Source organism: Phoenix dactylifera, chromosome 1 (genome assembly GCF_051530095.1).
Source record: "Phoenix dactylifera cultivar Ajwa chromosome 1, Ajwa_hap1_PhDact_Kaust_v1.1, whole genome shotgun sequence".
NCBI classification, from domain to species: Eukaryota; Viridiplantae; Streptophyta; class Magnoliopsida; order Arecales; family Arecaceae; genus Phoenix; species Phoenix dactylifera.
The window spans coordinates 9892355-9964443 of record NC_143190.1 but is presented as its reverse complement, the minus strand read 5'-3'; the positions used below and the strand labels follow the sequence as shown (position 1 = coordinate 9964443).

Sequence of the window (72089 nt, the reverse complement as noted above, 5' to 3'; positions counted from 1 at the left end):
CCTAGAATTCACATTAAAGGACACCCTTCTCATCTTCGGGAGGCATCTTCCGTGGAGAGAAGACCCCAATAAACCCAGCCCGTTGGGGGCTCTCCCTCTAGAGAGAGTGATGTTCTCCGCTCCATTAAGCAACGAGGAAGCCATGGAGTGATAAAGGGAGGAAAACCCGCAGAGAAAAATCCGATCTTGGACGGTTCACAGCTCTAATTCTACTGAAGAAAAAGAGCTACTTTTCCATGAACAGCTGAAGAAAAACAAAGAAATTGCTTGAAAAAAAAACGAGTCTTTTATCAGAGATTGGAGGACAGATGGACGGAGACAGACAAAATTTAGAAGCTAAAAGGCTGTGGTTTCTCAACTCTGATGAGAATACGATGCCACTTGTGGGGGAAAAATGTAGTCTTTTTTCACCTTTTCTTCCCTTCGAATGTCATGATTCGAAGGGAAAACAAAGGGGGCTTTTGAAAGGGAAGAAGAAAGCTAGGGATCGAGGAAGGAAGGACTTCTTACCAGATTCCCAGGCGTTTGAGATGGGAGGAAGAGAGACAGTAAAGAGAGAGGATAGAGCAGCTTGCTTGAGTCCAAGACTCGGTGCACACCAAAACAAAAAGACTACCACAAATTTTGTGGTGTTTGAGATAGCCAAACAATTTTTTTTATGGTAAATAACTTTTTTTTTTTCAGGAAGAAGTGTTTTTTCCACGCCACACCATATGTGCACGAAGCTCTGCCACATGTTCAGAAATTCCAAAAATATTTTCTCAATGAAAATCTCTATATCTATTAAATAAAGAGGGGAGAGAAAGCATGATTTTTTTTTAAATTTAAAAAAAAATAAAAAAATTTGTATAAAACACAACTCTTCATGAGTAAAAATTTACGGGTAAATCGGCTTTTTTTCATGCATTAGAATAAAGATAGCCATTTTTTTTATAATTTATTAGATGTCTCTTCGATGAAAAAAGTACCAATTCAAATGAAATGAATTCGAAATTATATTACCGCATGAATCAGAATTATAAATTATTCTATTTTTATCTATTAAATAGTATTTAAGTATTTAGAAAAAAATCTGTTTAAAATTATAAGTAGTAAATATTTTTTTTAAAAAAAATATGATTATGAGTTATTAAATAGTAAGATAAAAAAAAATTTGCTATTCTATTCGGGACAATAGTCCCTAACGGACCCAATATCTAATCATTTCAAAAATTTATACAAAATATGTCGTGTTTACAAGATGGAACATCTATTGATGTGATCTTCAATCCATTAAAAGTACCTACAATAATGATTATGGGACAGGTATTTGAATGTTCCCTTGGATTGCCAGAGGATCTACTAAAGAAATATTATAGAATAGCATGAGAGATATGAGCAAGAGGTTTCAAACAAAACTAGTAATTTTTTTTTTCTTTTCATGTATAATAAAATCCTTTCTTTCCTCACCTTCTCCATGAACAAATAAAATAAGACCCAACAGTTTCTTTCCTGTGTTTTTTCACTGGACTCTTCATTCTTTTCTTTTTTTTTTTTTATTGTTGGATTCTTCAACTCCACGTACAAATAAAATAAGACCTCATTTGGGAGGACTTTTGGACGGTCAAAAAGTACTTTCTGGTCATCTAAAAATACTTTTAGATAAAATAAAAGTGTTTGGTAAAATTTTTGAAAAGTTGTTTCAGTTTTCCCATAAAGCTAAAACAACTTTCTGAATCCTCCGAAAAAGCACTTTTAGAAGTTGTCGGAAAGCTGTTTTAAGTTATAATATTTTTTTAGACCAAAATATCCATAATAAAATCAAATAATTACACAAAATGTCCTTTATAAGTTTAGTCATCGAAAAAGTAAAAAATTAATTTACGCTAACAATTGTAATAATTTTTACCTTTATTATTGTATTATACTATAAATATAATATTATATTATACTTATAATAATATATTAATTTGTTATATTAAATAATTTAATATTATGTTATATTATCCCACAATCATCGAGAGGATGGCAAATTATTTACGCTAATAATTATTATATTTATACCTTTATTATTGTATTATACTATAAATATAATATTATATTTTATTATATCCCATATATAATATTATATTAAATATAATATTATATTAAATAATTTAATATTATGTTAAATTATCCCATAATCATTGAGAGAATGAAAAATTAATTTACGCTAATAATTATAATATTTTATACTTTTATTATTGTATTATACTATAAATATAATATAATATTTTATTATATCATAATACATTAATATGTTATGTTAAATAATTTAATATTATGTTACATTATCCCATAGTCATCGAGAGGATGAAAAATTAATTTACGCTAATAATTATAATATTGTGTACCTTTATTATATTATATTATAAATAGAATATTATATTACATTATATCATAATATATTGATATGTTATGTTAAATAATTTAATATTGTATTAAATTATTATGCTCTATTGTATAATACTATGTAATGTCCTTTATGGTTATTTTGTCATGCCAAAAGTACTTTTTCAGTTTGTTTACCAAACACATGTTAAAGTTCTACGGTACTTTAGAATTATAGTTACCAAACAGCAAACAGCCTTTTATAAAAACTTTAATTCTAAAAGCTTTACTTTCTAAAGTTCTACTTCCAAAAGCCCTACTGCTTACAGCTTCCCCAAACGGGGTCTAATAAGTCACAATCGTTTCTTTTTTTTGGTTGGTCAAAATCTTTTCTTTTTTTCCGTTAGGCTCTTCAAAAAAATACCATAAGTAAATTAGCACACAAAAAAATTAAGCCAAAAAAAGACAACCATTTCTTTTTTCCTTTCTTTTTTGTTGGTCTCTTCAAAATCTTCCCTTTTTTCGTTGGACTCCTTTTTTTGTTGGATTTTTCAAAATTTTTCATTTTTATAAATTTCCACAAGAAATAAGAAACTATTTTTTTTGGCTTGATTTGTTTGTGCACTTAAAAAAATCATGCATAAAGGAAGCAAAAAAAATTCAATTTCTTATTTCTTTTAGAAACATAACAAAGGAAAAATTTTGCTGTTTATTTATTTTTCTTCACACATAAATAATTTTGACCTCAGATTTAGTGTTACAATGATCGAAGATAGTAGAAGACCCAAAAATATTGCTTCTATTTCTTCCTGCAATTGAATTGCTAGTCTGTGCATAGGCAATTGATGTAATTAGGAGAGTTACTATTGTATTTTTCTATTATTCCTTCAATTATTTATTTTTCTTATAATTGGAATGTTTTATTATTTCTTGATTATTCATTTTTCTATAATAAAAATATTGGAAATGCTATAGATATAAATTGGAAGTGACTGGAGACTAAAATTTGATCGCTAAAGTTAGTAGTGGGTTTTGCCATGGGTACTTATGAATACCCATAAAGTTATTTGCATGTTGATATTTTATAATTTAGATATCCTGTTACTTTAGCCCAACCTTAAATTTTTTAGTTCACAAATATAAATATTATTTTTATATTTATAGCTGTAATGTATAGACGTAGAAGTTAAATAATACATATTCATTAGACATAAATTTTAGTTTTATATTTAAATATGTATAAATTTTATATTTATAGTTTTATATTTTGGTTTTATATTTATAATTAAGTAGTATTTTCTGATAATAAATATATTAATATAGTGTTTTGTGTTTATTTATAGGAGGCCGGACTAATAAAGCTGGTAAAATTTGTTAAGAAAATATTGTAGGAATGTTACATCTATGTTTTAACATTCATAACAATCGACACCTCATCACCTGTAAGTTTTAATTGGGCTATATATGGCATAGTTTAAATAGATCTAGTTGAAGAAAGCCACTCTATTTTATAACTTATTGATTAGTATGATCAATCTAATAAAAGATTAAAACTTTATTATTTCTCTAGTTATTCATGCGGAACATATAAATATTACTAATTTTTTCTTCTCTATTTTTTTATAGATTGAAACAATCACGAGATGAATGCTACAACAAGAACGAAAAAACTGCTTAAGTTCAAATATTCAACTGTCGCGCTAAATAATTTATCTTTTCTATTATTGGTGATCTTTTTATTAGTTAGATGTTAAAAGTAAGATGGTCAATAATTATTACACATATTTTGCTTATAATATATTTTTTTAATTTTATTTTTCAAGTTCTTATTATTCTTCTACTAGCTGAAATTATGTTTCGACTTCCAATATCTTTCCATCCATTGCATGCCGGGGTGTCAATCTTGTATATGTTAATTAATTTAGCTTTTTTTTATTAGAAAAGAAGCAATGGGCTCCTACCAGCTTAAGGTGGGAGTGTATTTGTTGCATATCAATGTGAGAACCAGTACGGATACTTGTTTCATCACGTATTAGTTGTACATCGAAGAACTCTTGTATACTTAAGTAGGATCCAAAGATTCCAAATAATAAACTTCAACTAATTGTTATTTTTTTTAAATGAGGTATTAATATCATCGCAAACGGTATTAGAGCATACCTGCTTCACAAGCCATAACAGAACATGCCCTTTTCCTAAATTTAGACTAAAGAAATATGTGTGAACTCACAAGATCTAATTATTATTATTATTATCATTTTAACTTATTAGAGATTTCCAAAGTACAATCACGAGATTGTTGTGCAAAGAGAAGAAATGATTGGTCAATCTTTCCTTTCTTGATTGGGAATTTATTTGATAAGGCTTTTTTATCTTTATCTTTTGCTCTATTGTATACCAAACCAAGCTTTTTATTCCGGCTGAGATCTTGATTTGTGTAGGTATTAGACACCTCCCATAAAAGATATGGTCAAATATCAATCCCTATTATCCTAGCTATTATAAACTCATAAATCTCGAGATATTGATCAATATGATTTATTATTTCAGTCGATATTTTGTTGACCACAACTAATTTGGGACTAAGGTTGAGTTGGGTTGAGTTGAGTCAATATTTTCTTATTATATATTTACCTTTTTAATTTCATCTGATTAACAAATTTCAAAAGTAATATATAAATTGATTGCTAATCTAGTGTTTATCCAATATTCGGATACCTAGGTCCTAAAATATTGGCCAAGATCTCAGAAAATATCATTTTTTCATATTTACCAAATTACTATGTTGGCGGAGATAAACTATGATCTCAATTCATTACGGTCTCGATCACTATCCAAAGAGATGGACAACAACCTGGATGTTAAAAATCCAGTATTAAATGATTTCTAAAACATCATAGGATACTTTATTCTAGGATTAGAAGGAGGGAAGTAAATAAGTTATATATCTGTGTCATCCTATTAATGTGATCAATCATTTGGCAAAAGTAGATTGACTGAGTTGTATGTATATCATTTCTCTTATTTTTTGCTTGCGATTGCAAGTATAGCTGGTAAAAGAGCTTGTGCTTGGTACCTAGAAAATATATGTAACAGAAACATGAGTTAAAAAAAATGTTTTTTCATATAATTAAAAATTATTTTGTGAATGTAATATTACTTTTTTCCCAATGTGCTTTTAATTCTTTTGTGGTTCATTAAGAAAAAAAATATTTTGAGCAATATAGCTATAATATGCCGTCGCTAAGGTTAGGACCCTAGCCTCCTTCTAGCCTTTAAAAGAAAGATGCTAAATTGATTAACTAATAGCTATTAGAGAGAAGATTATGTATAATACATCTCATGCTTGGAGAAATAAACTTTAGGAATCATTTTCCGTAAGCCTCCACCTTGCCCCATTGTGGTCGAATCCCTTGCGATGCTACCCTTATCCTCCTCCTTTCTCTTTCTTTCTCTTTTCCTCATCCACTTCTCTCCTGGCTTTGTGCCTTTCTTCCCCTCCTCTCCCCACTCCTTTTGTCTTTCCTCCCTCCCTCCTCCACCCCCTCTCTCTCTCCCCCTCATGAGAGGCTTGAGCCCCTATTCCTTCCCTCTCAACTCTCTCTCATGATTTAAGGTGCAATTATGCCCCACTTGTAAGCCTCGATTGTACTTTTTGTAGGAATTTCTATGGAGGTATGTTTAGTTTTACATCGACTATATATTGGATAGATTTTGAATACTTATACAAGACCAAAGAATTCAAATAACACATTCTGGTTAGTTTTTTTGAATGAGATTCTAAATTATTATAAATGATATAAAAAATACACAGCCCACGGTCCATATGAATTAGAAAATATTATAGCATATGTCTATTGAAGCTGACCACGGCCCACTTATAGTATTTGTGATTGATTTAGTGATACTTATGAATAGATTTACATAGATTTGGACTCTAGCTTGATAAGGATACCAAAACTTAGATAAAAAGAGTATATGATGACCCATACAATATATGTTTAGTCCCACATCAGCTATGCACCAGATAGATTTTGAATTTTTATATAGGGCCAAGAAATCTAAATAGTACCTTTTGGTTAATTTTTTTTTTTTTTGATGATATCCTAAATTGTTGCACCTTTCCTCTTTCCTTTTTATCTCTTTTTCTTTCTCTTTATTGTTGTCCCTGCCTCTCTTATGACTTTTCCACCCCTATGAAAATAGAAACTTGAGAAATGGATAATTAATTCCTCTGCTAAAAACGGACTATGGCATCCATGATTACAATGGTTTCCCAGTCAGGTAAAACCCTGCCTCTTTATCTCTCTCCTTGCCATGTGGCTTGTGGTTATAACACACATGATTTCAATGGAGCTTTCTCTACATTGTAACACTTTGGCTTGTTGATGGGAGATTTTTTCTAGTTGTCAATTGATTTTTAATTGTAATTGAGTCTTCGGACAACCATGAATTCGGCAAATTCTCAGAGTTTTGTGTTTTAGCAAACTTTTTGGCATGAGAATTTTTTAAATTTTGAAATTAATTTTTCCTGATCATAACGTGGTATGGCTCAAATTTGAAAATTGATTTTTATGATTGATGGAAGGACTTATATTTGTTGGCTAGTCTTTCGCTCTTTAAGCAATCATGGTATTTTGTTGGGTTTCTCTTGCAGTACCCTCATTTACTTAACAAAAGGAGTGGAGCCAGTCTCCCCCCTTCTTCCGAAAAGAAAAAATGTATGAGAGAGAGAGAGAGAGAGAGAGAGAGAGAGAGAGAGAGGAGAAGAGAGGATATTTGGGACAGATAGATTAAATGTGCATTTAATTTGCGATTGAAATCGAAATTAGAATGGTTTCCGAATGACCATATTTTCTAACATATTTAATGTTTATGATGAGTTCCCATGGACAGATTCAGCCTAATGTGCATGGCTTCCAATCGGACCTATTAATTTGGACGCTCGGAAATTAACAAACACTATTTCTTTCGACAGCAAACACGACCAAAAAGAACTCAGACGAAGAAGTTCGTCACACATACATCACAACGCTGACCAGCAACTACAGCGTACATGGACCGAACCGGGGGGCTCCCTCTGTGGCTGCCGCGGCGGCGGCAGCGGCGGCGATGGTGGTGGAACTATGTCTGGCGGAGTCGGCGGATCGACTTCCGGGGGAGGCTGGCGAGGCAGGACATCTGGCGGCGGCAGCGGGATGTCCGGCTTGGGCGGCGAAGGGATGGGCGGCCTCGGGAAGTCCGGCCCGGGCCTGGGCACCGGCGTCCCGAGCGGCGGCGGGTCAACCCCGGGCGGGGGTTCGATATCCGACGGCAGGTCGATCCACTTGACGGAGAGGAACATCGGAGCCGGAGAGCCTTGGTAGGCCTTCTTTGTTGAGCCTAGCACTGGTTTGAGATGGGGAAGAGAGGATGGAGAGGATAAGCTCCGTGAGGCCGAGGAGTAGAGGTGGCCGGAGGTTCTGAGGAGGCCGAGGGAGATCATGGTTTGCCGGAGGAGGAGATCAAGCGGGTGGCACCAGAGGACGGTAAGTGCCGCTTACTACTGCTTGGTTGGGTAGCGTAAAAGTTAGAGAGAATGAGTTGCCACGTGTGTGGAGGAGTGTGCACGTGTTTGCGCGAGAAAGGGTTGTGCGGGACACGTGGGGATTATCGCGTGCGAGCGTTAGACAGGTGGTGCTCCACCCAAGCCGGAGTCAACAGCCGTTTCTGTATGCAGGGAGATTATAGCCGTTTGTTTTCTCCTTTGGTTTCCGGAAAGCCGTTTGTCCCATGATTTTTTTCCCATGATTTTTTCCCAAGGGTTCGGATCTATCCAGAGAGACTAATCAGGCTGTAGACTGGTGGTCTCATATATGGCTAATCATTTTGGAAGTGCCATATATTGAAAAAAAAAGGTGCCTAAAATTCTCTGTGATTTACTGTTTTAGCACCCAAAAAAAAAAAAAAATTGGCCGTTGTATAGATCTTAGTGGCTTCAATTCAGATCTAAAATGAACTTATGTGTGTCGTTGTTACTAGCTGATAAAATATATTCGTTAAAATCTGAAAAAAAATATTTATTTAACGTTCAAAGATTTATTTTATTTTTCTTTGAAAAAAAAGAGAAAGCAGATGCAGCTCAAATAAGCTATAATTATTCAAGTTCAATTTTTTCCTTTTTTTTCTGGGAAATGCAACATGCAGGAATTGAATTTAAAATCTCTAATTACGAAAAAGAGGTATTACTATATCACAACACTTAGGATAGCGGATGAGGAGCACTGTTTCAAGTGTGATTTACAAAAAATGATGTGATTTAAGCGAAGGCATTGGATCTCAATTGTTTCATTCCACTTTCCTATACAAATATTTCATACGAATCTTTCTCCATACAAAACATTTATGGAAGTCATTAAAATTTAAGATCAAGACAAGTCCAGTAATAGAATACCATTCAACCCCTCGCACGCACACAAGCACAAACACACATGCAGAAAAAATTCTAGTGGCATAAATTGAAATAAATAATAACATAACAACGAACACCTCTCACTGGCAAATCTCATGTAACAAACGTCCAGCTAACAGCAATTGGAGGTGAAATATGTGCCTGGTTGACGGCCCTCCTATAGGCAGAAGTTGGTATTACTCTCTTTCGTTAGGGTTGCCTAAAAAAATTAATTTATTTCACATGAAGACTATCTCGATTGAATTTTTGTTTTTATCATCATTGGAGGTGGATTTGGTCTCTAACTCATCCTAGATTGTGAGCAAAAAGGTTGCAATCCACCTACAAATAAATCAAAACAAAGTGAGAAAAAAAGCATAGATAGACGCTCAAACCAAAAGGGCTGGGTCCAATTTGCCGTCGCAAAAGGCATCAGGCTTGCCTTATAAAACGGATGGCCAAAAGCCGCCACCATACATGCTTGAGTGCAGCCAACAAAATCGAAAAAGAAAACTCGATAGAGAGAAGAAGGAACAACCGCTTGGTTCTCTCAAAAAAGATAATTCGACATTATCTTCTTGCATATGGTTGTAGTTTGGGTTTTCCTTCTAACCTTTTCATCTCAGGTGGTTGTATTGTAGCATGTTATCATCTCCTTTGCAGAATATCTATTATCTGAAACTATACACCATTATATTGAGAAAGTTGCAAACTGAAGCTGGAGGCTTGATTAAAGCCGGCCGGCCAACCAATACTGAAGAAATATCACGAGTCCCAGCCCATACTTGGTACTGAGAAAAATTGGCTCATGGGGTCAGCGCATGAACCAATTTTTTCATTTTATACAACGATTGTTTTGTTTTCATTTGCCATTTTGTTTTGAATAAGAGTGCTAATCATAAGATATTATGCGAACAGTGACATAATACCTTATTTTATTAAAAATATTATTCTATTCTTCAAAGATTCAATCAGGTTGAACTAGACAAAATGTAGTTCCATAGTAATAATATTCTTACTACCATATAATGCAAAAGCCTTTGAATCTGACCCACTCGACATCTCTTTTTGTCTTTAGTATGAAACCGCATTTGAGAAAACCGAGGGCGCATCCTCGTGTCATTTCCATCTTTAACATATATACCCTTGTTAATTAAATTTTTTACACTAAATAATTGAAGCAGGATAAGCAACAACATTTTTTATTCTGGTTACCAGATATTTAGTTTGGAATCATTTATTTTTTTTTTTTTGTACCTTTTTTTTTTTTCTTGATAAGATAACACATCTCTGCTCCTCATCTCTGTCATAACTACTGTGGAGGTCAAGATGAGGTCGGGCTCCGGCCCGTGCGTCCAGCGCTATGGATCTTTCGCCCTCCGATCTCATCATTGATGGGTCGAGTGAAGTCAGGCTCCGGTCTGCGCATCCAGCGTTACGAGGGGATCTGCCGCCCTCCGACCTCGTTCCCACCGGTCTCAAACAGCGGAGACGACTGCTTCTCCTCAGAGGTATTGTCCGCTTTGGGGATCGGTGGCTCCGGGGCCAGTGGGCTCGCTGGAGGGCGCCACCCCTCACGGTTTTGCCCCTCAAAAGGCGCCTCTAAAGAGAAAGGGGTTGCCCCCCTCCATTTAAGAAACAGACCTCTTCGCTATCTAGTCGATATGGTACTAAGTCCGACACCTTTTATTTTTACAACAAATACGATTAATCTTCAATAAAAATCGGATGGTCCTCTGCCTCTCTTTACATTAGAAAGTATTTTAATAATTGGATTGTATCTATCAAAGCACATAAATAATTAAGTATTTTAATAATAATAACAACCTACAATAGATTATAGTTTCGAAAGGAGCCGTTAAATCGGGATGATGCTATTGAAACCATCCTCTCAGCGCCCTCATGGCGCACACCACGGCGACCCCCTCTTCTGAGGTAAGAGAGGGTGGCCTTTTCTCTTGGTTTTTTTTTTGGTTACGCAAGGAGGGGGCTTCATCATCGCAACCGGAAACCACGGTCTCGCTTTCCTGGCCTAAACCAGCAATCACAAGGCCACGCGCCTACCCACAAAAAAAAATCACAAAACCAAAGAAAGCGTGGAGGAACGGAGCAAAAAACAAAGACGAGGGCCTTTTTTTTTGAATGACTTGATCACTAAATTAGTCCCTACAGGCCGGTCTCAAATTTATTTGAGCCTCCAACTACTTAAAAATTGCAATGCTATCGCGGATCTTATAAAAATATTTTAAATAAGCCATTACTATCACTTTGACGTTATTATGAAATGAAATGAAACGAAACTGCATGAGTGGTGGCATGTATTTTATGATGTAGGCTACAGATTCAAGATATGGCTAGGGCTGCAAATGGGTCGGATCCTAAGTGACTCCCATCCAATTCAGTTTCTTGTTCGGATTCTAATTTTGGATCTAGACCCAATCGGTTAAAAATTGGGTCGGATCCATGCTTACAAATTTTGACCTGACGGGTCATTCGGGTCAAGTCGGATCTAGGTTGGGTCCGAGTCTATGTATTTGTATATTCAAAGATCCACTATATAATAGTAAAAAACTAACCCAAAAAAATGGGTCGAGTTGGGTCGGGTCCGGATCCGGGTCAATATTGGGTGGATCCGAACCAATTCGAAAAATAGAACGGGTCTAAATTTAGGACCCGGCCCGACCCCATGAGTCCTAAAATTCGGGTTGAGTCGGGTCATGGGTCGACCCGACTCATTTGCAGCCCTAGATATGGCAGAAAGACAATAAAGAGGAAAAAAATTGCCCCAGCAGTATTTTGTTGCGGAGAATTTTTAGCCAAAATACAAGAGAAAAGAGCACTGGTTGGCAAAAAAGATAAGAGGAGATTAAGAGAGGGAAAAGATTGACATGGTTTGCAAGGATGGAAAGCTCTAAATTGATCATCCCCATCTGTTTTTATGGGAAAAGTGCATCATTCAAAATTTTATAGAGACCAACAATGTTGCAGATTTAGTAGCATCCTATGTGGCTTACCATTTTAGAGATTTTATTTGTGTAAACCACGTCTCTGTTTTGTTTTTCTTGTACTCTTTTCTTCTATCTATTGTATTCACACCCGCTGTGGGTGAATTGTTGATGTACCAAAAAAAAAAAAAATTCATAAATAGAGACCAATCCAGAGAGAGTTTCTGGGTGGGTTGGCTGTCTTTATTTTTCTTCTTTCTTCTTTCTAGGGAGGAGGCCCATCTTTTTTTTAATTTCTTTGTTTGATGCATATGAAAATAGAGTGAAGAATGCTATGTGTGCTACTAGAGAAACTATTTACAAACTGTTAAAGGAGCCCAAATGATGAAGACTTAATGTAGGCTATTTTGTAATATATTAGCAAGGTTATATGCTATCTTCTTGAATGTCAATTGATTATATAAGCAAATGTACTATATGAATAATTATACATTCATTTGCTTATCGAACACTTACCCAGTCCGGTACTTTCGAATGCATCAAACTGCTCACCATATTTAGATTTGCACATGGAGAGACATAATTAAATGGCATTGGGTTCAGCTTCAATTTTAGGCCCTATTGGTATTCTGGTGTTGAGCATGACATTTTCAGCGCTTTTTTGTGCATTTTCGAAGTTCATGATTCTAGGTAAGCTCCAGTCCCAAAAGCTTGGTTAAAGATTTGATTTGATTGCAAGAGTGTTATATGATAAGCAACATCTTTTAATCTTTGCTTAGCATGCAAGATGTTGTTGATTCATAAATGGTCTGGCTATTAACTAAGCAATGGCTGGGTTATGGCGGACTAGAAATAGTTGAGGTCATTGCAAATGATTCCTTTTAAGGTTATCTAAATAACAGCAATATGGACAAGACATCTTCAGGAATAGCTTCAATAGGAGTAAAATGGCCCAGATAATAGCAAGATATCGGAAAGCTTCAAAATAGAGTTTCTCCCAAAATGCTATTTTCAGCTTTCTGCAAAAGCTAAAATAGCTTTTCAAAAATTTTACCAAATACTCTTTTTCATCTAAAAGTGCTTTTGAAAGGTCAGAAAGTACTTTTTGGCCCTCAAAATTGTTCCAAACGAGACCTAAGTCATCATCGTAGAAGTTAAAGCTAAAATGGCCCAGGTAACAGCAAGATGTTGGAACATTTCTAGGCATAGGTCCAAGTGTAAGTCATCATCTTAGAACTTGTTGATTTTTGATAACTTCTTCCTTATTCAAAATGATCCATGATACTAAGCTCAATGTTGGGTAGGATAAAAGCATCATCCTGATCAGAATTGTTGGAAAGGATCAACAGGTCCAGTTTGTAGAGCATACATAGTTGGATCTCGATCTGGATCTCTTGTTTCTCTCTTTGTACGAGTTTTATTCTTTTGATCTTTTATTTCTTTTTAGCAAACTAGAGCTTCTTCCTCTTTTATTTTAGTGGAAATTTTCCACAACAAGATTCTGGCATGGCAATTTCATCTCTTTCTGCCATGTCTTAGAACTGTAACTGAATTCTTCTTGCCATGTCATTCGCAACATCTAACCAGAAGAAATGGCTCATTTGAAATGATTTGATAAAGTTAGGGGTAACATTGTATTTTTGAAAAAATTCGGGGAGTTAAATAAATATGAGGCCGGACCTTAACGTCTAATTTAGTAATTAAGTTTTTTTTTTTTTTAATTAACACTGAAACCCCCTCTCCCTTTCGTTATTCATGTTGGCTCCTTCCCCCTTCGTAAATCCAAAAGTATTCTAGAAATCTGAATCTCTCTCTCTCTCTCTCTCTCTCTCTCTCTCTCTTTCTCGCTGAGCTCGGATCTCCGTTTCGGCCCGTGGTGCTTTAATGGAAGCTCGCCAGATTTGTACCCAAAGGACGAGGAAAGTGGACGTGGTCGGCTGCCGCTGAGGTGGTGGTGGTGGTGGTGGTGGTGAACCCCTAGAGATCTCTGCCGGTGTTCCTCCGGATTCGCGAGGGAGGAGGGGGACGATCGATCGGACAGCAAGGATGCAGGCCAATGGAGTAGAGGAATCGTCCATCGATCACAAGCCGCCGCCGCCGGCCGACACCAGGGGGAAGCACCGGATCTTAGCCGAGCTGAAGCGATTGGATCAGGAGGCGCGGTTCCTAGAGGTAGGTCAGACCTACTTTTTTACTTATTTCTCTTTTCAATCTTTTACTTTTGATAAGTGCCCTAATCGATAAGGAGACGAATAAAGAGAGATAAGTGAAAAAGAAGTTGGAATCTTTCTCCTTTTAATGTGTTTGTGATTTGAGTTTAGAGGAGTAAAGCATCTTTTTTCCTACCTTTTATCAAAATCTTCTTTCTTGAGCATGGACTTCGCATATGTATGTTCAAAATTTGTCTTTTTCAGTTGTTTTCTTGCAAGAGCAATATAAAAATTTGATCTTGGCGTCTCAGACTGGTTCTTAAACTCATGGATTTATAGGAGAACTCACTGAGAAAGGAGTGAGAGTAATTAGTTCCTTCATTATTTTGGAAAAGTGCTATTTATCAATCCCTGGATAAATTTGAAATCTTGTCAAGCACTGATCTTGGTAGAGCAAGTAGTGATTGTGAGGAAATAAATTGTTGAGAAAAAGTATACTAGTTGATGAAGGACATGCTAGTAGCTGTTGATTATTGGCTACAGAAACAAGGGAAATGGTGGTTGGATGTTTGGTTAAGTGGATTTATGAGAAAGAGGAGAGAAGCGCTCCCAAAACAACTCAACTTTTCAAACATCTTGCAGAGTAACAGCAGGCTGGTAGCTCGCCTGCAAAGTTTCTAGTCTCTTTGATGCCCCTTTGGTTGATTCTTATTGCAGCAATACTTCCACTCAGACACTGACAAAAGAGAAGGAAAATTCAAACTGAGGCATCTTGTCTGACATCAATTTGAAAATCACAATATATTAGTATGTAAAAAGATAAATATTGGTCTTTTCTGTTAGTTAGGAATTACCTCAATCAACATATTTCGATGTTGTGCTGTCATTACCATATAGCCTCCTTGAATTCTAACTTCAAATATTCAGGTTACCTGAACATGGGACTATGTTGGCTCTTTTTTTCTGAAGACACTAATTTGCATATAAAAACTGACAGCAGGCATAAAGCAGAAGGGATGCACAACATTTCCCCTCTTTTCCAATATAATGAACTACGCCATCGCTGCTATGCATTGTAATTCAATAAAGCTTAGTTTGATGGAATTCACATTAATTTGAATATTTGAGAGGTAAAATGGACACTTTTTGAGGAGGGAGAAATGCTGATCTAAGATTTGCAGAAATGCAATTTGTCAAGAAACACAAAGTCTTCTTTATCAGTATGTTTTGTTAAGTCCCACACTTGCTTTTATGTCCAAACTTTACCTAGTGTCTGCTGTCGTGCCCCCAAGCACAATTTTGATGCCTTCATAGTCAGGAGTGATGATTAATGAATCTATTGACAGGTTAGGTGAAGCTTCTGCTGTTTAGATACTGATTTGCTGACAAGATGCATATGTGTTTCTTTAAAACTTTTCGATTTGAGCTGCAGTCTAAATCTTGTCTTGTTGCTGATAAGATCCATAGATTCCACAGTTGTGCTTGTATATAGGATATTGTCATGTGCAAAGTCTTCTCTCATATATCTATGGATTCTTGGGAGACCTAGAGAGGAGGAATTTTTCACTTTTAATGGTTGTGTAGAGAGGATCCAAATTCTGATGAACCTGTGACATTGTAGAGATTGGATTTTCTTCAGTTGCTGCAGTATTACAAGACTGCAAAAGGCTGCTGACTGCCAAGCTATTCACATTTTTCGAATGAACTGGACATAGGTTTTTTCATAAAGTTAGGGGGTGGTTTTGGTGAGAGGTGCTGAACACGATTGTTTATTGCCCTGTTTAAACATTTGCTTACCTGCTTGTTATCTTATGATTGGCTGCATGCAAATGAATATTTCTGAGGTTTTGCCACACAAGTAGGCATACTCATGCCGAACTTGATTTGCACATTGCAGAACTAAGCTTGGTTGGTCAAATTCTAAGAAAGTTGTTATTGCTGTGGATCACATGTTGACACTTCCTATAATTTTTGCCATTAAGGAACATATTCATATGCAATGTTATTTATCATTTTTTTATTGTTCTATAACGTGACCGCTTATACGCTTACAAATTGGTTGCAACGAAACCAGATATGCCATATAAAATGACTTGATATGAGGTTTTCAAATACTAGTAAATGGCCATGTGAGAAGCATATCAAAAAGTACTACAAAATATTCACTAATGCTTTTCTTTAATTTCAATAAATAATAAAAACCATGTTAAAATTATAAGTCTAACCCTCCTCTCCTCGCACCTCCCTTCCCCCCCAAAAAAAAAGAAAAAAAAAGAATCAGCTTTAATTTGTTGTCTTATTACACAAGTAGTATAAATATTAAATAGACAGAGAAAAGAGAAAAATGAAAAAGTAAAAGGCAAAAGATATTGCTATTTGACTTATTTTATGGTGAGTAGTTACAAAATGTAGAGATCTACTTTAAGTCTCATGAGTTTAAACTCTAAACAAATCCTGAAGAATGAAAAGGAAGAAGCTTCAGGGTTACACTTAAAGAAAGAAGAAACAGTAAACAGAAGAATAAGATGCAGTGAAACTTAGATAAATGGAAGAGAGAGAATTAATATCTCTAAATCGCAGCAGATTCAGAAAAACATCATTAGATGGAAACATTTTAAAGTACCAAACATGGAATTGAAAAGATTAATTTATGGAATAAAATAATAAAATAGAGAAACTTGAATATCTGAAAAATTAAATTTAACATCTTGAAATATGATTCTGATCAATAGCTTCTTCTGTCTTCCTTCTTAGCATCTTGAATTAAAGTACACGCAAAACAAAATAAAATCAATGAAAAGGAAAAAGAAAAACAATTGAGGGAATGGCAGGATGACATATGGAATTTGGATAACACAACTTTTCAGGCCAATTTACAAACAAATAATAATCTAGGTTGTAAAGAAGGCGAAGATGGAGCCAGATGTGTGAGTCTGGATTACGGAAAACTGATTGAAATGGAACAAAATGATAAGTTGAGTCAAATAGGAGTGTTTGTTCAGGAAAGATAGTTAAATCATGTAGAGAAATCAGGAGACAATGTTTAGGACAAGGTTCTCAAGGAGAAAAAGTAAAAGGCTGAGGGGGATAACAAACAGGGAATGCTTCCTTTTACTTAATTATGCCATTGTAATAATTAAAACTTTATGGAATTAACTGAAAATAATTTAGTGGCTGTTTGAAAACACTTTCAACAGACAATATTCCTAAATTTGAAACTATCTATCTCTTTTTAATATACTATATCTAATGTGTCAGAATAGGTAATCAAACATATAGACGAGCTTGTATAATGTATCATTTGCTCTCAATACCTTGTCTTTTTAAAGTCATAAAATCATTCTTATCCGCCATCCTGTTGTTTGGGAATCATGTTCAGTCAATTTTAGATCCATTAGGGGACCATCTTTGTATAAATCAAGTTGCTAGGTTACTTGGCTATTTGGGGGGGGGGGGGGGGGGGGGGGGGGGAGCCTTAGCTAGGTTCCCAGGGTTTACGATTAATTATTCCCTATTCTATGGTGGATGATGTTTGTCAGAATCAGATTCCAATATGCCAATATCCTCTTAATATCATCCATATTCCTGCATCGCTTGTACCTGTCCCAAACATATGATAAGATCAAACGATTGTAGTTGTGCCTGTACACAGTCCCTACACTTGCATGTGTGCTTAGGTACTTGTTGGGGCTGGAACTTATTATTCTCTCCAAGTCAAGCATTACATGTGCTACTGTAAAAGACAAACATTTTATTGACGTTTAGTGCCTCTATGATAGTGCTACGATGTATATACTTCGATTCGAATATACAAAAACTAGAAAGTTGTGCACAAGTACCCCAGGATAAAGCAAATCCATCGCCTGTATATATGGAATTTGTTTGGTGGCACTAAACCATCTACGGCTTCAAAGGGCTGCACTTGAATTAATTATAGATGGAACAAGGCTTGTCATTTATTTTAGCAAGATGATCTGAAATAAAAGTTATTATGTACAAGCAAAACTGGAAAGCATATCGAAAATGTTAAATGCACCAAAATGTGAATGCCCCTATGTTACATGGAACTTGGATCCTGCTTTATTTTTCTCACTCCATAATCTCCATATATCTGTACCTAGATTACTACAGAAAATACTCCTGATTTTGTATGGCATTCGATTAGCTTGTATGGTGAGAAAAACTGTCATCTTCTAAGGCACTATTGTGATTCTTCTTACTAAATCGTCCAATGAAAATTGTTGTGAACAGGAAGAGTTGGAAGAGCTTGAGAAAACGGAACGAGTATCAGCTACTTTGCAAGAGTATGTAAAATAGCAGAGTTTCAAGTGACATTAATGCTTCTAAAAATTAAAATACTGTTACAGGGAACTGATTTTAAAGTTTGGTATCTAACCAGATTGCTGCTTGAAGTGGAAAGCAGGCCAGATCCTCTGCTTCCAGAGTAATCATCAAAGCCTCAGCCTTACTAGTGCCCATATAGAATAAGATATAATGTATACTTTCCTGTTCCATCTCTGATAATATTGCTCTTTTTCTGGAATCGCAGAACAATTGGACCTGCAAACCCGTCTTGGGACCGGTGGTTTGAAGGACCTCAAGATCTGCATGGCTGCAAGTGCTGGATACTGTGATTCTTATTGAAAGGGAGATCCAGTGATACTTATTTTTGACTTTTTGTTTGGTAGATATTGTTTCAGACTACTTGTTGGCATGGTTTTGAAAAGAAGATGTGTTGAAAGAGAATTTGTTTTCGATGCAACAGTGTAAATTCTTTTGAAGCGAACCAACTCCTTATTTTATACACCATAATTTGATTTGCAGAATTGGAATGAGAAAAGGGTGAAAAACACTGACTCATACGGAAATAACACTCGCCTCTTAAACTTTCAACTTAAGCCTCCTGCGACAGCTCAAGAAAAACTTAAAGTCTCCTGTGGAATGGTACATGAGAAGAACCTCCCCAACTTTAATCTAAGTTCTTGCAGGACTGTCCCTGACTCGCTGAGTTATCCATCCCAGTCATCATTTAGAGCCCTTCACCTGTGAGAGCACAGCAGGCCTGATGTCCCAGTCATGGTTCTTGATGCTATGGAGGGAGAGTGCATAGGGGATCTGAGCTTGGGACATGGCATCCCTAAGGTCCTGCTTGTTTGCAAAGACCAATACTACAGAATGCTCGAGGTCCCAATGCTGAAGTAACCTGAAGAGCTCATCTTTCATAATGGAGATCCGGGTTCGATCAGTGCCGTCTAGTACAATAATGACAGCATGAGTACCTCAATAGAATGTTGCCCACGAGGCCCTCGATCTTTCTTGCCCACCCAGATCACAGTTCTTTTTTCTGTGAAAATCATAGTTTTTGTAGCAACTATTATAACATTATAGCTAACCACTATTAACATTATGCTTTAAGTATGTATGTTAACATTTAAATAGTGACATCATTTTGAATGATAATAATCTTCACTCCCTGTCTAGCTATTGCAATCCATTACATGCTGTCATCACAATGCAATATCAAAATATTAAAAAAAATAGGCACTCAATTTTGCCAGCAAATAGTAGCTCATTAGAACATTGAAGCAGCCAGACGTAGGCCAGGCCAACAATCATACCTTTTATCAAGGTATGATCCATTGAAGTTCAGAGTGATGCCATTAGTTGGTTCAGGTGTCGACAGTCTTAGATGTTCAGTTACCACCAATAACAGGAGTTCTGCACACAGATCGCATGATCCTGTAATTAGGGCTGTTAATGAGCCGAGCTGCTCGGGCTCGGCTCGGTAAAAGCTCGGCTCGGGCTCGGCTCAGTAGTCAAACGAGCCCGAGCCCAATATGAGGCTCGTTTACACTCGAGCCCGAGCAGCTCACGAGCCCAAACGAGCTCTAGTCTTTCATTGAAAAATCTTATTTCAGCACCATAATTCATAAAAATCTAATCACGTAGAGAAAAATAGCTTGTTATCGAGCCCGAGCTCGGGCTCGTAATTGAAACGAGCATTACGAGTTCAAGCCCGAGCCTTTGCTTTGCCAAGCAAGCCCGAGCTCGAGCCCAAAATAGAGCTCGTTACCGAGCCCGAGCCTGAGCTTCTGTGAAACGAGCCGAGCTCTCCCAGGCTCGGGCTCGGCTCGGCTCGTTGACAGCCCTACCTGTAATGTAATGTGATGCTTAGAATCTGTTTGGATTATCCCCACCAAAGCAGAAAGGATAGAAAAGAAAAAAAAAGTGAGGGTACTGAATCTGATGTCAACTCTATGAATTAGTACTAAATGATGTGAGAAAGGCCATCTAATGGGTAGGGATTCCTAGCTTATAGCCTGCACATTTCAAGCTCATCCATCCAAGGAGCAATCCTCCAAGGCTCCCTACAAGTGGGCAGAGTCTAGGCAAAATTAGAAAATGGACAGTATGATGTTTGATGTTTGATTTGCAATTACAATTTAAGGAACAAATTGTCAACTAACAAGCCACCAGAGACACAATCCCCAACCAAAGTGACTTCACCAAAATCAAATATGCTTTCCATGTTGCAAACGATCTTTACATCCACAGTAACTATGGCTTAATAGATGAGCAGTGCTTCCTTTTAAAACAGGACTCATGCTCGTTTCATGGCATCTAGAAAGGATACAAACATGACCCTCAAAAGAAATGACCGAACCAATCTTGAACAAAACTATCGAGACAAAAAAGAGCATTTTGTGCGATTGAGAGAGAGAGAGAGAGGAGGAGGAGTCCCTTCAAAATCCAAATTTAGGCAGCTCCACAGAAAATACCATTAGAAAGGAAATAAGAATGGCAATTTTTTTTTCTCACCTCAAACCATATTGTCTTGCAAACGACCTCTTAGATGTTGCTCCCAAGCGTAGGATCGGAGGTTACTACCTCTCCAAGGTGTAGCTTATACAATGCCGTGGTTTTTCCAGCATTATCGAAACCCACAACCACAATCTTGTACTCCTTCGCAGGGAACAACATGAACCAGAATCTCGATACAAAACCCCCATCTTCCACAGAATCCAGTAGAGTAATCAGTCGCACTTCGATCTGCGAGACAGAATAAGCAATAGTTCATTTTTCACGGGATTGAGAGATGATAACAAAGAACAAAATTTCTGAGATTTAACAAGATGAAACTTTAAGGAATATGAAATGAACAAGGAAAGGCAAACAAAGGGAAAGGAAAATCTTGAAAAAAGAGGAATTTTGGGGATCTCGTATTAGAAAAGTTGGGATCTTTACATAGAAACTGGTTAAAAATAGAACCAAAGATGGAAGGATAGAAAGGACAACGAAAGGGAACGGATCTAACCTGGAAGAGAGGCTAATGAGACGAAGAAGAGGAGGGCGAAGGTCCTCTAATGGCGGAGATCGGAGGATTTGGCAAAAGATTAGAAGAGAAAACCCTAATCGATATGTGAGAGACGAGAAGGGAGAGCAGGCGGATGAGCAGTTGGAAGCGCTTTGAGAGCTGTGCGGTGGGTGATTCAACGGTAGATTCGCGCGAAGGAAGGTGAATCCTCCATTCGCGCGAAAGATACAATCCGAATCCATTAAGAATTTGGTACTAGGTCACCGTCCCAAAATTAAGAATAATCGAAAGACTAGATTATTATATTTGATTGCCCCGTAATCCCACGGTGCAGTGCAGTGATCTCAAATCACCCCACCTTCTTAAATCACCATCTAACCTAGCGGTGTGATATTCATTCTTAAAATCGGAAATCTAAGAACATTTTGAAGCAATGATCTTGAGGTAAAATTTGGGTACGAAATTATTTCTCAATTCAGAAAAAAATAGTATATTAATATATTATATCAATAATATATATAATATTATATTGATATTATATACATTGTATTTCTAATATATTATATTATAATATATTATTAATCATATTATTTCTATATTATTATTCAATAATAATTTTAAATTATAATAGAAATATATTATTATACTTTATATTTATATAATAAATTATTTAATATATTATTTCTATTTGCCTTATTTTTTTAATCAAAATAAATACTAGTATTAAAAATAATATATTATAAGTATGTATAAAAATATTAATTCTATAATAACAATTAGTATATCATTATAGGATTAATAATTTATAAAAAAATAAATATATTTTTATGTAATATATTAATAATTAGTATATTAGTAATTATATATATATAATTAATTAATATATTTTTATAGAATATATCAGAAGTAATTTTAGTACTATATGACCAGTGATTTTGGATTTATATGAAATATCAAATAGATTACTCATAGATACTTTGAAGCTTTAATTAATGGAATATAGCATACTAAATACATTGATCTTAGATTATTGGGGATTGGATTACTCTGAAATAAAGATTACCAAGGATTGGATTACTCTGAAATAAAGATTACCAATTATCTAAGATCACCTAGATGCTCTCATAAGACTCCATGCCACCATAGCATACCGAGAAATGCACCATCTCAACGTTTCACTTACAGTGTTGTTTGGTGCAATGGCCGTTACCACGTTGTAACGGCTAAAATAAATTTAAGCTACAGACGTTAATGAACGTATGAATAATGAAACACTGAAGAACTGGTGCATGGACTTGGCAAACATTACCATTATCCAACTCCTTGTAACTTGCAACGATTACAATACATGCCTCCTCAAAATCACCCAGATCAGTTTTTGAGCAAATATGTGGGCAAGTCATTCAACCTTATGAAGACTACATTAACTCATCAAAACCTTAAACTATAGCAGTTCCCTGGACAGTTTCACAATTAGTCTGTCTACTTTGTGAGACTGTAAACTGCCTTTAAATATAGCAACTGACTACATTTCATGCACAAAGCTGCTGCTCCCTCTTTTATGACTGATGGATGTAGTGTAACAATTAGGTACCTAGTCTTCAATATCACCAAATACAGATGCAGAACAACCTAGGAGATAGCCAACTTCAAAAAGTGTTGCAGTCCTGCTTTCAGATGCACAAATAAAGCTCCTATCCACAAAAATGACGAAATATACCCATAGTTTCTTAAACCTCACAAACAGAAAATAATGAACACAGGCTAAAGAGTCTGATGAGTAGACTAATAAACACCTCTCTTCTTGAAAGGGAGATATGAATAGAGAACACTCCAATATTCCCCTCAAAAGACAGCTAAAAAACTTCATTCAATATAATAGACAAAGCTAGGCTAATGTTCCTTAGGTAAAGCTTGCAAGGTAAAGAGAAAATAGAACTTGGACACACATGGACCCTTTAGAGGAACATCAAATTATTCCTGCTTGACACTTTATCTTAAATAACATTAAAACCTGTCACCAAATTTATGTGGGTTGAAGGCATGCACCAGTCAAACAGCTTGAAACAGCAACTTCGTCGTAAGCCAAGCTATTATTGCACCAAGCTACTACTAGAGTTGGTCATAAAGCAGAATTCAGCACCACAAACCTGTTGCCATCCAAACTCTGATTTGAGGAATTCCAGCTGCATCTGAAAGCTCTTTGATGCTAATTGAAAGAAAGAGATCGATCTATTTGGTGAAGCATTATATCTACTGCTGTTGGGCAGCCTGGAAGTTATTCCATTTTCCATTTTTGTTGCTACTTCTAACAATTCTTTTTACTCTTGCATCATTAGTATTAAATTCTTCAGCATTATTGCAGTACTTTGAAAATTTTGAGGGACCAAATGAGAGATGGTTTGATCCTCACGTTTGGTACACTTGTTATTGTGGTTCGCAGCACATCTCTCAATCAAGTATCTTCCACAGTTCTCTTTATGTGTTCTCCATAGTATTATGAACCATACAGAACCTCCATGCTTCAAATTTTTCAATTGATTGCCTGAGTAAGAAAACAGCCTGAACAACTTCCTAACAAATGTCAAACTAATTCTAGCAAGCGTTTGTCACTTGTCTCAGACTTTTCTTCAACTACACATTTAGTAGAGATTTTGCTCAGAAAACATTTAGTAGACATCTAGATATGGTGGCAGAGTTATAGACACCCAGTATGGTACCAGACCCTCTCATGAAAGAATGGAAAATATCCTGGTGGAGGGCAATGTGTTACAGCTTTTATGTCAGAAAGATGAGTGATTATCAGAAGCATTAGATTTGCTCATTTTCATCATCCAACTGTATTAAAGCAACCTAAATTCTCTCAGAAAGAAAATTATCTTCTTCTTAGCAGCACACTTCCTCTCCTAAGCCTTGTCCTATTCATTTTGCTCAGCTAGCAACTAGCACTTGAATCATATTAACATGTTACATCACCAATATAAACAACATAAATGATTGGTTCTAATACTTGCCTTCTTCAAATACGCAAAATCAAAAGTATTGACCATAGTAGAACTCACTAAAATACAATTGTCAATCTTCAATAAAATTACTAGTGTGTCAGAAGACGTTGGAATTATTGGTAAGTATAAAATAATTCTGAAGTTGTGAAATCCTTGCAGAAAGTATAAAAGATAAGCTGCAATGATGTTTAATCTATCAGTGTATTAAGGAAAAACATCTTTTATTATGTGTAATAAATAGCTGAAACTCTATTTAGATTAACAAAAAACAGTAAGTCTCGCATGCACTTTGAAAATATCTGAAGTTCACGTATTCCTAAAAATTTTAAGAAATGCAAGACTAGCATTGCTTCTTATGCTCAAGCAGTTTAAAATACTTTCCTTCAAATTAGCATAGCTTTCATTAATGCAGTTGCTTCACTCAATTTGATAGGTGAAGCTGTAAGTAGCTTGTTGGCAGAAGCAACTTTATAATAATCAACTGAAAAGGTACTTCAATGATAAGATGAATTGCTTGAGCATTACAAATAATCAGTCATCAAGTTCAAGTAGAAGCACAGAGTTCTGAAAGATTGCAAGAAGCAGTTTAATTACTTTGGCAGCAATTACATACATGATGTCAAAAGGCTAACAACGATACAGTCTGGGAAGTTCCTAGTTCACAAAATTTCTAACCATTATAACCAATCTTACATTAACTACAAAGCAGAACAATTTACAAAGTACATTCGGAAATGATCCTCAAAGAGGTTAGAGAAATTTCTAAAATTCCTGACCTTGTTGAAAGATAAGGATCATTACGCTGGAATCAAAAAATTTAAGCAGACAACAGGTGCCTCAACTGATGTAAATGTTCTTCATTTGAAATATGAAGAGATAGACGAAGATTTGTTAAAAGTGATTCCTGCTCCCAACTTAAAGGACCCGAAGCATAAAAAGCCTGCACCGTAGATTGATATGCATGCAGCTCTAATTCATGGATGCTTGCAGCTAATTCATCTTCAGAAACAGGGTGGTTCTTTTTCCCAGTTTTGGATGGACATGAAGACATGGCATCATCAAACAAACTATCGGGAATTTCTATAGCATTTTTTCTGGTATTCTCATTAATATATTCTGGCAAGTTGTTACCACTACAACTAGCAATGGAGCACTCATTATTCTCTTTAGTAATTTGCAATGGTATGGAAGATGAATGCATAGCATGTTTGTTTGTCCCCTTCTGAACACCCATCTTAGAAAATTTAATTGTTCTGTCTTTATTGGATATATGCTGGCAATTCCCGCCCATCATATCTTTTGATAAAGGAATAGCATCTACCTTTCTAGGCAGAGCTCGCTTTGCTAGCTGATGAGATCCATCCACTTTTGGGTTTGCTTTCCTTTTCTTTCCTGTACCTTGAACCACAAGATCTGGTAATATCGTATGGTGAGAACTCAGATTCTTCTTTGCAGTTCTTGCAGGAGAAAATGAGCGAAAATGATCTCCATCATATCTCTGTCCGGTGCAAGCTTCTTCCCATATGCCTCCATGTGCTTCACAACCTAAGCCTATGGTATATTTGGGGTTAGAATGGTTGCAGCCACTGGTGACTTGCTTCTTTCCACTGACCTGAAAGCAAGAACACCATTAACCAGATAAGTAAAAATACCAACTGAGAATTTCTTTCTGCATAACAGTTGCACAATTGAAGCAATGTAAGGACTGGCTGTTTCTAGATCATGCTTACAATCCTCATATATCAATTTCCATTACTCATTTTCATTCATGATAAACAAGTACCTGAGCGATGTATCACGAAAAAGGAAAAAAAGCAGATCAAATTCAAATTCATTTTGAATTTATCAAATAAGAAAATGCAACCATTCATCCTAAAGATAGTAAAGTAAACAAAGGAATATTATTACCACAAAAAAGAAAATTCTAAAATTTTATTTGCGGCCATCAGAATATACATGCAAGAGGCGACTGAAAAGACTTTCTAAACATCATTAGGAATAACGATAATCAAATAGATCATGGTCATAACAAGACAAGGAGTACAAAATTTTAGTTTACAAAGCACCCAGCTTATGGCTTACTGCCTAATGATATACAATTTAATAAGAAGTATTAGAAGCACCAATAAAAATATATTCAGTTGAATGTCAGGGGAACTGCAGTTACTAAACTAAGCACAACATGAACAACTCAGACTGGCTGTAGACTAATAGCTTCAGCATTGTATTTTGTTATGTGATTGTTCCTTCTAGATTACCTTTAGAATTGCCTTGCATCATTATTATTTTCTTCTGACATTAGCAGAAAATTTTATTCCAAAGATGGCAACAAAGCACATGATAGTCAGTATATGTTGTTGATCTTTCATGAAGTATGCAATTCTGGAATCTTCATGCAGACAATTACATTCGCATTTTGTATGTTAAATAAGATTATACATGAAGAATCTTATATATAAACCAAAGACTTGAAATGTAAAGTCTAGGATTGAAATGACACTATCAAAACCTTTTCATTCGTCATGTGACATTCAGCTGCATTGAATGGGTCCCATCCCAACTGGCCAAAGTCAGATAAAAAGCAAATAGTTCAAATAGGCTAAACCAGAGCTCATCTAACTCAAATCAGTTTGTAAGTTTGGACTGCAAAATTTAAACTTGTCTCCTCTCAAAATCAGGTTTGCTTCCTAATTATGCCCTATCCAATATGTTCTTGTCTTAGCAACCTATCCATCAGCTTTTATGGACCTATTTCTTTTTCCGGATGGAATGTCTCTCTTATATGCAGTCCTAGGGAACAAGAATTTGTGCACCAAGACATCATCAATAGAATTCCAGAATTAAGGCATACACATGGTTCAGCTCATTAGAATTTGTGTACTAGACTCTCAAGATCATGTAAACAAATCAATGATTGCTGAACCGAGCCGACCCAGTCTCCAACCGGGTCTATTCTCTAATAGAAAACAGTTCCGCCCCCCTAGAGGCTGGAACCTGATTGGATGTGGCCGGAACCGGCTGGAAATTGACAGAACCGGACGGTTTCGTCTGGTTCGGGACCGGTTCGACGAACCTTGAAACAAATTATGTCAGCAAAACCATATAGACTTAGTTTGAGGCTATTCATGTATACATGTCCAATTATGTTCTTGTTTTTACCAATTGCCACCACATATAAAGCTGAAAATGCAAGATTTTTGCCACCAAACATCTACGAGCTTCATATGCATATGAGAACTTTCTGAGCAGGAATAAGGTATATATAAAAGTGCCATAACAAAAATGAAATGTCTAAGATATTGAAGGTGTATGTTACTCTGTGTTTTGAAAATGAACTTTCGATCGCACAATGCCTTTTAAGCTCTAGCTAGCTGATAAATCTTAGTATACCATGTTCAGTTCCTAGCATAATGACCATGATGGAGTGCATTACATAATGATACAATAGTGTAAAAGAAATTCACAGAAAACAGAAATGTAGAGAAGCAATGAAATCCACATGTAGCATGGTATATAGTTATGATTTTCCATTTAAAACCAAAAGTGCCAACGTTTATAACACAAAAAAGCAATGGTGCATAAACACAATATGGGTGTAGCAAAGATAGAGATTTGGGTTAAATATGAGGTACAACTTCTACTATCTTCTCTTTGGCGATAAATTTGGGACTATGTATTACTAAGGAAAAAGTGAGACATGAAAGTGTGGCCCCCTTTTTTTGGCAGAATTGAAATACCTTCCAAAATCCATAACAGTTAATGAAATTTGAAGAAACAGATCATAAATCTTACTTTTGAATACAGCTTTTTAGGATAAACAACACATAATAGCAACCAATCACAAAATATGATGAAGCAGATGTAGCTTTACATGGAAGACAAAATTATGAAATTGAACAATTTTAAAATAATATAATTTTTCCCCTAAATAGTTCTCATACATTATAACATGTAAGAATGATATTCAATCACAGAATCATAAATAAAAAAAAAGTAGCATAGAATGGATAACAGACTGACGAATTAGTAAAAAGAGATTTCAAAAATTCTGACAATTGGTCCAATACCTTTCCAATCACAACCCATTGATTGTTTTGCCAAGCTTGTCGAACCCGTAGACTGGAGACATGAAATTCTCTAAGCTGGATAGAGCCAAAGAGTCTAATGACGACATGATTGTTGTTCAGAACTTTTGCAACCTTCCCAACCCTCCAAGAATGGAGGTCAAACACTTCAGCTATGTCACCAACATTCCATCGCTCTTTTCCATGCACAAGAGGTGGACAGGGCCTAACATCTTCCTCGCGTATCCTTTCTACCACAGGCTTTCCTTTGGCTGTCAGAAGTAGCTCAAATCTAACACAGTATTTATCTCCATGTATTGACAAAATTTTAGCAGGAAACCAGGAGCCATAATGATCCTGATTCCTTCTCATGACCTCCAACTTGTTCCCCTCTTTGAACCTCATGCTTATAATCTACTGTTAGCCTAACCCTGCATAATCCACATTAACTGTTAAAAAGAGTGTAACTGTGAAGAAACTAATTATGTTTGAAATTGTTATCAGTACTACTAAACCATAGATCCAGCAAAAGATGGACTCAACAAAACAAAGACAATAGTTTAACTTAGTACCTGTAGAAAACCAGATGCGTGCATTAGAATAAACCCAAGGCCTTCAGATCTTGTGATCAAAGAGAATTCCTCTCATCCTGATGAACAATTTGTATATACATCAGCTTTTCCCCTTTGTTTCCTCATGTTCAAAAACTAAATACATAGAATTGATAACAATTTTGATTATTCCAAATTAAAGGAAGCCAGTTTATGTTATGAGGCTTTTTCCCCTTAACCAAGAAGAATCTTCTTCAAAATAAAACACAGATTTAAAAAATCAAAAGAGACTACTGAGCTGAAATCAAAACAAGTAGAAACAAAGCAAGTAGAAAGCCGCAATGTTTGGAACTAGAGGTAATCAAAATGACAGAACGACACCATATAATGCAAATACGGAGGACCATTCTCCAAAACATCAACTAGAAACCAATGAAAGAAAAAAAAAAAATCGGTTTTAGTCCTCCAACTAATTTCCGTATAATAGAAGCTAAAGCTATGAAATTACAAACTAACCCAATTTTTTTAAAAAAGAATAAAATCTTCAACCCATCAAATACGAACCACCCAATTTTTTTTTTAAAAAGGATCTTTTGGAGCTTCTAGCCTCTTCTATCACAAATCAACTAACATTCTTGATCGAAATACCGCAAGAATCACCTAAAAACAGAGACTGTCCACCAAAAGAACAGGATAAAGATCAAAGATTTGAACTAAAAAACAATAAGAAGAGCTTGATTTCAAGCGGAAAACAGGAATAAGATTGAATCTTTGGCCATTCCAAATTGCCCGAAAACAAAAATAAAACATGGGAAGAATCCAAGAGACCGATCGGGGACTGACCTGGGGGGGATTGGCAGAGAGGAGAGGCGGTTCGGGGCCAATCCTGACGCTTAATTCTGGAACGGGACCGCAATAGAACGGGAAAACGGCGTGCTGGTATGCTTCGGAGATAGGCTGGTATAGAACAACTTTAAATAAATAAATAAATAAAAATAAAAAAGAGAATTTCTTTTTTCTTTATTTTGTTTTGCTTTTAACTATCCATCGTTGCATAAATCGCTAAAACCCGTCATCTTCTTTATTTTTACTAATTTTATCCTATATAATTTTATATTGAAAAAACTGCCTTTAAATTGGTTTCATCACCACGGATGTACCTTAGAAAAAAAAAAAAAAGACTGAAAGGGATTAGACATACCGGGGGGTAACAATGATGAAATGGTAGGGCCCATGGCTTTGCAATGGATAACAGCAACAACATCAAATTACATATATTTATTTTTTTATTTAACTGTAGAGAAATCTTGTGCACATAAAAATACTATAGGAAATCGAAATCTCCTGCTGTTTGAGTGATGGAGATCAGCCCAGGGTGCGGGGTTAGCTTAGGATGCGCAAGACAAGACTTGGGTTATGAGTAAATGATGCAACCACCAAATAAGCTTTTAGTTGACCAGGCTTTAACTGGATTGTAAAAGCCTGAATTGTTTCCTATACAGCTCATCACTTCTGAAATTTCTTCTATCTATTTCTTCTTCTTTTTTCTAATTTTGTTCATTGTACATATACTCTTTGTGGATAGCTATTTGGGTTTGCATAAAGTATGAACAAATGATTGTGTATTAGTGTAATGAATCTGTTATCCTTTTTCTTGAGAAAGATGTGTACCCACGGCTGAGGCTAAGCCTCACAATGTAGCATATACAAGAATTGCATTATTTATCAACCACCTAAAATTTAAATTGTTGCTGTGAAACTAATAGTTGCACTCTCACAGTATCTTGACATAGTGTTGTTTTTTTTTTATATATATACTTTATTTTCCTCACAAACAAAAACCGAGAGGATGGCCTTTAACAGTGGAACCTTGCATAACGTGGTGGGACAAGCCTGCCCAACTTCGCTGAAGGGCTTTCATGAGTATTTTCGTCAAATTTATAGCCATGTTGTGTGACATCTGGAGGATGGCGGATGGCTGGGCCTTCTAAATTGCACATGTATACCATGAGATGAAGAAGATCGCAGACTGAGTCGCATCCTTTACTGCACAGCATTCTGGCGAGATTCTCTGGACACACCTGAGGATCTTCCCTCATTTGCTTTGTCATTTGTTGCCTCTTGATTCTGTTGGAGCAGCCGGTGTAACCAAAAACAAAAAAAAAGAAGCATGCATCATGTTTCTCATGGAGAGGGGGGTTCAGCTTTGTCCCAGTTTTTCTTCCTAAGTTGCCTCCTTTACCAAAGCCAAATTAAAGTTCTCAAACAGTCGTTCACATCAAAGTTTCCCGTGCACTGATATCCCAAGGAAATCATCATCGCATCCTAAGCGATTTTACCTTCACGGACATGGACAACAGAACAGGGGACAGAGAATATTGCCCTGTAATCAAATCATGCTTAACTGTCACAAAAAGCATACACCTTCAGCAATTAACCCTGACAAGCTTCTGTATTTGTAACCATGTCCTGCTACAAGAAATCATGTGTAAATTTCCCATTAACCAGATACCTGTATCCTGCTTCAGTCACAGGCAGAGACCATGGAACCCTTTTGTGCTTGGTTTCACACACCTGATAAAGTATCATTCCATAAAAAAAAAAAGTATAAAAAGGAATTATTGGATATTTTCTCCTCAAACAAGTTTCAAGAACAGCAATCTATTCTAATATCTTGCACTTGGGTGTTAGCTTAAGAAGTGCTACAAATCTTCAGGCCAAAAATACCATCCATTCCATACAAATCTTTTATTATCAGGCATTCAAACCAATCAGCTTGGTAGTAACTATTCAAACATAACCAACTGCTATTTGCTTTAAGACATTATATTGTACAAGTCAGCATACCAGGTCTTGACCTACTAGTGTGTAATTCTTCACTGCATTGCCTATGCAAGAATCATCACAAGTACAGAGAACATGAAACATGTGCGAAACTCAGCGTGGTTAACATAGCCTATCAAGATAAGGAACAAAAGAAAGTGAAGAAATTTCACTGGTGCACTAAAATCCAGGTGCTAATGAAATAGAGTGATTTTGATCGCTTTACTAGATACAACCTAAAAGCTTTAGAGAGAAATGGCTAAGCTGATCAAAGCTTGTGCCAGAAACTTCACATTCTATCAGCAAAATTAAATATATATGTTTAGTGCTGAGGAGCACCGTACTGGGGTACCCACGACTGATGGCTGTAAGGTTGCATGGAGAAAACACACACACACACACACACACACACATATATATATATATTCCAGTATTTCAATCAATCTGCAGATGAAAGTAAAATAACATGAGTGCGATGAGGATCCAGGAAATATTTATGAACATCAATGAAGAGCCATACACTAATCCAAATGGGTCATTACTGTGAAACTAAAACTTACAGCCGAAATACAGGCTGCTTCCATTTGGAGGAGCTCCTTGCTTCATCTGGAAAAACAAAACAAAACATAAAAAATCCACATCATATCAAAATAAATAAAGGACAAACATGCACCATGAAATTGAAAGATTTAAAAAGGTGTCAACAATCATGAGAATTCTTAGAACCATGTATGCAGTAAAATATGTAAAACTTGCTTTGTTTTCTAGTCTCTCTTTTTGTGAACAAAACCAATCAAGCAAAATGAATTTTCCTTTACAGAATTATTAGGTCAATACCTGATGGGTGTTTGGATAATCTGCAGCACCATAAAGAGAACCTGATAATCCACAAAAGTATCATATATGATTGCTATATTCAAATACCAAAAATAAGGAAAAAAAGAACATCAGCATAAATCCAAAGCATACTCCTGGTGTATCCAGCCCCAGGGTGCTGATAGTATGTGAGAGAAGATCCAGCTATGCCATAGGACAGTGCGCCATAGCTAAAACAACAGATTATTAACTAAGAATGTGAATTGATGTGACAGAAATGAAGGGTAGACAACATATCATGATTACATTTTTCGTGTGAAGTTTCATGAAGTTAAAAGAAGAGACCTTGAGCTGGCAATTGGAAAAGAACTGTCAAGATGAGCATGAGGATACCCTCTCAAATCAGATTCCAGTGCATCATCGCCCTACAGAATCAGCCATATAGTTGAGGGCATGATGTGATGATGTCTTAAGAAAGCATATGTTTACCAGCTTCATGAATTACCATTGCAGTAAAAGCATGCTTTCGTCCAGGTAACACATGTGGATAGTCTTGTACAGCAGGGCCTGGCACAAACCCAAAAGAAACAAATGAATTCCAAGAAACTAGTTTATAGGGCTGCTAGAAACTTCAAGAAAAATTACAAATCACTGCTATGGTCATTGAGTGCCGAATAGAAAGCAATGGTCATCAAAGAATCATCAAACATTATAAACCTAATGCAAATGCTCCTTGCTAAACCAGGTCTCAAATAAGGCCAATAATTCCGATAGAATAGGGAGTCCTTCCAGATTATAGAAGGTATCTACTTTCTAATCCCTCTGTTGAGGTCAAAAAGAACCAAACGAGAAGTTCTCATGCAATGCCAAACCGAAATGAACAGGATATGTCATTGGTAAGCAAGAATAGGGAACTTTCTTCGTGAAAAGCATCAAGGAGCTTGTTCAAATTCACCAGAAAAGTAAAAAGAGAGACATTGTAATAACTATTATAAGAAAGAAAATAGAATGTGTCAAATGTGGCCCATAGACTCCATAGATAATTGCAAAAGGAGGATGTGCTGTGTATAATAGAACCCACAGACTACATAGGCTTTTTTAATTCACCAATTGACAAAGCATTAAAGGAACTGGTCATCCAACTGCCATGGGTAGACTTTCTCATGGAAGATCTAATAGCCACTTCATATATTTTGATAAAATGGGTCTATCCGTCCTTCAGTTTTCACATTTTGGCACATTCAAAGTAATTATGACCTACACGAACGATCTATCAATGTCATGGCTGACCTTACTTCCATAGGAATAGTCATAAATTCTCATAACAATGAGGCAGTGTTTGTATAAAATATAAAAGTTTTATTAATAATTGATTTTTTTCCGGGATTGCAAATCTATTATACTAATATTAAAGGCTCAAGTGTCAAATGTGATGCTATACCTGGTCGTTCAAATCAGACCTCCATTTTGGTACAACGAGAAGGAGTTTACTATGGTCTCAAGAATGAAAAAAGGTCGCCCAAAACGCGATGCAACTGAGGATTTTTGGAATCCACCAATTTCATTTTTTTTTCTTCTTAGTAATAATCCCTGTTTGGTTAAAGTTTGAGGATTAATGGATTAAGCTGCGGGAAAAAATGAAAAAGTAAGAGGAAGAAGAGAGTTTCACAGCTTAAACTTATTTCACCAATAAGGGTTGAATAAGTTTAGCCAGCTTCAGCACCTTTTTGGTTGGATAACCAGCTAGAATTATTCCCCCATTTTTTGACAGTGTTTCGTTGGTTGAGTGGATGACCATCTGCTAACCCCAACTTACCCAGCACCCAAACACTACCTCAGAGAATATGTCAACCACTAGCATAGCACCTGCAGATAATTTACCAATTGCCTTCATGGACACCTAAAAAGCGTAGCACCAGAGATCGAACTGCCCACGTTCTTCTTCAAATGTCATGGTAATAGGTTGTATAACTAATTTAAAGTTGGCCAGGAAGACAATATAACCTTGGGTATGTCTGGACACTTAGGAAGGAATCATAAATTTTCACTCCAATTATATTTTCAGACCATAAGATATGGTGGGTCTAAAGAAACAATGCTGATAAGGGCGTGAGCTAAAATTGAAAGACCTGCTCATCTATATGACAATAGTTTTCTGGAATAGTTCTTATAAGTGCCATTAGAATCAATTGCAATAAAGCTACTGCAGTCATTTGATTAGATCTTATAGCAATTGTTTTAAGGCATTCAATAGTCACATGCCAATTTAAGAGTTCAAGTTCCTTGTAGGAAATTAACAATTTGAACCAAGAACTCCAATATACTGAAGGGAACAAAAGTAAGCAAGCAAGAAATTTGAAGTTTGAACTTGAACATATTGGGTGTACAGTGTCAAACGGACATATGATTCCATATATGGCAAACTTAATTAAGCTCCAAGATAGTTTGGAGAGCAGGGGGACCAAAACTGAAACCAGAATCTAAGTCCAATACAAATCACAGCAAAGAAAGAACATTCCAAGTACCTAAGTCTGCAAAATAAGTCACAGCAAAGAAAGAACGCTGAAAATACCTCCACTTTAGCAAACTCTGCAACAGCCTTCATTGCCTGAGCTGCCTCCTTGTACCTCAAGAAACAATACCCTTTGTTCTTCCCCGTTTGCCCATCCATCATCATCCGGACCTCCACAATCTCTCCAACCTTCCCAAACACCCCACTTATGTCTTCTTCTTCCTTCGCATCCCTATCAAGCCCTCCAATGAAGATCTCTGTCTTCCTCCGCCTTTGCCGCTCTGATATCCCCACCTCGTCATCCCCAGGAGCTGCCCTTGTTGCCGCCTCCACTGCCTCTCCCTTGTGCTGTTCTACTAAAACATCCTTGTTCTCCTCTCTAGAATCAGGATTCTCTGTCTCCATTGCATCCTCTTGCTGAGCATGATCCACGCTAACAGCCTCATCAGCACCAGCCTTTTTGGGCTCAGACTGCTGGGCAGGGGTTTCTTCCGCTGCTGACACCGGTAAATCTATTTCTGCTGCTGCCGCCGCCACTAAATCTACTGCTGCTTCTTGGGCTTTCTCCTCCTCTTTCGCCGCAGATGAAGCCTTTGTTGGAACTCTTTTCTTGATGATATTCTTCTTCACCACCTTTACGGTTTCCGATGCCACAGGTTCAGAGGTCTTCGGAGTGACATTCTCCGGCGCGGAGGAGCCAGGTTCAGAGGCCTTCGGAGTGACATTCTCCGGCGCGGAGGCGGGGTCCGCCGCAGGGGTTTCGGCGGCAGCCGTTCTTCCAGAGTAGCCTGATGGGCTTTCAGTGGCGGCCGGAGAGATGGGGGTGGCCGAGTCGGCCGGCCGCGGAGGGGTGACGGAAGGGGTGGATTGGGAGGCGGGAGTTTTGGCTGCGGCGGCGGCGGATTTGGAGGCGGGGGTTTTGGATTTGGCGGTAGATTTGCGGACGGTTCTGACAACTCGCCTCTTGGGAGCCATTGGACCGGGAGGTTTTCAAGAGTTGGGGCGCGGGGGAAATGAGTGTCGAAGATATAAACGTTTGGCGTATTGTTGACGGTAGAGCCTTTGAGGCAGAGCTATTATAAAAACTTATTTACCGTTAGATAATTTTAATATATATTTAATAAATAAATTAAAAAAAAATATTTTTGATATAATAAAAATAACAACAAAAAATATTACATAATATTATGCAACAAAATAATATAAAATATAAAATATAATATATATATATAAATATATAATATAGTATAATATTACTGTAATATAATATAATATTGTAGACTATAATATGATATATTATTATATTATATTATATTTATAATATAATATAATAAAAAATAAAAAATATTATTATTATTATTATATATTAATAGTGTTATTTTTTATAATTATTATATTTTATTATAAATAATTTTAGTCGAAAAAAATTTATAACTCAAAATAATTTTACGGCGTGGTTTTAAAATATTTTTTGAAAAAAATCTTCAAAATAATTTTTTTACTAAATATTTTTATTTTATCTAAAAATATTTTTGAAGTACCATATTTGATCTAAAAATAAGTTTGCAAGATCAAAAACGAAAAACACTCAAATATACAGAAAGCTGAAAAAGAGAGAAGGTAGAATTGGGGAAAAATTAACGTGGCCTTGGATGGGGAGGAGAGACAGTGGCCAAACTTGAGTTCGAATTTGGGTGCAATATGCAGCATGCACGGTCACAAAGTTGGATCGTTGACATTAAGATTCGTGCATGCAGATCGAAATGTCATTAGTGGTTGGTGCATGGCTACTTATGGTCGGGTTGCTTCATCAAATTAGTGTTTCATGAAAACGTCGAATGATTTGGAACCGAATAGTAGATCGATTTGGATCTCCATGTCTTATTAAACATCAGCCACCCACTCATTTGTTAAAAAATAGGGGGGCATCAAGGGGCAGGAACGTGAGCTACGCTCGGGGTGTTGGGGCGTGGGGGAGCAGGGTAGGATTGGGGTGTCGAGGAGGAGGAACGTGAGCATTAAAACATTTACTTCAGCCATGTTTACGAATCAAAAACCATGAACCCTTCCCAGGGCATCTATTAAAAATTGAAAAATGTAAGAAGTACCCAAAAAAAAAAAAAACACCAAAAAGCCATACATTCGATTGAATTTATGAACCCTAACCTTAATGTCGAGCAAATAGGGCTAGGTCTATTTTTTTTAGCAAATCACCTTGTATTCAAATGCAAAACACAAACTAAAAATAGAAAACAAAATCCGATGGAAATTTCCAACAAAGTTGAACTAGAAACCAAATGACTACTAGTAGCATTGCTCACTGAGTAACACCTAGCCACTTTGAGAAGTTCTCGAATTCAGTATAATCACTGTCTGAAATCATAGTCTTGTACCACATCCTCCCAGCAGCTTTGATTGCAGCAGCTTCTTCCTGCACAAACAAAATTGACACATCATACCACATTATATTGGACTGGAAACTACCAGCTTACACCAATAAATTAAAAAAAAATTGAGTCTTAACAAGAAGATCATCAAGTTATTACTTTGTAACAATACTGGAACAAATATTTGATTTTTCAAAGAACCAAAATTAACACGCAGTGTTAGTTTGCTGAAGCTTATCAATAGCTCCATAAGACTGTTCCCATACTAGACAATCTGGACACAACCAGACATATCACAGCCACAAAGTAGAACCAAACAAAAAGTTTAAGAAACACTACACTAGGAAAATACACTTATACTTGTCAAGACAAAAAAAAACTGTTGCAATTTACATAAACAAAAAGATCAAACTAAATGGATAATTGGATATTTGGACTTAAGAAACATAAAAGAAGTATTCATATATCAATAGCCTGGAAGTTATCATGCTTCATTTCTTTGTTCTCATCACTATCAACAAGTAATTTAAAAAAAAAAAACAAAAGCACATTAACATGAGGCTAGAGGATTAGTCTAACCAACCACAACCATGATGATAGGATAACATCATAATGTATGCAACGGGTTTTTCAACCATAGCATAGAGAAGTATTTCAAGCACTAAGTACACGTTAAGTCCTTGTAGAATAAGGAAGAAAACAGTACAAACTGATTCACATTGAATTGTCTATGGACAACCATGCATTTTTCTACTAGTTATGATTCCAAGCAACATAAGACATTTTACTAACAACTTCGAACATCACATTCATGTATTGCATGCTGCAATCTTTTCCTACGAAAAATGATTTCAGCATAATTTGACTTATTTCTAGCATGACTTAAATACTAACTACCCAGTGCCCCAGCATGTTAAGTTCTACAGCATCCAGAAAGCATCCCACAGAAAATTACATAAAAATGCATAGCTATAAAAACATGTCCACCACTTGACCTCTTAAAGGTTAAAGGTGTATTTATTAAAAAAAACTACCTCTTATTTCTATTTAAAACATCAACAAAAGCAGTGACACACAAAGTAACTTCAGCATATCTAGTATTAGGGCACTCGAAATTGGTGAGAGCTGAAGCATCACCACCTTTAATGATGTGTCCTTAAACTAGGTACTTCAAGTTCTACATAAAGAATCCTGGAACTTCATGTCATATTTTGCAATATCTAATCATCCAACAGTGTCAAAATCATAAATTTCTAAAAACTGAAGTGTCTAAGTAACAACGGTTCATAACTCAAGACTTGAACACTGTACAAGTTCGATCAAATTGTTTCAATAAAGGCCAAAAAGAAAATATGTTCATAAATAGATGGTTTTCTTATTAAAAAAGCAGCAGAAAATATTTAGATTTATATTTATCTAATCATAACAAAAAATAATATCATTTACAATTCACATAATCTACTGCTGACAGGATCCATACAAAAAAATGTCTAACAAAACTGAAACAATTTCCTCTGATATGACACCGGTGATTTGCAAGATCTAGTTCGAGTCTGACATCCAAAGAGAATCAAACTTTTAGCAGTGCACCCCACTTTTAACAGCATTTTAGCATGCTCATATGTATAATCCAAAAAAAGACAACCTATTCTATGTATGTTCATCATTCCTTGTAAATATTCCTACCCTAACCAATAGGCCCTGTAGTTTCTTATGGTTCAAAATTTAAGCATCAGGGTATGATCACTAAAAGATTAAAACAACTTATGGACAAATCTTGAATTCCTGACTCGAACTCAACATCTAAAATGATATATTCTAAGTCAATTATATATTTGGAGAACACTCATCACAAAATCTAAACAATCAGCTGCCATGTCAGAAGCATAACCTTAGTAACTAAGGCAATCAGAGACATCTGATAATATTGGAACATATGTAACTAAGAATCATAAGATCCTAATAATGTTGAGCAACCCTATGCTCAGAACACAATACTATATGGTGGTGATTAATTATGTATTGGGCACAACTACAAGCCAATAATTCTAAAATAACACCCAACATGCTAACATATGCATTCATTCAAATTTTTTCCATACTCTCAGCAGCATTTTTCTATTTGTTTATTAACCAGAGACTATAGGCATCCTGATACACATTGTAAGATTAAGACGCAGACATCTAGAAGAAGAGGTAGGTTTTGTTGTAAGAAATGACATCTAGAAAAAAATGCATGATAAGTTCAAAATTATGTAATTCTAACCACAAAACCTGGTGATAGAAAAACATAGAAAAGGAAAACACTTCAAAGCTCCATAAAATAATAATCTTGGGATCACTAAATTGTTAATAACCACCTAAATCACAAATGCATTAATGCTTATGTTAATTATCCAATAGCATAAAAAGCATTACGGTATGAAATTATAATCCAAAAGAAATGCAATCGGGGCGTTGCCATCATATCACAAGCAGAGATATACCTTAGAGAGTTGGGTCCTCTTCTTGTCGAGCTTCTCCTTCTTGGCCTTAACACGCTGTGCCTCAGCTAGAAGAGCCATTCTCCTGGCAGTCTTGGCGTAGGGGTTCAGCTTCAGCAAAGTGTTCAGATTCTTCAGCGGGTTCTTCTTAAGCGCGCGGCGCTTGACCTCCTTGTTGATTGGCCTAACCACTGACTGCACCTCGTCGGAGTTGATGATCCTGGACAGATCGGCATTTATCATCTTGGACCTGGGCAGCACGTAGCCCTTCTTCTTCTCAGAGGGCTTCTCGAATGTCCCGAACACTGAGTCAAGCTTCTCAAAGGCGGACTTGGTCCAGATGATGAACCTGCCGAGGTGACCACCGGGGGCGAGTTTGAGCAGGTTGAGGCGCTCGACATTGGCAACATCGACGCCCGGGATGTTGCGGAAAGCCTTGACGATCTTGGATCCCCCAGTGCCGTACACGACGAGGGGGCCCTTGCGGGAGACGTAGCGGCGATTGCGCATTTTTCCCTTGCCGGAGCGGATCTGGTGGGAGTCCTTGGCCTTCTCGGCGTCGGGGTAGGCGCCGATCTGCTTCAGGAGCTTGATGGCGGAGGAGGTCTTCTCGACGGCCTCAGCGGAGTCGGATATAACGAGAGGGAGCTCGCCGACGGACTCGATGCGGTGGCCACGGGCCATGACGAGAGAGGGGACGGCGGACGCGGCGAGAGCGGAGACTACGGCGAAGCGACGCTGGTTGACGTTGACACGACGGTGCCAGCGGCGCCAGATCTTGGTGGGGGCGAACATCCGGCCGCCGCGAACCATGTTGCCGAACGCTCCCTGGCCGGCGCGGTGGGTGCCGCCACCGGGGACGCGAGGGATACGGGAGACAGCGCGGCCGGTGCCCCAGGACTCCGCGGACGTCTGGTGGCCGGCGCGTTTGGAGACGGCATAGGGCTGGCGGCGGTTCTTGGAGAGGTTGTCGTGGACGAAGCGCACGACGTCGGGGCGTATCGAGGCCTTGAGGACATCGGGAAGGGGGACGGAGTTGGATCCGTCGGTGGCCATGTCTCCCTCTAGAGGCTGGACGGTGACGAGAGGGCGGACGGCGGAGGCCATCGCGGCGGAGGAGGGAACAGTTTGGCGAGGGGCTAGGGTTTTTGGAATGAGGGAAAGCCGACGACGACGGGGACTCGAGAATGCTTATAGTGGAAGGGTGGTGTAGGGATTTGATCTGGACCGTCCACTGTATACATACTAGTTTTTTGCACGCTAACGCGGAGCCAGAGCGTTTCTTTAGGTTAGGTTGGGATGCGGCCTTCACAGGGCTTGGTTAGCGTAAAAAGGCTTGGTTAAGTCGGTGGGGAGTGGATCCGCATGATTAAACTCGGATCTGTGATTCGTTGATCGGAAATCAGAATATGAACGGTCAGATTTGCTTCTCTGAAAATGGGCAGACACTGGACTTAACTGTACATTTACTTGGATGGGGCTTGCATTGTAGGCCTATTGACAACTAGGGTCGCCCATTTTGTCACCAATGAGCTCGATTGCAAAAATTCTCTCTAATCTTGATCAGAAACCCTTTTTCTTTTTTTGTAAGTCGGATACATTATAACCTTCTAGCATGAATACATCTAAGAAAGTCAGAAAAAAGAAAATGAAGAAAAAGTGGAGTAAAATAGTGGATTTGGATAGGTTGACCCGCTGAATAGATGCAAAATAGTGGCCCTCTAAAATTCTTCTGAACCTCCAAACGTTCTGTACTGTTGCTCGACCGAGAAGCATGCAATCATCTACGAAAAAAAATGAGATATTGGCTCAGTGAACGGTGTGGGCCTGTAGACCTCAAGATCTTGAGACGCCATTGCAGCCTAAAAAGCTTTGGACAGAGAGTCAACACAAATGATAAAAAGATAAGGGGACAGAGGGCAACCTTGCCGAAGGCGGACAGTAGAGTGGAAAAACGTCGTAGGCGTCATTCACCAAAATGGTGAAGGTTGAATCCTGAATGCAGCCCATAATCTATCGAATTCACACCTCATGGAATCCAAAGCTTGCCAAGGAGGAGAAAAGAAAGCTTTAGGTCATCGGATCAAAGGTATGCTCCATGTCCATTTAGACCTCCATCAGTCTCCGTTGATCTAGTGCTCTCTGTAGGTCATGCATAAACTCCTGTGCTATTAGATATTGTTAGATGTGTTCCTGCCTTCCACAAAGGCCCTCTGCTCTAGCCTAATAAGTCTAGCAAGAATCTCTCTAAATCTGGCTACCAGGACTCTTGTAATAATCTTGTATAAGGTAGAACACAAACTAATAGGCCTGTAATGGCCCGACTCAGTAGCATCCAACCTCTTAAGGATTAGAGTGATAAAAGTTCTCTTTTATTCTTGAGACATCCCAAATGTATGAAAGAACTACTGAATAGAAGCCACAACCTCATGCTAGATGATAGGCCAATATCTCCTGGATAATAGGGAAGAAAAACTATCCGACTCAGGAGCTTTGTCCTCAGCCATAGACCAAACAGCCTAATGAATATCCCTGGTCATAATCAGCCTAATGAGATCATCCTTCTCGGCCTCCAAGACTCTTTCCTTAGGCATGGGACCAAAGATTGGATTATCACTCTCCTGCTGGCCTGTTCTTCTCGATCTGAAAAAATGCACCAACTCACAACAAAGCTCCCTGCATCCTCCGTAATCTGGCCACCACTATCTTTGATGCTCTGGATATTGTTCCTCTGTCTTCTGATAATAGTTGACTGATGAAAGAACCTGGTGTTCCAGTCACCATCCAAAATAGTGGACTTCTATCACTAGAAGGTCTCCTATCAGTGCAAAAGCAAGTGATGCAAGGCAGCTGTGCACGAAGTTCTGTCAAGTCCCCAAGCACAAGACCTCCTTCCCTCTCATCCTTAGCTTGGAAAGAGGCGATGGAACCTTCAATCTCTTCTAGCCTTTTGGTGATATCCCCAACCTCTTTCTTGTTCCACCTACAGAAGCGGCATTTGAGTAGCTCGAGCTTGCAAGTAACTCGATACATCACATCCCCTCTGATCGTTGTACTCTAGACCTTCCTGACAATATCCTAGGAGTGCGGGTATAACAACCAAATCTTCTCAAAGGGAAAGGGGGTCTGATGAGGGATGGTAGCATCGGTGTTGATGAGGATCAGGTTGTGGTCCGATCCAATGTGGGCCAGGTGCCAAACATGGTAGTTTCGGAAGGGCTGGATCCGCGCCGCTATAGCGAAGGCCTTATCAATCCTCTCCCAAACTCTCGCTAGCCTCTGCTGGTTGTTGCATCAGGTGAACCTTGGCCCAATGAACTCTAAATCCACAAGTTTGTTGGTAGAGATGAAGCTCTGGAACTCTCTAACCTCAGTATTACCTAAGAACATCTTCTCCTCTTGCTTCTCGGCTGGCCTAGCAATACAATTGAAGTCTTCGGCCACCAATGAAGGAATACCTTGTTGGATCATACACGATACCTCGCTCCATAGCTCCTAATGCACCATGTAATCCATAGTGGTATATATAATAGATAAGTACCAAGGATTGCCATTACCTTAAGTGATTACTATAATAGCTTGCTGATTACACCTAAGAAAAATGTTGAAGGTGGCAAAGCCCAACATCCACACAACCACAATGTCTCTGGAAAAACTCCGAGACTCAATAGCAAAAAAACTTCAAGAAGGAGGGAAATGGTGCATGGCCAACTGAAGATTCTGTCCTGATAGCCTTGTTTCAAGAAGGATGCACACATCCAGTCCATTCATGTGCATAAATCTGCTAAAGGTGGCCAGAAAAGAAGACTTTTTGTCCCTCTACAATTTCAAATCAATATCATCGTATCAGGCCATTGAGTCCTCCATCGAATCTTTACATACATCCGATTCTTTGGTCCTCACTTGGCCCACAACATCCCTTCCACCACGCTCGGCCAATGCAAAGTCAGTATTTTAACCAACCGAGCTGCATAACCCCTTTGCCAAACCTTCCTTGAGTTTCCACACCGCCCTCCCATGGCTAGTCATCGCTGCCTCGAAGTCTTGCCCCCATGAGTCATGTTGCCCAAGGTGACAACCCAAGAGGGGGGGGGGGTGAATTGGGTCTTTTAAAACTTTTAAACTACTTCTAATCTTTTAGATTAATTATGCTAAGTTGTATGGATGCTTAGTGAAGCTTAACCTTAGCAAGAGTATGATTCTAATCTAATCAACTATTAAGCAGTGGGTTCAATAAAAGATTAGTCTAATTTTGCCCTAGTATGCTATTCAATTTAATGATTGAGTAAATTGATTATGCTTGCAACTAAAGGATGCACGAAGAAGAGTTAAGCAAGCTTAATATCTAAGTAAGTGAGTGAGGAGGTCAGTCAACAAAGAGCATCACAAACACAACAAAAATATAGTGGTTCGGTGCATCCCAGCACCTACATCCACTCCCCAAGACCTCTTGGGAATTCCACTATAATCCTACAGATTACAGCCGGTTGTTTTACAAGCTCACAACCCAACTTGTTGTTTTACGAGCGCACAACGAACTCGGTCGGTTTTCCCAGGCTCACCGACTAGAACCACTCCGATTGTTTTTCCGGGCTCACAATCAAACCCTTACACGTTGGTTTTACCCTCGGCTCACCAACAAACCTAAACCCCGTTGGTTTTCCCCTTGGCTCACCAACAAACCTTAAACCCCGTTGGTTTTCCCTTTGGCTTACCAACAAACCTTTAACCCCTTGATTCAATCCCTTGATTGAATCAAGTTACAAGATATTAAAACAAAGAATAAAAACAAATCAAAGCTTCTTAAACAAGCAAATATAACAATATAAACAAATAAAGTAAAGAGAAGCCCTCAAACGAGTTTTGAAGATGGAGGAGCTCGACTTCTTCTTTACTTGACCCTCTTCTGATTTGGCACGAAGTAGAGGATCACCGCGGCAGCACACGGATGGAGAGGAAGCTTTGGAATACACTTGGAAGCTCTTCTTCTCTCTATTTCACTTTGAATGGCCCTTATTGTGCTTATGGGAGATTTCCCTTGGAATCTCTTCCCTAAATGTTTTCTCCCACTTCCATGCATTCTCCCCTAGCTCTCTTCTTGTTTTTATAGCTTTAGATGGAGTGGAAACAAGAATATAGCCGTTAGAGACAAAAATAGAGCCGTTGGAACCAGTCTGCAGCTCCTGACAATATGACCGTTGGGTTTGGAGTCGACTCGCGCGATCAGGAGTCGGCTCGGCTGTAGCAGGAGTCGACTCGAGCTTTTCCGGAGTCGACTCGGCAACTGTTCCAAGTTTGAATTAAAGTTGCCGTCTTGACTGGGAGTCGACTCGACTTAACCCGGAGTCGACTCGCCAACTTCTGGCGCTGACCTGGCAATTTTGGAGTCGGCTCATCCTCTGTAGTCCGTGGATCCAAATTTGAATTTTGTCCACTCGAGTCGACTCGACTGTCCTGGGAGTCGACTCGAATCTCAGAGCCCGAACTCCCGATTCTCTGTCTTTTGGCTCATCCAGTCTTGGAGTCGACTCGAACTTCCTTGGAGTCGACTCGGCTCTCAGTTTCCGAAAGTTGGTCTTCTGCCATCTTAGTGTAGCGCTGCCTTGGAGTCGACTCGAGCTGTCTGGGAGTCGACTCGAATCTCAGAGTCGGAAAACTGATCCTCTGTATTTTGGAGCCGCGCTGCCTTGGAGTCGACTCGACTTGTCTTGGAGTCGACTCGCCTCTCAGAGACGAAAATACCGTCTTCTGTCTTGGGGTTGTTCTGTCTTTGGAGTCGACTCGGACTTTGTGGGAGTCGACTCGAATCTCAGTGTCCAAAAACTGCTTCTCTGAGTTTTCCCTTGTGTACCACTGAGAGTCGACTCTCGCTTTCTTTGGAGTCGACTCGGCAACCATTGGAGTCGACTCGAATTCCTCAGGAGTCGACTCGAAGACTATTCTTTTGAATTTTTCTTTGAGTTTGCTCCTCCAATTTGAATCTTTTGAACTTTAAAGTTGGGCCAATGAATTGTAGCTTTCTTCTAACTTTTCTTGAGTGCTTTTGGAGGCCTTCTTGTGTTCTTCCAACTTGCTATGTTCCTTGCAAAATAAATATCTTTCTCCTTGCAACATAAACATTAGTATCTATACTTCAAGGTGTTGTGATCATCAAAATCAATCTATGAATCAATCTTTGGGTCATCAATCTCCCCCTTTTTGATGATGACAAAACTTGGAGTATATGCAATATAAAAGATATTGTTTTCTAGAAGTAATACATAGCAAAGTTGCATGAAGTAGACAACATGTATATTTAAAACAAAACATACTTCATGATAATGCTTTAGATTTAATCAGCTTAACACAATCAATATATTTCAGTTCAAGCTGATTATCACAAAGCATTATAAGCATATACTTAGATATTTCTCCTCCTTTTTGACAACATCAAAAAGATAGTGAAACATTAAGTACAAAGATCAGAGCAGAACACATCGAGTGTGAATTCAAGAGATTTTCTAATTTGATACCACAGATAGTTTTCTAATCAAGTGTAGGTGGAATCTTCCTTAGGTTATGAGTGGAAATCTAACCTCTCTTCAATAATAAGTATGAAAGCTTGTTCAATTAAGACCTTTTGCCCAATCTATTAAGTATTTTATCAAACATGAGAGCAATTTTGATTAATTTTCAGAGTAAAAGATCAAAACTTATATATGTGAAAGACATATCATCATGTTGGGTCATTAATTCTTAATGACTTCAAAGTTTCTTTATAATAATAAGTGCATTTGAGCACAAATACCAAATTATGAAATCATGCAATTTGTGATACATCTTAGAGCTCTTTTAAAGACTTTCTTTTATTCTTTTTAGAAAATAAGCACAATTTGATACATAAAAAAAAAATATGAGTTGACACATAATTTAAGTTCTAGAGATTAAGTCAATTAGGACTCATTAGTGAATATCAAAATAGATTTTTTAAAGATATTCAAGAAAATTTTACACGTTATTCTCCCCTTTTTTTTATTAAGTTAGAGGCTCTTAAGATCAACTTGCAATTTGGTTCATGATTTATGCATAGGATATACTAGCCAAAATAACAAGTCTCAAGGTGTATCGTAAAAATTTTCAGATTTAAATTTCGGATGATACACGTTGGAGAGCATTAGGATCACTTTTCATTTAGTATTCTTCCTCTCTCCTTTTGTTATAGATATACGCGATTAAGTTCCATAAGACCTCTCCTTCTGAAATTTTGTTTCTCCCCCTCAATTGATCATTCCATTTAAGAGTTTAAAATTTGAAGATAGAACTCATCTCAAGGTAATTAAAGCATGTTTTGCAATATCAGGAGGTTCATCAAAATCAATCCATAAAGTGCAAGGTATGCATCAAATTGAAGTGACTTTAGGATAAGATACTGAATATCTAAAGCTCCCCCTTAAAAGATGCATTCTTCTTTAATCTTTCTTTTCTTTTGTCGAATTTCAGATTTTAATGATAAACGTGAATAGAGCTGAAATTTTATGATATCAAGAATGTAGAGTGATCTAGAAATATTCACAATTTATAGTAATCACTCTTTTTAATCTTTTAAGAACAAGTTATGCTTTCTCCTAATCTTAGAGAAAATGTATGAAAATATTAATCAAAAGTAATTCATTTGAAGCTTAGTTTCTTTCAAAAGCATTTACATTTTCTTTCTTTTAGAGTCATTTGAGTGAACTGAAATATTTCTAATTTTAAGATCATTCACTCTATTGATATTCTGATGGAAATCTTTAAGAATGTAGGAGAGAAAAACATATAGATGATCATTGAGGTATATATATTTATAGAACTCAATTTCTTAATCATAGTTTTTCACCAATGTATTCATGAAACACAATAAATCTTTTTAATATCAAAATAAGATCATATATTTAGAAATTTTTGTTTGCAATCAAGATCATCGAAAGACACATCATTAGGACCAATATTAGTACATTTTAATGATAAGAAAAGATATGTTTCGGATGCGTATCGGAGCAATCAACCAAGGCATCAAAATTAATTCTGTTTTTCTTAAATTAAGATTTTATTTAGAAATCATATTGAGTTTAAGCTTTTATACGAAATCAGATTCTGAATTTCATAAAGATTTTCAAAAGAGACTTTCAAAGTCATAATTTGAGATATGGATCTTCCACATTGTAGCTTATCTTAAATCATTACGATTGAAAACACATATTTCAAGCATATTCAGAATATTTGTATTTATGTTGAATTTTGGTATGAGTTAGCACATTATATACCAAAGTTAAGCAAGTTGATGGATAAGACAAACTCAATTCATTTTGCCTAAATAGAGATATCCTTCTCTTCTCCCTTTTTTACAAATTTATTTAACTTTCAAATTTTAACGATGATTGTGAATAACAAATCTGAATTTTCTTTTCAATAAAACCAAACAAAAGATGTTATGTAGCATTTCAAACATTCAATCAAATTGTCCAAGTATGGGGTACTACAAAAGATATTGAGAACCCATAATTTAAAATATCATGCCACATGCAAAATATAGTGTGTGTTAAGTCATACATTAAAATATTAAGAACAAGCATGTCAAGTATCAAAATCAATTCTTTTCAAATAAACTCCCCCTATTTAAATATAATCTTGCAATGATTTCATCCTTAAAGTGTGTCTTCAAGTTATTAAAAATTTGACTTAATTCTACTTTCATTTACTTTGTTTTTCATTTATAACTTTCTTATGCTCTATACTCTATTTGCTCCCTATCCGGTGGAGTTGGGAAGGGGCACGAGGTACTACCACTAGCCTCCTTCTTGTGCCGTCCCTAATATGCCCTACACCGAATAGTTGGGTCAAATAGTGCCGGGTACTACCACTAGCCTCCCCATTGGCACCATCCCTATGATGAGCAATATAGAAGGGTTAAAATGTTTACTTCGAATTCTCCCTGTTTTAGTGTAATTAATTGTGAATTTTATCCCTTCCAAAAGTCCCGAATATATTATGTTTGTTTTACCTTTCCTTAAGATTAGAGTATTTGCCTTTGCTTAGATTCTACACCTCTTGAATAATATTCATTTTCTTCTCTTTATCTCTCTCTCTTTTTATTATTCTCAAGTAATTTACATGAAAGAGCAGAATAAAGAATTGATCTTGTGCATCATATATATATGTGTATCATGCAAACAACATTTTCATTATGCTCATGGATTCATAATTTCACACAAGTTATTTTAGATCAAAATTTTAAGCATAAACTTGTGTATTTCATGGTTATGACATATGCAAAGATATTTTCTAATTTGGGCAAACCATGAAACAATCTCTAAAAGTATAATTCAATCAATTATAGACATGATATCAACAATTAATAATTAAAGACCTTAATCATGCCATAATAAGATTTAAGTTATTGACTTTGCTCAATTAATTTATGAGAGAAGTATCTAGAATTACCATTTCATTCTGCATTCTTCAGTCAAATACCTACTAGATGTCTTATGTATGAACTTTTGGCTGAAGAAGGTCCTCTCTCTTGTTTGCATGTGAATGTTTATTGTATCTTACATGGAGATATCCTTCAAGTTGAGATCTCTCATTTTCTTGCTCAAGGATCCTGCATTATTAACAAACTCCTTTTCTTTCTTGAAAGAAGGTCATTAGTTTCTTCAAGATACAAAACATTCAACCAACATATTTTTATTTAAACTAGATGACTCAATCATAAGATATGACAATAATCAAATGTTGAATCACTTTACTCAAGAGATTGCCTAAATATAAGCAAGCACATTTCACTTGAACTAAAGAGATAGTTTCATTAACCAAGATAGTTCAAGGACAAGCATGTGAGGCAATAGAAGATTTATCAAGGTCAATTCAATTTCTTATTTTCAAAAATAATTTAGTTTAGATTCTATTTGTTTAAGATAATTATCAATAAGATATTTTAGCTAAGTTTTAATCAATTTTATCTTAAACAGTTGTTTCTATCAAAAATTCAGATTATGATTTATTTGTTATCAATAAAATAAGATTCATTAAAGTTAGATTGAAGTCTTGCCCAAGTGCACATAATGAGCATACATTCTGGTCTATTAGCTGTATGATGAAATAATTATTCTTATCAATCTTCAATACAACTTTAAACAATAGATCTACTTTGCTCATCCTATTCAAATTCTACAAGATGGGGTCTTAGATGTACCTTCTTCATGCCAATCTTCTATAAGAGTGTTCTTGTGGACTAACATTGGTCAATGAAGATCCCCTTTCTTGTTTGTCTTAATTTGGAGTTTGAGAGAAGATGTTAATTCATTCATCACACATATTTCAAACTCACCTTACATGAGCTAAGTAAAATCTTCATATAACTCTTCATTAGTAGAACCAAAACTGATGTCATCAATGCATTCTTTGAGCAAATAAAATATTACAAATTCTTCTTTTTGATCCATAGATTTATCACTATTGCTTTCTATCAAAAAGTTTACTTAAGCTTTTATATATTAAGTTTTTGATGCTTGTATCAAATCTCATATTGCTTTATCATATATGTAATGTGTATTTTTAAGTATGGTGGTTATTTTACATAGATCTCCTTTTTAATGAAATAACCACACAAGAGTGTGTTCTACATATTCATTTGATAGAAAATAACGCTCGTAAAGCAAATAAATGATAAAGGTGATTTTTACTTCTAATTATGCAAGAATCTTATCAAGATCTATTTTATCTTTTCTTAATTTAGTCTTTTAATAGTCAAAATTTTTTTTATTAAGAGCATATCTGAAAAATCCAATTTGGTTCTAATTATTAACAAGTTTTTCAGATTGTTATATGTAAAAGATTAACCATATAATTTTAGTATCTTGATAATAAATCACTAGTCTCATAAAGAATCAAAATGAATTGATACTTCTACAACTAGAATCTTTTCATGAATGCTCTATATGCATTGCTTGATGAATGATATCCAAGGATAGAAATATCTTTATCAGATTTGGCATTATTTTCATAAGAGCATATCAAGCATAACATGTACGACTGAAAAGGATATGCAATGGTTCATTTTCCATTTTTCAGAAGATCAAAATTTTCATCAAAAATAGATTTAATAGAAGTCATATGTATGACAAGCAGTGATGATAGTCTTTTAAAAATTGTTTGAGTAGATGACTATCATACATAATTGTCTTTTTCATTTCTTCAAGAATTCTATTAATTCTATTTTACTTATGGTGTCCTTGGTGCTGAAATCATTGGATTTAATATTATTTTCTGTATAACTTTTATCAGGATTTTGGTTTTCAACACTGTGCCATGATACTCTTTATCTTCACAGTTTGGAAACCTTTATTATTTGAAACACTTTTACAAGATTTAGTAAATACAGAAAATTACTTCAGTTTTATTTTTCCAAGAATAAATCCAATGTAAGCTTTTGAAAAACTTAGAGATGGAAACAACATCTTTAGATTTAGAAATGATTTTTGTTTGTTTCCTTAGTTATCATGCATAGCAAACTTTGACCTATCAGAATATAATCTAAGTAAGCCTATGACAAAGTCTTTTGAAATTAGGTCCATACTAGCATAAGGTAAGTTTTCATGCCAAAAAGAATTCTTTGATCTTAGTATTTAAGCACATGTATTCAAAAGGTACACCAAGTACACATTCTCGTGTTTATTGTCAATAAGGATAATGCCGTGGATAATAATTCTTAATCAAGCATATAGAGAATTCATAGAGTTATCTTTAATAATGATTAATCATTTAGCAACTTTATCCAATGGTGAGTAAAGTATCTTATAATGTGCAGTGATTTGGTTATATTTCCAAAAATATTTTCTATATCACAAAACACATGCAATTCATACTTTAATCAAATACTAGAACAAGAATAATGATGAGATGCAAGAATTACTAATTTCCTTATTCTTATTATTATTACATTTACTAAAAGACTATATTTTTTTTTGAGTTTCAATGTGTCTAGAACACCCATTTGTATGAATCTATTTGGTCCATGGGTATCTTGGCACACCTATGTCTACATCCTCATATTTTCATTTTGGGTACCCAAGCTTGCTTGGGTCCTTGAGAGTTAGGACATAAGGTTCCTTTTGGAACCCAAATTTGTTTAATTCTAATAACTTTACCATTTGATTTAATTGTGTTAGAATGATGGGAAAAGTTGTTATGCCCATTCTTTTCATATTTGAAATAGGTTATCTTATTTAAGGGTTTGCTTGGTGAATTGATAACCCTTTTATCTAAAGATTTATTGTTAAGTAAAAGAGTCAAGTCAAGTTTTGAGTTATCAAAATCAGCATGTTGGCTTTCAAACATTATTTTTGATCTTTCTGAACTTACAGTGAATTTGTTAATAACAGATCTTAATTGGTTAATTTCTTTGCTTAAGTTTTGATTTTCTTTAATTAGGTTCTGATTTTTCTGGATCAATTGTTCTGAGTTTGACCGTAAGGTTTCATTTTCAGAATTTAGTTTATCTTGTATTTCATCATTAGAATTCCTCTCTTTTGAAATTTTTAGATTTAGTTTCTTAAGATGTTTATTCTTCACAGCTAATTTTCTACATTCATCATACAAATCATGAAAAGCATTTAATAATTCATCATAAGAAAATTCTTCTAGAAAATCATTTGATGTAAAAGTAGGTTCAGTTTTTACCTTGTCTTCTTGTGCCATAAAGCACAGGTTAGTTACCTCTTGTAGTTCCTTGGAGCTAATATCTTCATTGTTGCTCCTAACTTTTATTTTCTTGCTTGACTCTTTCTTGGTCAAGGCTTTCTTCCTTTTTATCTCTTTCTTCCTTTCTTCTTGCTTCCTCTTCTTCTTTGTCTTTAGGAAGCTGATTTGCCTTCGAGTCGACTCGGACCTTATAGGAGTCGACTCGGTTAACTTGAGAGTCGACTCTAAAATACTTGGGGTCGACTCGACTGAGATGGAAGTTTCAACACCTTTTTCTGCAGTCTCATTGTTAGTATGCAATTGAAGTACATGTGAGCTACTCTGAGATTTCTCATAAATATTTTCTAAAGTATCCCAGATCTCCTTTGCAGATAAGCATGCAGAAATTTCATTAAACATTGTTTCTTGAATCGCACAATATAATATGTTCATAGCATTAGCATTTAATTGTGCTAAGTCCTTTTCATTAAAAGTTTGAGAGAGTGTGTGAGGGTCATTTATTATGATTTTCCAATAGTAATAGTTTTGTGATTGAATAAAGATGCGCATGCGTATTTTCCAATGTGCATAGTTTATGCCATTAAATAGTGGAGGTGTGTCAATTGCTTGTCCTTCTCCTAGAAAACTATCTATTTGAGTTGTCATGATCTTTGGCTCTAGTCGGTTAAGACTACAAATAATATTTGAGCACCTGCTCTGATACCACTTGTTGCCCAAGGTGACAACCCAAGAGGGGGGGGTGAATTGGGTCTTTTAAAACTTTTAAACTACTTCTAATCTTTTAGATTAATTATGCTAAGTTGTATGGATGCTTAGTGAAGCTTAACCTTAGCAAGAGTATGATTCTAATCTAATCAACTATTAAGCAGTGGGTTCAATAAAAGATTAGTCTAATTTTGCCCTAGTATGCTATTCAATTTAATGATTGAGTAAATTGATTATGCTTGCAACTAAAGGATGCACGAAGAAGAGTTAAGCAAGCTTAATATCTAAGTAAGTGAGTGAGGAGGTCAGTCAACAAAGAGCATCACAAACACAATAAAAATATAGTGGTTCGGTGCATCCCAGCACCTACATCCACTCCCCAAGACCTCTTGGGAATTCCACTATAATCCTACAGATTACAGCCGGTTGTTTTACAAGCTCACAACCCAACTTGTTGTTTTACGAGCGCACAACGAACTCGGTCGGTTTTTCCAGGCTCACCGACTAGAACCACTCCGATTGTTTTTCCGGGCTTACAATCAAACCCTTACACGTTGGTTTTACCCTCGGCTCACCAACAAACCTAAACCCCGTTGGTTTTCCCCTTGGCTCACCAACAAACCTTAAACCCCGTTGGTTTTCCCTTTGGCTTACCAACAAACCTTTAACCCCTTGATTCAATCCCTTGATTGAATCAAGTTACAAGATATTAAAACAAAGAATAAAAATAAATCAAAGCTTCTTAAACAAGCAAATATAACAATATAAACAAATAAAGTAAAGAGAAGCCCTCAAACGAGTTTTGAAGATGGAGGAGCTCGACTTCTTCTTTACTTGACCCTCTTCTGATTTGGCACGAAGTAGAGGATCACCGCGGCAGCACACAGATGGAGAGGAAGCTTTGGAATACACTTGGAAGCTCTTCTTCTCTCTATTTCACTTTGAATGGCCCTTATTGTGCTTATGGGAGATTTCCCTTGGAATCTCTTCCCTAAATGTTTTCTCCCACTTCCATGCATTCTCCCCTAGCTCTCTTCTTGTTTTTATAGCTTTAGATGGAGTGGAAACAAGAATATAGCCGTTAGAGACAAAAATAGAGCCGTTGGAACCAGTCTGCAGCTCCTGACAATATGACCGTTGGGTTTGGAGTCGACTCGCGCGATCAGGAGTCGGCTCGGCTGTAGCAGGAGTCGACTCGAGCTTTTCCGGAGTCGACTCGGCAACTGTTCCAAGTTTGAATTAAAGTTGCCGTCTTGACTGGGAGTCGACTCGACTTAACCCGGAGTCGACTCGCCAACTTCTGGCGCTGACCTGGCAATTTTGGAGTCGGCTCATCCTCTGTAGTCCGTGGATCCAAATTTGAATTTTGTCCACTCGAGTCGACTCGACTGTCCTGGGAGTCGACTCGAATCTCAGAGCCCGAACTCCCGATTCTCTGTCTTTTGGCTCATCCAGTCTTGGAGTCGACTCGAACTTCCTTGGAGTCGACTCGGCTCTCAGTTTCCGAAAGTTGGTCTTCTGCCATCTTAGTGTAGCGCTGCCTTGGAGTCGACTCGAGCTGTCTGGGAGTCGACTCGAATCTCAGAGTCGGAAAACTGATCCTCTGTATTTTGGAGCCGCGCTGCCTTGGAGTCGACTCGACTTGTCTTGGAGTCGACTCGCCTCTCAGAGACGAAAATACCGTCTTCTGTCTTGGGGTTGTTCTGTCTTTGGAGTCGACTCGGACTTTGTGGGAGTCGACTCGAATCTCAGTGTCCAAAAACTGCTTCTCTGAGTTTTCCCTTGTGTCCCACTGAGAGTCGACTCTCGCTTTCTTTGGAGTCGACTCGGCAACCATTGGAGTCGACTCGAATTCCTCAGGAGTCGACTCGAAGACTATTCTTTTGAATTTTTCTTTGAGTTTGCTCCTCCAATTTGAATCTTTTGAACTTTAAAGTTGGGCCAATGAATTGTAGCTTTCTTCTAACTTTTCTTGAGTGCTTTTGGAGGCCTTCTTGTGTTCTTCCAACTTGCTATGTTCCTTGCAAAATAAATATCTTTCTCCTTGCAACATAAACATTAGTATCTATACTTCAAGGTGTTGTGATCATCAAAATCAATCTATGAATCAATCTTTGGGTCATCAAGTCAGCAAGGTCGGCGACTGGTCTCCGACATCCTCCAAGCCTCTGGCCGTTGAAGCGCACGATCGGGCAGAGCTGAGCCACTACCCATTTCTCCACCCTCCGATGCCAAGGCTTCATCTGGACTGGTCGATGTTCCCTCACCGAACGGAAGAGTAAAGGGCACAGAGGCCACAGAGGTGCTATGAGAAGAAACCACCCCCTCCTTCAGGATAGGGGGGTCACCAATTTTGTAGGGCTCAACCCCTGCTGGGCTTGGTAGAGGTCGGCCTCTCCCAGACCGGAAGGCCTCCAGTCTGCTGGTGGGCTTCTGGCATGCTTGAGGTGACCCACTCTTGATGCAACCTCCTGCATTGCCACATCCACGGGCCCAGGCCCATTGGCTTGATCTATAGTGACCATCACTTGGGCTCAACTTGCTTCAATGACTGAGTCGACTCCACTTTTCGATTCAGACTCTGGTTGACTCGTTTCTTTAGTAGCCTGAGTCGAGTCTAGAACATGTAACCCTTCTCTGGCGACCGCCAGCGAGCCACCTTAGATGACTTCTGCCAGCTGTCCAAGTTTGGTGGCGAGCTCGGCCGGTTTCTTAACGAACTCAGCCCTGATTGGGACGAACTAGCGCCCGAGTTGGACTCCATGGCTGACTCGGTCATCTTGGCCATTGCAAGCCAAGGTCCGAACACCGGTTTCCTTGTCGGCTCCGATCCTTCTTCCTCCATCGATACCGCATCCTCTAGTTCTGTTTCCACCACCATGGGCATCGGCGAAACCCTAGCTCGCCTTTGGTCTTCCCCCTCCATCATCGGCATCGGAAACCAGCATTCCTCCTTCTTTTGGCCTATCCTCCCACATTGAAAGCAAAATGTCGGAACATTTTCGAAGACAAATCTTTGCCAAAACACCTTATTCCGCCCCTGGATCCGGATCCCATGGATGAGTGGGTCAAGGGTGTTGATCTCCACCTTCACATGGGCGTAACCCAGTTTCCAGAGTTGCTCGGTGAAGTCGAGGGTGTTGATCTCCACCTTCACATGGGCGTAACCCAGTTTCCAGAGTTGCTCGGTGAAGTCGTCAAGCGCTACCAACTAGGCGACTTTAGCTACGGTCTCTAGAATTGAGGTCTTCTCCCAGTATTCTAAGGGTAGACATGGCAATCGGACCCAGATCAAGACTTTTTAAATCTTGTTTCTTCTCGGAATAAAGTCAGGAACCCCAAGGTTCCATGGCTAGCAACTACCCGACCACTAGCCACGGGCTGCTAATAAGGGCAACATTCCGATCGTCTTCTTACTGGAAGTGGAAGTCGTTGTGCTCCTCCGCCAATGGAAATGTCTCGACATTGTAATCTAGCTTTCCTCGGATTTTGAAATCCTGAGCCACCCATTCCACCAGAACCCTTTGCCCTAAGCTTCACACAATGATCACCGTCGATTCCCAGGCCTGTCTCGATGATTCGATGCGATTCTCTGGCAGTTCTAGCACTCTGGTGAAATACCTTTGAAGCATCTCAAGTTTCTCGTCGGCGATCCGGTGACTCGTTCAAGTAGGTTGCCAAAGAGGCCCTTGAACCATGCCAAACCAAGTCTAACTCCTTATATCTTGTCCCCGGTTCGTCCGATCCTTACCACTGGGAGCCTCCTTCATCGTCTTCAACTTTCGGTCATCCATGAATCATGACCAACACTCATTCGACAAAATAACCCAGACACAACACAATCCTCAAAGCACTCACGACTTAGAGAGTGATTCCTGCATAACCCTTTTCAAAATCTCATGCAAGGATATAATTCTTAGAGACCTACTTACAATTAGGTTGGACAATGAAAATATATGAATTTTGAGTTATAGGCTTTTTAATAATATAGATCATATTCAACCATTTGAATGTTAAACTTGAATTGCATATGATTGATTTTCAAGAAGGGTGTACTAATTTTCCGGTGCACCTCAGCATACAATAGCATATTTGTTTCTAGACTTCATATGCAGAATTAGTATGGGAGGAAGTCCAACCAAAATTAGGGTGAGGGCAACTATCAAACCCAGTTAATTGATATTCAACCCTCGATACTCTACTAGCTACACTAGTTGGCACTCTCAATTTATTTTATATTCAATCAAATTATTTATCATTTTTGTTTATCATTTGGGAGTATCATTTCAGACTATCCTTTAATGTGGTAAATTACCTTTGAGGCACACCTAAGTTGACTACATATCAAAAGAAAAGAAAGATTAATTAATTATGGTTTAAATAAAATACATTTTATAGTGCAAGGAGCTTTATCCATGATATCTGTCAAGAACTTTGTCGAGCCACTACTATGTTAATATTTCTAGAGGTGCTTTGTTTTTGGTTTGAGCCAAATCCAATTTTAAGCTTGTGGTAGACTAGGATTAGAATGATAATACCGTATGCACATAGCATATTTAATCGTTAATCAGGTACAACATGAATGACAATGATTTTTTTGATTAATATAACCACCTAGGATCTAATCCAAAAAAGCTAGTCGCAAGATATTATTTAGATTTCTTGACCTTATATATATATATATATATATATATATATATATATATATATATATATATATATATATATATATATATCCAAAATTTACTCAGTGCATAACACTTCTATAGATCCTCGATGCTCTCTTTGTCTATGCTCTAGCATCGTTGCCGGGAGAAGGGTTGAAATCTAATCAAATTTGATTATAAATATCATGATTAGTTTGCAATCAATCTTAAAAAGATCCGGATCCATATTGTAGTTTTCACTAATCTATATAGGTCATGAGCCAGATCTACTCTGATACTATTTATAATAATGCAGTATCTCAATCAAAAAAACTAGTTACAAGATATTATTTAGACTCCTGGATCCTATATATATATATAAAATCTATCTAGTCTATAACCAATGTAAGACTAAAGACATGCTTGCATGGGTCGTCACATAGGTCACGATAAATTCAAATAAGAACTTTATTTGTTTTTGCAAGCTGCAAGTGCATATGAAATTAACCAACTAGTCATCAAATGGGAGTACCGTAACAAATGCAAATATCAAAGTGTTCTCTTTACCAAAAAAAAGGGAAAAAAAAAGGTGGCAATCCTCCTTCACAGTCTAATGTTTATAAACTAGCAAGGTTCTGGTCATAATTCCATAAACATGAACGACAATTAGATGCTTCCCTGACCATTAGCCGTCGTCTTACAAAACATCAACAGAGTTATATTCTGTGCCATTTAGAAAATTGAAAAAAAATAATACTAGCGGAGCCAAAAACATATACCACGTATCACATACTGTCCATGCATGAACATCCATGGAGAATTTCAGATGCTACTCTCATGGTTCAAACAGAAAACCGGAAATGGATGTGAGGGATAAAGCCCGTGAACAAGTCTCGGGTAAATGCCAAAGCCAAACAACAAAAGAGGATTGCGTTTGTTGAAGGTAGAAGGAAGCCACTGGGGCAGAAGTAGGCGGACTCCAAGGGAAAAAATATACATCCGTACATATTGTAAGAGGTTTTGAATTTGAAATTTGAAACGGTTGTGAGCCGTTTCTCCCCATTTAAACTCATTTAAAGCCATCCTAAATGCAATACAAACGTTGGGCTCCAACATTGATCCAGATGGGAGAGAGAGGAGAGCTCTCTCACACTCATTAATTCCTTCTCTTCACATCCGTTAGAGGGCTTTTTTCCTTCTACGGTTTTCCTTGCTTTTTCTGATTTTTTTTTTTTGGCTTTCAAGTGGTGAGGGGAGAAGACAAGAGGGGTTATCTTGTGGTTGGCCTCCTCTTCGCCGATCACTCTTTATCTTTTGGCTTTGAATCAGTTTTGTACGAGCATACAGAAAAATTCCTGCGGAGTTCAAGAGATTTTGTAGTACTGTGCACGTCTACAAAATCAACGGTCCGTTGTATCTTGGGAAGGGATCGCCAGAATCCGGTGCATATAAGGAGGCGAATCTCTTTCAAAGACAGTGACTACACGCCTCGGACCGATCTACAGGTATTATCTATTTTATTTTGGATCTAAAGAAAACGACATCAAAGAGGTACGCATTGGAATCAGTTGTTTCAGTGATATTAAATTATTTAAGTTTTATTTGAGTTCTTTGAGTTGATTACTACAACATTTTTGAAAGAGATTTGTTTCCGAAACACAAAGATGGACAAAGTTAAGAACTCATTAAACGATATCCTGAAACCCGAGTCATTCGATGGAAAGAATTTTGTTAGATGGCAAACAAAGATGGAGTCTTGGTTGGACACATTAGATTTATTTTATGTGGTTTCAAACAATCCTTCAACTAAGGACCCAATGGATCATGAACCCGGCAGATCAGCTGCTAAATACAAATTTGATAAAGATGATCGTTTGTGTAAGAGTTTGATACTTAGTTCACTAAATGATAACTTGTACGACATCTACTCTAGAGCTGATGGTACAGCTAAAACATTGTGGGATGAACTTGAGTCAAAATATGGTAAAGAAACTGAATCAGAAGAAAAGTTCATCATAGGAGAATATTTTTCTTACAAAATGGTAGATCACAAATCAGTAATTGATCAAGCACATGAAGTCCAGAATATAGTGGCGAAGATCATCGCAATGAGAATTTCTATAGATGAGAGAATTCAGGCGGCAGCCCTTATAGAAAAGCTTCCATCTTCCTGGACAAATTTTAAAGTCTCTTTGAAGCATAAGAGACACACCCTCTCTTTGGATCAAGTACTAGTGTCCCTTCAAATAGAAGAAAAACACAGGAATAACCATAAACAGGACTTGGGTATTGACTCAGAAGTTAATGCAAAAGCAAACTTAGTAGAAACGAAGAAAACTAACTTCTGGAGAAATAAACCCAAGAAACACTTTGAGAAGCCAAAACCAAAGATTCAAAAGGAACAGAGCAAGAGAACATGTTATGTCTGTGGAAAACCAGGACACTTTGCCAAATAGTGTAGACATAGAAAGGACAAGGTCAAGGGGCAAGGTGACAAAGTGACTCCTCAGGCAAACATGATAACCAGTTCTGGCTCTGCTGGAACCGAGGACATGTTAGTGATCTCAAAACTTGAGTTAAAACTGGCCTACAATTCAACCGAATGGTGGATTGATACAGGAGCTACTGTCCATATATGTTCTGATATTTCCTCTTTTTCTTTCTACCAGGAGGTTAAAGGGAGAACTGTGACCATGGGCAACTCCAGTGTTGCACAAGTGATTGGAGAAGGAGAAGTAAAATTGAAATTCACATCTGGAAAAATTATTACTCTCCACAACGTGCAACATGTGCCAGATGTTCGCAAGAATCTTGTTAGTGGTTTTCTTTTGAGTCAATTAGGATTTAAATTAGTGTTTGAATCAAATAAGGTTGTAATTACCAAAGGTGGGACATTTGTAGGGAGGGGTTATGTTGCTGATGGGTTATTTAAATTGAGTGTATTACCATGCAACAATATGAATAAAAATGTTTCTTCTTCACTTGTTATGCATATTGACTCTTTAGAGATGTGGCATAGTAGACTTGGACACGTGAATAACAATACTCTCAAAAGAATGATGAATTTAGATTTAATTCCTAAATATAATTTAGAGAAGAACAAAAAATGTGAAATTTGTGTTCAAGCTAAACAACCTAGGAAACCATTTAAATCAACAAGTAGAAGTTCTAACCTACTGGATTTAATACATAGTGACATTTGCGAAATGAGCGGTATTTTGACGACAGGAGGAAAAAGATACTTTATTACCTTTATAGATGACATGTCAAAATACTGCTATGTATATTTAATAAAAACTAAGGATGAAGCCTTAGAAAAATTTAAAATTTATAAATCAGAGGTTGAAAATCAAACCCAGAAAACAATAAAAAGACTCAGGTCAGATAGAGGAGGAGAATATAGTTCAATAGAATTTGGAAAATTCTGTGAGGAACATGGGATTATATATGAGACTACTGCCCCTTATTCTCCTCAGTCAAATGGAGTTGCTGAAAGAAAAAATAGAACTTTTCTTGACATGATTAACTCAATGCTTACTAGTTCTGGTCTTTCCAACAATTTGTGGGGTGAAGCTCTAATTTCAGCATGTAAAATACTTAATCGTATACCATTTAAAGATAACCAGAAAACACCATATGAGTTATGGTGGGGTAGAAAACCTAGTCTAAAATATTTTAAAGTTTGGGGTTGCCTTGCAAAAGTTAAAATTAACTCTAGCAAGATGACTAAACTGTCTCCTAAGACTTTCGATGCAGCTTTCATAGGATACGCGGAAAATAGTAACGCATACCGATTCTTAGTAGTACGATCAGATGTACCTAACATTACACCGAACACTATTAAAGAATCGAATGATGCAGTATTTTTTGAGAATGTGTTTCCTATGAAAGAAAAGAGAAAGTTAGAAATAGGAGAATCCTCTAAATCACAAAATGATAACACTGAAATAGAACCCCAAGTTGAACTTAGAAGGAGCAAGAGACCTAGAATAGAGAAAAACCTAGGAGATGACTTCTACACATTCCTTGTTGAAGATGAACCTTTGACTTATGCTGAAGCAATGAAATCTAATGATGCACCTCTATGGGAGGAAGCCATTAAAAGTGAGATGGAATCAATCCTTTCACACAATACATGGGTGTTAACCGACTTACCTCCAGGGTCTAGACCACTAGGATGCAAATGGGTCTTTAAAAGGAAACAAAATCCTGATGGATCCATTAAAAAATACAAAGCTAGATTAGTTGCCAAAGGTTTTAGTCAAAGAGAAGGAATGGACTATTTTGACACTTATTCTCCAGTCACTAGGATAACTACAATTCGAGTGCTTATAGCATTGGCAGCATCATATAAACTTGAAATCCATCAGATGGATGTAAAAACTGTCTTTCTTAATGGCGAGTTAGATGAAGAAATTTATATGGAGCAGCCAGAAGGTTTTGTAGTTTCTGGTCAAGAGAATAAAGTGTGTAAGCTAGTCAAATCCTTATATGGATTAAAACAAGCTCCTAGACAGTGGCATGAAAGTTTGACCAAGTCATTTTATCATATGGCTTTAATATTTGTGACTTCGATAAATGTGTATATTGGAAAATATTTGATAGGTCTATTATTATCCTATGTTTATACGTAGATGACATTTTAATTTTTGGTAGTGAACATGTCACAATTTTTGAAGTAAAGAAATACTTAAGTGATAATTTTGACATGAAAGATCTAGGGTTAGCTAAAGTAATCTTAGGAATCAAAATTAGAAGGACACAAAATGAGATTGTTCTAAGTCAATCTCACTATGTTGAAAAAGTGTTAAAAAAATTTGGGTACGAAAATTACAAGCCAGTTAGCACCCCATATGATCCTAGCATAAAATTAAAGAAAAATAGTGGGGATAGTGTTTCCCAATTAAGGTATTCTCAATTAATTGGAAGTCTTATGTATTTATCTAACTGTACAAGACCAGATATCTCCTATGCTATAGGAAGACTAAGTAGATACACTAGTAATCCCGATAAAACACATTGGAATGCAATAGAAAGGCTTCTTAAATATTTGAAGGGTGCCATTAACTACGGGATATACTATTCTGGTTTTCCTACTGTACTAGAAGGGTATAGTGATGCTAACTGGATTTCTGATTCCGAAGACACAAAGGCCACTAGTGGATTTGTCTTTACACTAGGTGGTGGTGCAGTCGCTTGGAAATCTTCCAAGCAGACCTTGATTACTAGATCCACCATGGAGGCTGAGATGGTTGCCTTAGAGTTAGCTGGTGGACAAGCAGATTGGCTTAGGGGTCTGTTATCAGATATCCCCATGATGGATAAGCCTATTCCTGCTATTCTAATTAACTGTGATAATCAGGCGACTATAGCAAAAGTGAAAAGTAAAAATCACAACTCGAAGTCGTCTAGGCATATTGAGCTTCGATATAAAATTTTAAGGAAGCTCACCTCTACTGGAGTTATAACTTTAAGTTATATTAAATCAGTGGAGAACTTGGCAGATCATCTGACCAAGGGCTTGTCGAGAGGACAAGTTCAATATGCTTCGAGGGGGATGGGTTTAAAGCCTATTTTTGAGTCACCGTCAGCGGCAACCCAACCTATCTGACTGGAGATCCCAAGATGTAGGTTCAATGGGACAAACAAGCTGACTGAGTGGTTGGTAGGAGCACCAGATTTAAAGTGAACTCAGTTCACTACCCATCTCTATGGAGCAGGTGCTCAACTGCACTAGACAGGAGGATGGCGTAATGCCTTAATGATATCAAGGCTATTATAGCAAGGTATAGAGTTGCAGTATACCCTTGGAGATATCACCGATGTGAGTGTGACTGTGGGGCCGCAGTCAAATAGAGAATTAAGGCTTGTTCTCTAAGAGACACTCTCAAAACAAGATACCTGCGCACGGCCGTAATGCGCTACCCCGATGGAACTCACATGCAGGGTCAACTCTTAGTTGTTCAGTATTTTAAAATCTATATATAAAGTCCAAGTTCAAGACTTTGTTCACTTCGGACCGGTGTGGATGGCAAAATACCAACTAGATGAAGGTTCAAGTCCGAAAGACACCTTTCATCGAAAGCTAAGTGTACTGAATGCTCGTACTTTGAATTTTTCAAAATTTTGACATTTTCAAAATTATCTCAAATTTTTTTTTTCCGAAATTTCAAAATGGTGGGGAATGTAAGAGGTTTTGAATTTGAAATTTGAAACGGTTGTGAACCGTTTCTCCCCATTTAAACTCATTTAAAGCCATCCTAAATGCAATACAAACGTTGGGCTCCAACATTGATCCAGATGGGAGAGAGAGGAGAGCTCTCTCACACTCATTAATTCCTTCTCTTCACATCCGTTAGAGGGCTTTTTTCCTTCTACGGTTTTCCTTGCTTTTTCTGATTTTTTTTTTTTGGCTTTCAAGTGGTGAGGGGAGAAGACAAGAGGGGTTATCTTGTGGTTGGCCTCCTCTTCGCCGATCACTCTTTATCTTTTGGCTTTGAATCAGTTTTGTACGAGCATACAGAAAAATTCCTGCGGAGTTCAAGAGATTTTGTAGTACTGTGCACGTCTACAAAATCAACGGTCCGTTGTATCTTGGGAAGGGATCGCCAGAATCCGGTGCATATAAGGAGGCGAATCTCTTTCAAAGACAGTGACTACACGCCTCGGACCGATCTACAGGTATTATCTATTTTATTTTGGATCTAAAGAAAACGACATCAAAGAGGTACGTATTGGAATCAGTTGTTTCAGTGATATTAAATTATTTAAGTTTTATTTGAGTTTTTTGAGTTGATTACTACAACACATATCATTTGGTATAAGAATTCATTTGGTATGCAGGGAGAGAAAAAAAATATCCACAAAAAAATAAAAAATACTTTATATTTGATTGGATTTTTCCAAAAAGAGATATACAAAAATAGCCTTTCTATAAAAATAAGATTTTTACATTTCGAAAAAATTCATGTAGAAAATGAGAAAATCCAATTCCCACCGATTGAAAATTGGAGTAATTTTTTTTAAAAAAATATGTAGCTTTAAGCGTTTCAATAGAATGTGGTAAGGTCTTTTCCTTTATTAAGGGCATAATAGGTATTTTATATAATTTTTTTAAAAGAAGTAGATGCTCAACCAAATATAAGCTACTATGGAATGTGCTATTTTCTAATAGTCAACCAAACATATAAAAACCACTTCTCCAAGCATCATATATCTAGGCATCAGCTTTTCTGAAAACATATTTCAGTGATAATTTTTTTTTCTACAAACCAAAATATTCTATAGCAGGAATGACGTATCCGCAGTTTGAACCCAAGACCATTATTGGGCCCAACCAATTCTTGTTATATAGATCTCTCATCCAGCATGTCCAACAGGTGACTATTAGGAGGAAGGATTATAGGGATAATACTAATGGTTCACTTACGATCTTGCGTCAAGCACTCATGCTACACGTGTTTTAATTAGAGAAAGGAAATCCTTTGCAATCTCATACATATATATAGACTAACAAGGCAATGGCCATACATAATTCTAATGATCATGATCAACAATTTGATGTTTCCTAGACCATAAGCTGTGCTCTCATAAACATCAATGAAAAGGAGCTTGCTTCTACGTGATTTGGAAAGTTAGAAAAGAACAAATACTACTGAAGCTCAGATCATACATTAACTGCATGCCATAAACATTCATGTAAAATAGGTCAGAAAGATCATAATCATCAAAGCATGTCCTAACAAGTACTACTTCATGGTTCAAAGTTCAAACAGAATGAGAGAGAGAACAAGTCTCCATGAAGTGCCAAAATATAGCTCATAGTTCGCATAATCCAATGGAACAAGTCATCGTTTATGTCCTCATTTCTTAGATGACTTCTTTATCAGGGCCAGATGGATGTGAGGGATGACGCCTCCACTAGCAATGGTGCCCTTGACGAGGGTGTCGAGCTCCTCGTCCCCTCGGATCCCTAGTTGTAAATGACGAGGGGTGATGCGTCCCACCTTCTGGTCTTTGCTCACCCCGCCGGAGAGCTCCAAAACCTCTGCTGTGAGGTACTCAAGAACGGCAGCCATGTATACAGCTGCCGTGGCTGCAACGCGGCAATTTTCAGCTGCGCCACCTTTTAGCATTTTATGTATCCTGCCGACAGGAAACTAGAGATTGTACACAGAGCAAGAGAAGAATGCGTCAATGGAAGGCAGTGGGACTGGCTCAATTAACTAGCATTTTATGGCAGCTTAAGGAACAAGTCAAGCTGAAAATATAGCAAGAAATGGAAAAGATATGGCGATTTTACAAGCGGCAAAGTATCCAAATCATCACTGCATGCACCTCGGATATATATCATCATGCCAAGCAACTATATTCTCATTCTTAGCGTTGTGGAAAACAGAAAAAATCAAGACAGATTTTTATTTGGGCATCAGTAATGAGTAAAACAAGGTGTATGCAGTATGTTATCTAGTATGATATCGGCCAATTGCTTTCAGACCACCTCTTTTAGGACCTATAAATACTTCTACAGAAATGCATTGAATCAATCACATTATTCTTGGTTTTTCTCGTTCTCCAACTGTAAAAGTGAAGAATGAAAGAGGAAAGAGAAGTGATGGCAGTGGACTTACCTTAAGTCCGGCACGGGAGGATCGGGTAATTGGCTGTTCCGTTTTCTTCTCTTTTCCCTTCTGTACTTTTCTGCATTTGGTTGGGGGGGAAAGCACAGGAAATCCAGATCAAATGGTGAAGACGGTAGAAACTAAAGGAAAAATAAGAAAACAATTATACAGGATCAAAACCCCTGGAAGAAATTAATATGGTTTGGTTGTAAGGGAGAGCCCTGTTGAATCCCATAAAACAAGAATTTGAAGGTAAAAATTGAGTGGAGGAGGAAAATTCTACAAATTAACGAATCCCTCTGAAAGATCAGTTTCAAAGAAAATAAAGTAAGGATAATCTTCAAGAAAAATAATTGACATGAAGTCTATGGAATGCAAAATCAAGCACAAAGCTAGCAAGCTATACTTTCTAGACTCAATATCTATCGTTTTCTGCTGCCGCCGCCGTTGTATTAGTATTATTTTAGTTATGCCAATTCTTAACAAATATTTTTGACTTAGCAACAACTAGAGGGGGATAGAAGGTCAACAACATGCAACAATTGGCTTAGATTAAAAAAGATATTACTGTAGCATGCAAGCTACTTTGATAATTCCTATGCTACTATACATGAAAGTATTTCCAAGCATTTCTTTGCAACCTGCTACGTATGGTTAATTGATAGAACAACTGATAATCTAACATATGGTGTCAAAAACATTGTTATATGTCAACCATGAAACATACGTATCTTGGTACTATTCTTTATAGTTAAAATGACACAAGCAAATGCTTTAAAGCATAATTATAGTCAGAGGGCATTATTAAGTCAATTTATAAATCACGATAATCAGTAATGAAAATGTTGGGGGGAAAAATAGACCACCCCACAAGTACAATTAAAGCACCCAAATCTGACAGCAAGCCTGAGCTCATCATGCAGGCCGAGCCGAGCTCAGAAGGCCGAGCTGAGCTCATCATGCAGGCTGAGCTCAGAAGGCCGAGCCGAGCTCAGAAGATTGAGCCGAGCTCATCATGAAGGCCGAGCACAGAAGGCTGCCGAGCTCAGAAGGCCGCCGAGCTCAGAAGGCCGAGCACAGAAGGCTGCCGAGCTCAGAAGGCCGAGCATAGAAGGCTGAGCATAGCAGGCCGAGACCAGAGAGGCTGCCGAGCACAGAAGGCCGAGCACAGCAGGCCGAGACTAGAAGGCTGCCGAGCACAGAAGGCCGAGCACAGAAGGCTGCCGAGCACAGAAGGCTGCCGAGCTCAGAAGGCCGAGCACAGAAGGCCGACCTCGTCGTCTATATGCTGCGGCCATGCCCTACAGCAGCCTCACCGTACCATGCTTTACTTGCCGGCCACGCCACGACATATTAATCAGGAACCATACCCTGCTACGACTGTCAATGCCTCACCATTCCCAAGTATGTACTGCACTGCGCGCCACAAGCAAGCTCTGGCTACGCACCATCTCCTCCCATGATGGGAACGGGCCATCCACGGCAACTCATTACTTCACACGCCCACGTCCAATCGTGACAGTAACCCATTAATTCGCCCAGTCATATCACAGGTAACCCGGCCACTCTTCCTATAAAAAGGAAGGCTTCCTCCTTCCAGAGGAGGATTTTCGGACTTCTACATACAGTCCCTCTCCTCCAAAATTAAGCCCCCCTCTGACTTAAGCATCGGAGGGCCGGCGCCGGAAACTCCGGCCACCGGCATTTTGCAGGTCTTCCGGAGGACACCATCCGCCGACGGACCGCCGCTCGCCATTCTCGCGCCGGAGCTCCTCCTCCTCAGCCGACGGCCGCCCCTGGGTCCAAATTCCAACAACAGTTGGCGCTAGAGGAAGGGTCCGAGTTGTGGCCATGAAGTTGAGAAGCAAAGGAGCCTCCAATGCCTCACGGCGTCCCCCACCATGCCTTGGGCACTCTGTTCAAAACTCACCACCAAGACCTCCGGCAGATCCAGTCCCTCAAGTCCAACCAGTGCAGTTCGACCTGCTTGTTTAACAAGTCCAGGCACTCACTGCGGCCGTCCAAGGCCTACAGCAAGTAGAAGATCAACCTCTACTCCCTCCTCACGAGCATGAGTCCTCAGGATGCCGCTCGCGACGTCATTTTTCTGTAGAGCGTCGCCATCACCGAAGCTCCCACCGAGCTCGACCCCCAAGCCGGGAGGGCTTGTCGTGCATCCATTATCCTGAGAGTTTGCGCCGAAGCCTGACGCCTCGAGTACGGAAGCACCCATCTGTGGCAGGATCTGCCTCATGCCAAGTTGCAACAGGAGCTCCACCCGAGCTCGGCAGAAAAGTCAAAGACTTGGAGCGGCAGATACAAATGCTTCAAAACCGAGGCCTGAAGCGAGACGCTGACCTTGACTTTACAACAGAGTCTCCGTTCCCTCAATGGATCATGGATGAATCAATCCCCCAGAGGTTCAAGATGCCACAGATTGAGCCATATGATGGCTCATCCGATCCTCTGGATCATTTGCAGAGCTACAAGGCCCTTATGACACTCCAAGGAGCCACAGACTCTCTACTCTACAAAGCCTTCCCAGCAACTCTCCGCAAGGTAGCTCGTCTTTGGTTCTCTGGATTAAAGCCCGACTCGATTCTCTCCTTTGAACAGCTGGGCAGACAGCTTGCCACCCATTTTGTCGCTAGCCGGTGTCAGCGCCGGACCTCAGACTCCCTCTTCGCCATCAAGCAGAAGGAGGGAGAATCCTTAAAAGACTATATCAGTCACTTTACCTCGGCCACATGGGAGGTTCGCGATCTCAACCAGTCAATCGCCATGTCGACATTGAAGACTGGAGCTCGGTCCTACAAATTTCTCTTCTCCATCGAGAAGAGCTTCCCCACCGACTTTGTTGAAATGTTGGCCCGAGCTCGCAAGTACGCCAAGGCTGAGGAAGCCATGGCCTCTCGGCGGGAGGCAGCCGAACAACCTGCCAAGATGCAGAAGAAGCACCAGGAGCACTCCCAACCAAGTAGCAGATTCCCCTGGCATGAGAAAGAGCCTCCTTGGCCCAAGAGCCTAGCTCGCCCGGGGTCTCCCTTCCAAAAATTTTAGACGTACACTCCTCTCACATCCACCCGAGCAGAAATCCTCATGGAGATTGAAGGTCGGGGCTACCTCCGACCTCTATTGAGAATGCGTCCGATAGAGTTGCGGAAGCACTCGAAAAAGTACTGCCGCTTCCACCGAGATCGCGGCCATGATACGGAGGATTGCTACGAGCTCCGTGATGAGATTGAGGCACTTGTCCGCCGAGGTCGGTTGAGTTATTTTGTCCGTGATCATGCCTACAGGAGAGAGCCCGAGGAACAAAACCCAATGCCGCATGAGGAGCAGAATGACAACTGACCTCTCACGGGCATCATCAATACCATCAGAGGGCAGGCAAGTAGAGGCACCAGAAGCTCCGAGCTCGGAAGAAAGAGCTTCCTCAAAGCATCCGTGCACTGCGAAAGTTGTTTCCTTTTCCGATGAAGACCAAAAGGATGTTGCGCCCTCTTTATGACGACGTTGTAGCTATTCCTTCATCATTGCAAGGCTTTAAAAAGTATTTTAGTACATAATGGAAGCTTGGCTAACACCTTATTTTGTAATGCCTTCCAAAGGATGAGCACTCCTCTGGCTAGATTCACAAGAGATTCCATCCCAAGAAAGTACTATAAAGTTAAACCTTCTCATGGTCCGGGTCAGCTCAGCCTGCAACGTAACTCTTGGCCAACCAAGACAGCGACGAGATCGGGTCCAGCCTGTCCCCCCCCCCAAAAAAAGGGGAGGGGGGGGGGGGCTCTTGGGTAGCCATGGATCCTGCATAATCATAGCTCCTCGACCTCAAGGGGAAGCGACGCAGCCCAGAGCTCAACGCGTACCGCTTAACGGCCTCCAACGACTCCCAGCCGGTGCTGAGCCAAGTCCTGAGGGACCTCAAAGCTTGGGAGCTGTTAAAATGTCTCCAAAAGGTACCTCCATCTCCAACATCGCCCTCCCTCGTCTATGTTCTCGAGCTGATGCTTACCTTCGAGCTGAGCTTCTATTCTCGAGCTCATCTAAGTGATCAAGCTCTTCCGCTCTCAAGCTCATCTAAGTGATCGAGCTCTTCCGTTATGCTCATCTAAGTGCTCGAGCTCTTCCGCTCTCAAGCTCATCTAAGTGATCGAGCTCTTCTATTATGCTCATCTAAGTGCTCGATGACATTTCGACGCCACTTCGATGCCATTCGACGACATTTGACGATATTCGACGCCATTCGACGACACTTCGACAACATTCGACGACATTCGATGCCATTCGACGACACTTCGACGCCATTTGACGACACTTCGACGACATTCGACGACACTTCGATCGACGATATTTGACGCCATTCGACGATACTTCGACGACATTCGACGCCATTCGACGATACTCGATGATATTCGATGCCATTCGACGACACTTCGACGCCATTCGACGACATTCAACGCCATTCGATGCCTCCTATGACAACACGCCCCGATCTGAGTGGAGGCACCCTGCTTAGTTGACCACAAGCCAAAGAAGACCGCTGAGTCGACCTGAAGCACTTTAACTCTAACTGCATGAAAGGTACATCTTGCTTGGCACGCACATCTTCATATATATTTGGCTATATTACAGGATGATCGACGATTGGACTACTTCCTTCACTCAAGCCAAAAAGCGGCTCGAACTCGGAAGTCAGGGGGTAGTGTTGGAGAAAAAATAGACCATCCCACAAGTACAATTAAAGCACCCAAATCTGACAGCAAGCCTGAGCTCATCATGCAGGCCGAGTCGAGCTCAGAAGGCTGAGCCGAGCTCATCATGCAGGCCGAGCTCAGAAGGCCGAGCCGAGCTCATCGTGCAGGCCGAGCTCAGAAGGCCGAGTCGAGCCCAGAAGGCCGAGCCGAGCTCAGAAGACTGAGCCGAGCTCATCATGAAGGCCGAGCACAGGAGGCTGCCGATCTCAGAAGGCCGAGCACAGAAGGCCGAGCACAGAAGGCTGCCGAGCTCAGAAGGCCGAGCACAGAAGGCCGAGCACAGCAGGCCGAGCACACAAGGCCGCGCATAGCAGGCCGAGACCAGAAGGCTGCCGAGCACAGAAGGCCGAGCACAGCAGACCGAGCATAGAAGGCCGAGACCAGAAGGCTGCCGAGCACAGAAGGCTGCCGAGCACAGAAGGCCGAGACCAGAAGGCCGAGCACAGAAGGCCGAGCATAGAAGGCTGCCGAGCTCAGAAGGCTGCCGAGCTCAGAAGGCCGAGCACAGAAGGCCGAGCTGACCTCAGAAGGCCGACCTCGTTGTCTATATGCTGCGGCCATGCCCTGCAGCAGCCTCACCGCACCATGCTTTACTTGCCGGCCACGCCACGACATATCAATCAGGAACCATACCCTGCTACGACTGTCAACGCCTCACCATTCCCAAGAATGTACTGCACTGCGCGCCACAAGCAAGCTCTGGCTACGCACCATCTCCTCCCATGATGGGAACGGGCCATCCACGGCAACTCATTACTTCACACACCCACGTCCAATCGTGACGGTAACCCATTAATTCGTCCAGTCATA

General features: G+C 38.2%; 4 protein-coding genes and 2 long non-coding RNA genes across 11 annotated transcripts in view; 1 reads left to right on the top strand and 5 right to left on the bottom strand.

The window, feature by feature from the left end:
* Positions 1-645, bottom strand: part of APG1 (S-adenosyl-L-methionine-dependent methyltransferases superfamily protein) — a 6269-nt gene extending 5624 nt beyond the window's left edge. Inside the window, exons 1-2 of one of the 3 annotated variants that reach the window (XM_008804059.4) lie at positions 511-645; positions 1-244 (exon numbers count right to left, since the gene is read on the bottom strand). The exon at positions 1-244 is cut by the window's left edge and continues 416 nt beyond it. In XM_008804059.4, the coding sequence (XP_008802281.1) occupies positions 1-144 (144 nt within the window). In that variant the 5' untranslated portion in view covers positions 145-244; positions 511-645. Of the gene's footprint in view, positions 291-510 lie in introns of those variants that run through there. The other 2 variants (XM_008804060.5, XM_017844963.5) reach the window with 2 other exon arrangements.
* A 12799-nt stretch (positions 646-13444) lies between these two features.
* On the top strand, positions 13445-18700 carry LOC103716168 (guanine nucleotide-binding protein subunit gamma 1-like). The gene is made up of 4 exons (XM_008804058.5): positions 13445-13896; positions 18126-18178; positions 18274-18318; positions 18424-18700. The coding sequence occupies exons 1-4, from the start codon at positions 13771-13773 to the stop codon at positions 18506-18508; spliced, it is 309 nt and encodes a 102-aa protein (XP_008802280.1). The 5' UTR covers positions 13445-13770; the 3' UTR covers positions 18509-18700.
* Positions 14018-17328, bottom strand: LOC148715037 (uncharacterized). The gene is made up of 2 exons (XR_015977476.1): positions 14729-17328; positions 14018-14610 (listed from the first exon to the last, which is right to left on the bottom strand). It is a non-coding gene; the product is annotated as an uncharacterized LOC148715037 (long non-coding RNA).
* Positions 18701-20693: 1993 nt separating the features above from the next.
* LOC113463320 (uncharacterized) lies at positions 20694-21772 on the bottom strand. The gene is made up of 2 exons (XR_005506434.2): positions 21190-21772; positions 20694-20924 (listed from the first exon to the last, which is right to left on the bottom strand). It is a non-coding gene; the product is annotated as an uncharacterized LOC113463320 (long non-coding RNA).
* Positions 21773-24756: 2984 nt separating this feature from the next.
* Positions 24757-36142, bottom strand: LOC103716167 (uncharacterized). 4 transcript variants are annotated; one of them, XM_008804055.5, is made up of 9 exons: positions 32794-32854; positions 32602-32678; positions 32470-32510; positions 32193-32238; positions 30679-31383; positions 29653-29766; positions 28831-28907; positions 28262-28689; positions 24757-25806 (listed from the first exon to the last, which is right to left on the bottom strand). In XM_008804055.5, exons 8-9 carry the CDS (start codon positions 28661-28663, stop codon positions 25012-25014), a joined length of 1197 nt encoding a protein of 398 aa, XP_008802277.2. In that variant the 5' UTR covers positions 28664-28689; positions 28831-28907; positions 29653-29766; positions 30679-31383; positions 32193-32238; positions 32470-32510; positions 32602-32678; positions 32794-32854; the 3' UTR covers positions 24757-25011. The 4 variants fall into 4 exon arrangements, with proteins under 4 accessions (XP_008802277.2, XP_038970230.2, XP_038970229.1 ...); XM_039114302.2 differs by having other exon boundaries at positions 29653-31192; positions 31322-31383; XM_039114301.2 differs by lacking the exons at positions 24757-25806; positions 28262-28689; positions 28831-28907; positions 29653-29766 and adding exons at positions 32954-33015; positions 35021-36142 and having other exon boundaries at positions 30428-31383; positions 32794-32873.
* An 859-nt stretch (positions 36143-37001) lies between these two features.
* On the bottom strand, positions 37002-41142 carry LOC103716166 (large ribosomal subunit protein uL4-like). The gene is made up of 2 exons (XM_008804053.4): positions 39834-41142; positions 37002-37391 (listed from the first exon to the last, which is right to left on the bottom strand). The coding sequence occupies exons 1-2, from the start codon at positions 40935-40937 to the stop codon at positions 37278-37280; spliced, it is 1218 nt and encodes a 405-aa protein (XP_008802275.1). The 5' UTR covers positions 40938-41142; the 3' UTR covers positions 37002-37277.
* Positions 41143-72089: the final 30947 nt, after the last annotated feature.

Excerpts from the sequence above, each read along its gene's own strand:
- LOC103716168 (XM_008804058.5), top strand. The coding sequence starts at position 13,771 with ATGCAGGCCAATGGAGTAGAGGAATCGTCCATCGATCACAAGCCGCCG. Across the intron at positions 13,897-18,125 it reads AGGAGGCGCGGTTCCTAGAG|GAAGAGTTGGAAGAGCTTGA; the intron begins GTAGGTCAGACC and ends TGTTGTGAACAG. Across the intron at positions 18,319-18,423 it reads CCAGATCCTCTGCTTCCAGA|AACAATTGGACCTGCAAACC; the intron begins GTAATCATCAAA and ends CTGGAATCGCAG.
- LOC103716167 (XM_008804055.5), bottom strand. The coding sequence starts at position 28,663 with ATGAGGTTCAAAGAGGGGAACAAGTTGGAGGTCATGAGAAGGAATCAG. Across the intron at positions 25,807-28,261 it reads AATGGGTTGTGATTGGAAAG|GTCAGTGGAAAGAAGCAAGT; the intron begins GTATTGGACCAA and ends TCTTGCTTTCAG.
- LOC103716166 (XM_008804053.4), bottom strand. The coding sequence starts at position 40,937 with ATGGCCTCCGCCGTCCGCCCTCTCGTCACCGTCCAGCCTCTAGAGGGA. Across the intron at positions 37,392-39,833 it reads AGAGGACCCAACTCTCTAAG|GAAGAAGCTGCTGCAATCAA; the intron begins GTATATCTCTGC and ends TTGTTTGTGCAG.